Consider the following 62,355-nt stretch of genomic DNA (forward strand, 5'->3'; position numbering starts at 1 on the left):
TAATTGAATTTTTTGCTAAGAATTTCATTACTTTTGAAAATAATTGAATTTCTGCAATCATTTGTAATTTTCTAAAACTTTCAAAATTATATCGTACAATTTACGAATCTGTTCGTCTTTTTTTAATCAAATTACGGACTTTACGGACCTTTTTTAAAAAAAAAATTGTCTTTTATAGATTTAAATCAAATTTACGGTTCTTTACGGGATTTATAATAAAAGTGTTCTTCTTTACCGACTGCAGGTTTTACAGTTCACTTCATATTCATTAGTCGGTAAAGAAGAAATTTTTTTACTATTTATATTCACACCTAAGTTTATTTACAGCACGATTAAATTGCATTTCAGAATTTCGTGTAGCACCATTAAACCGTTTAATTTTATTTACATGAATGTTGTTATTAATTCAGAAATGCGCAGTTTCTATTCAAAGTGAATATACTTCAAGCGTATTTAATTCCAAGTTGCTTCATCTTTACTGAAGAGAATGATTTTAATTTCTCCATCGAGGAAGCTTTTGGCAGTGGGATATTGTATTTGAAAAAAAATCTGACTCAACAATATCGAGTCAGATTTTTTTTTGTTTACTGAAACCGAATGACGTGCCTCGTAATAAAACGGAGGGGACGCGCGCTTCACATTCACGTAAAGTCAAACTGGAGTCTGGACAGGTTCATATTTTGCAGAACCCCATCCATACGTTCATGAGATGAATGTCCACGTTACAAGCGTGTCTCAAATGTCAATGTGAATAATATTGAGGTTAACAAATTCGAGAATCCTTTTCTCCACACTTGAACGCTCTCTGGTCATTAAATCTTGGATTTTTTTTTGAAAACAAGAAAGATCTCGATAGTTATACCGACGGTCGGTAAAACAGTTTTTTTGAATAATTACGATAATTACCTCTTAAAGTTGGTGAGAATTTGACCCTCGACTCACTGTGCCTAAGGGTGAATTTCAAAGTTAAAACAGATGTCGAACAAATGCAACTGGAGACTACTTTGAAGTTTCCCACAAGTGGTGATTTTTAAAAATCGAAATTACAAGAGAACTTACAAAGAAGTAAAAAAAATTAAATTTCCGATTTAAAAGAAACCAATAAGGCACAAATCGATGATCTTGAAACTGTTGTATAGAATTTTTTTTTTTTTTTTTGAGGACGATATTGCGATGGCGTGCGATAGGCATGTTTATTCACCGAATCGTATCGTTACTTAGTTTCTTTCTCTTTCTATATATAGCGGTTTTTGTGTGGAGAATCGTGGACCACCCGGTGTGCCGGGGCATCGGAATTAATTATTTGTTTTAATATAAAATCCGCGGGGTGTGATTTAGTTGGCCGCCACAGGGGCAACTAGCTCTTGGCCACATAAACAAGTCGACGTCGTCTTGTTCCCTGGTCCTGGAGATGTATGAGTGCCCCGACTAACAAGTTACACCAACGCCGCCAGTGTGAAAGCCTTCCTCTATATCCCTTCAAAAACCCATTCTTCCCCTCTTTGCGAGAGGAGCACCTTCGCATTTACCATAATACATTTACTTTTTTAATCACTTCACTCTGTTTCTTTAATTCTCCTATTTCATTCGTTATTCGTTCAAAAACTTCTTGTTTCCTCTTTCAATATTAAAAAACATGAAAATTTGAAATTTTTCTTTTTACAATTTTTTAAAAACAATTTTTTTTCTCATCATAATTGAAAAAAGTCGACATTTGCTTTAATGTTGTTTTTTTTCTAAATTCAAAAAATTAGACATTTTTATGTTGCATTATACGGCAGAAGTATGTCAAATAATTTTTAAAAATTCGTCTTATTTTAAAACGAATTTTTTTTTAGTTTATAGAATTTATTCTTATCTATTGTTAAAATGTTATTTCTTTTAATTTCAACCTGCTTTTTTTTAAATTCCCTTCAAGTTTATCTTCTTTTTCGCCAAGTTAATCTCTCTTTGGTATTTATGAAATTTTTTTTTCCTTTTTCAAGTTGCGCTCTACTTTTGTTACACCTTTTTGTTACTTCCTTCACTTCGTCTGGTTCTTCTTTTTATTGTATATCTTTTTTTTTAAATTCACTTCGATTCTTCTTCTTTTTTATTAACTTCGCCTGTCTTCTTTGGATATTTTTTTTATTTTCTTTTGTGGACACACAAAATTCTTTTTTCTTTGCTCTTCTTTATGCATGTGAATAACCGTCTCATGACAACTATTTAAGAAGAACAAAAAGATGTTGTCTTCAAATATTTGTCATAAGCTTTTTTAATTTGTTAATTTTATTTATTTTATTTAGTTTATTTATTTTTCTACCGAACTTTAATGATAATATTGAATCATTTTTGTTATTAAATTCTTTTCTCGCTGTTGAAAAACCAATTAAAATTTTCTAGAGGAGCTTTTAAAGTTTATTGACGTTTTTTAGAATCTAATAACGAATCTGGCATCAGATTTTCAAAATTCAAGATGGCGGATCCAATATGGCACTCAGAAATGTAAGCATCCAATGGATTCGCTTGTTTTTAAAAATCCAAAATGGCAGACTTAATTATGGACGATAAAATTTGAAAGTTAATTTGATTTGCTTAAAACTTGTCACTCGGAGTTTTTTGTAATCTTTCTTTATAGGAATCAGGCATCAGATTTTTAAAATTCGACATTCGGATCCTAAATAGCGGATAAAAGTTAAAAATCAGTTTTTATATTATATTAATTTTATAAAAGTATCAAAAAATAGCTAAAGACTGAAAAAAATAGTAAAAAAGTTATTCTATATAAATAAATAATTTAAAGAATAATTAATAATTTCTTAAAAATTGAATACTTATATAAAAAATGTTATCAAAATTTTTGAAAATAATTGAATTCTTTCAAAGAATTTAAAAAAATCTTTTAAAAATAATTTCTACATTTTTCAAGGAATTCGAGAAATTCATTTAAAATTGTATTAAAAATAATTGAAATACTTTGAAAAATGTTATTATTTATGAAAATAATTGAATTCCGTCAAACGAAATTTATTACATGTTTTTTAAATAACTGAATTCTATCGAAAAATGTTATTATTTATCAAAACAATTGAATTCTTGTCATAAAATTTATAAATTTTTATTTAAATAATTGATTTTTTAAAATCATTTTATGAAAATTTAAGAAAATAATTATATTATTTCGTATAATTTAATTCAAATTGTATTAAAAACAATTGAATTCTTGCACCAAATTTTATAAATTTTTCTTTAAATAATTGATTTTTTTAAATCATTTAATGAAAATTTAATGTATGTAAGAGAAATAATTCAATTACATCGAATAATTTAATTCAATAATTGTATTAAAAATAATTTAATTCTTGCCATGAATTTTATTATAATTATGAAAGTAATTTAATTATAAACAAATGTTATTAAAATTCTTTCAAAAAAATTTTATTCAATTCTTTTAAATAATAATTGATTTCTTTCGAAAAATTTTCTTGAAAATTGTACTTCAAATAATTGAATTCCTGTGAAAATTTTATTATTCATAATATTAACTGAATTTTAATAAATTTTTTAAAAAATAATTTAATTATTTTAAGAAATTCAATCAAAGTAATATAGATATTTAAAATAATTGAATTTCAGCGAAGAATTTTATTATTTTTGAAAATAATTTAATTCTTGCGAAAGATATTTGTTTCTCAAGGAAATTTAGTAAATTGAAATTTTTTGCGACTTATTTTCAAAAATTGTGATTCTTGACTTTTCTTCCAAATATTACAACAAAATATCATATTTTCTTTTATTAACTCATATATAACTCATTGCGATTTTTATAAGGCAAAAAATAACTATAAACAAATCTTTTAAAAACTATTTTTGAATCATTTTTCTATTTAAATTTTCGAAATTTTTCTATATTGCGAAAAATAACTATAAACAAATCTTTCAAAAACTATTTTTGAATCGTTTTTCTATTTAAATTTTCGAAATAAACAATTAAAAAGATTTTGAATAATTGATTATTTTGTAAAATTTAATTGAAAATAATTAATTTTTTTCAAGTATTTTGTTAGAATTTTTGAAAATCAACATTTTTAAAGAATTTTAATTGCAAATTTTTAAAATAATTGAATTATCAAAAATTTTAATGAAAAATCTTTAAACGTAAATTTAAAACTGAAAATTAATGAAAATGAGCTTTTAGTTTTTTTAAAATTTATTACGTTCAATTACATATTTCCGAAAATTCAAATACATAAAAAAAATAACATTTTAGAATTATTTTTAACATTTCGGTGAAAAAAATCGTGTTAAAAATATTCATTTAAATTCATCAAAAAATAATTAGTTTTTTTTTTAATAATACACTCTTTTAAAAATTTCAATTTTATTAAAATTGCGGAGAAATCATAGTCATATTTCCAATTAAAATTTTTGAAAAATTTGATTATTTCTTGAAAATATTATACTTTAATAAACTGAAGAAAAAAACATGCATGGACAGTTACAATTATTATAAAAAAATTGAATTTTCGTATTTAAATAATTTAATTTTCAAAGAACTTTAAGAAAATTATTTAAAATAATTGATTTAAAGATGAAGTTTAGATGAAAATTGTATAAAATTATTGAATTCAGGAAGGGTTGTAATTGTAATTTTTAGAATTCATGAATTTTACTCATTTTTTGTAAACTTTTATATTTTCCTGTAAAAAGAATTTTGTCAGGGAAAATGATTTTAATGTTTTAATGTCAGTAAATTGTCAGGGAAATTGATAAACTGAAATTTGTGACCACCCTGATATTTTAAAATACTAGTTTTTTAAGACACTTTTTATCAAATTTGTTACAGTAAGTTCTTATGCAGTCAAAGAGCTTTTATGGTATAAACTTCACAAGAAGAGAATTTTTTCGGTATGTTGTGGTGGTAGCTTGTGTTTAAACTTTAAAGAGATTCCAAGTTTCAAAATAATAAAAGATCTGAATAAAATCTAATAGTTGATGACTAAAAAAACCTGATTCCATAGTGATGGAAGAATCCGATGACGATGTTGATAATAAACACTTTTATTCAGCAATATAACTGCAAGTGCATCCTTTCTTCAGCGTCATAAAAGATTTGGGTAAAAAATGCTTATTCTTAAAATGAATTGAGTCGTGGATAATATAAAATTGTTTTCTTATTTTATCTGAATGCTGTACTCATCATCGTGGAATCTCTTTTTCTCTCTCTCTCTCTCTCTGGATACAATGGTAAAAATAAGGGCTTATTTGCAGAAAGGAGTATATACTCGCACTCAAGTCTCTCTTTCTCTCTTGAGTTGGAACTTCTTCTTCTTCTTCTTCTTTTCACACAAGATGTAACTGTGTACATATATAAACCTCGCACTCAGCATCTTGAGAATGCATGCACGCTGTCACGCGTGGCAATTTTCAGTGTAGCGTGCAAACCAACGGATATTGTATTCGTCGCTCGATTTGCTTTTACAACTGCCTGCACTTGCCGAGACATGGCGCAGGTGCACTTGAATCTCCTTTTGCAAAAATTCCGCAAAACTTCTTCTTCTTCTTCTTCTCCTGATTCTCTTCTCCAACAGCCTCCATTATTCTTAATATCATTGTCCTCACTGAGAGGTACGTCAATTATTTCCGCAAAAATGGGTCAAAGTATCAATTACAGTTTCAAAGCCTCAAACTTCATGGAAAGAGTCTCAAACCATTCATATTCTATTCATCCTATTATATCTTTATAGCTTAAATTATTGAAATTATTTTTAAACTTAAAACCACATTGAGTCAATTTTAAGAATTAAAATCAGATGCGATTCTAATCACAGTCTTTCTAAGGATATCAAATTGAGACAAAAAATGCATCAAAACGTAGCAACGTTTTGATGCATATGTCTCAATTTGATATCCTTAGAAAAACTCTAGAAACTTGGAAAAACTATAAAACTTGTTTTTGTAAAAGGTTTTATAATCAAAAGTAAACAGAAAGTATGAGGCTGAAGTCCGCATCGTTTTTTAAAAACGAAAAAATAATACGACGGTTTTTTTTTTATTTTTGATTCTAAATCATGTTATTTTTCCAACATTTTTATCTTATAATTCATTTCTCAAAAATTGAGGCACGTGAATAAATACTAGAATATTTATTGGAAGTGTTTCATAATGATATTTTTAAAAAGAAAATAAACCCAAAAGCTGAATTGTATTTCATATCCCAAGTTAGAAATTGTAAAATAATTGTTTGTCGGAAGAAGATGAAAGCCTACGTTCATAGTGAGAATACCGGAGAATAGTGCATATAAATAAAGGAGAAAATTGAAAATAAGCAAATTTATATACAAAATAAAAGAGTATTTCTATGCTCACCTTTTAAAAATTGTAAAGTCGGCCTTATAGTTCTAAACTCTTACTCTAGGGATTCCCTGGGATTCCCCTTTTTAACTTTGATCTTTAAGGTGCTTTTACACCTGTATCGTTAGAAAAATAAATTTACCAGAACAAATCACGCGTTAACGCTCAAAATTAAAAATCCAACTTCAAAAAATTAGGAATTCGATTCTAAACCCTTTTAACCGGAAAAAACAACAAAAATTCAAATATCCAACGCATGCTGGTAGTGTTTCTTACCATTTAAGTAATAAATTGTTAAGATAAACGACTTCAACTCGAACGCTGATAATAATGAGTCAAAGAACAAAATTCATTTTCAGCTATGAGCATCATTTATAAAGTGAAATTGTTTGTTTTGAATGGATGCGTCACACGACTGTTGCAAGTCATAGTTCTCTCTTTCTCTCTCTCTCACTCTCTCTCTCTTCCTCAAAGCTGATGGTATTTGCTCGTTTTCATTTCGCGTTAATGTATATAACTTCCGTCTCTTTTAGAAAAAGGGGTAGGGAAGTAGAAGGGGGGGGGGGCGGGTGAACACGTTTCTAAAGTTTATGAATTTTCGCGTCTCTTGACTCCATTCTGTCGTTTCCTTTTATGCCCTCGAGTTTTCCTGAAAAGCTGCTCGAAAATCAGAAACCATCTCCGTGGATTAAGCACCACGAGAAATGAATCGGCCTTTCATCTCAAGAGAAAAGTTTTTCCAACCGTTTTCTTATTCACATTAGGGACCATTTTTTTTTTTTTTTTTTTTTGATCAGGAAAAACATTTTTATTTATTTTCCTTATTTTTGTTTTGTGTATGCAAAATCTTTAAATATGAATTATAGGCAAAAAAAAATGTTCTCCCATGTGAATATTACTGGTTTGTTTTGGACTATTTTTTAAGAATAATATATGAAAAATTGGTATAGAGGAATTAATTTAATTAGTTGACCAAACTTTCTCCTTGATCTCCTTTTTCGGGAAAATGAATTTCATTTACAAAAATACTTTTTAAAAACAAAAAGTTTTTGCAAAAAGGGTTTTTTTCTCTGCAAAAATGTCTAACAATTCAGAAAGTAAAAGGCTTGAAATTTAAAATATGTAAGGTTTGAAAGGGTTAAAAGTTTGAAGATAATCAAATGCAATGATGAGTTGCAAGAAGAACCCCAAACAATTTCCTTTCCTGCGCTATTTTATTATTAACAGAGAAGCACTTCGGAACGAAGCAAGTGAAGAGTATTTAAAAAATTTTTAATTTATCTCAAAGATAAGGGCAGAAAAGCAAAATTTTGAATATACTTTTCCAAACGCTTATAAATAGCGGACTAAATATAGAAAATAAAATGACAACTTCCTGGATTTAATTTTCATTTCTCAATTATTAATTATTAAAATTAAAATCCCCATTTAAAATTAAAATCTCAAACGCGTTTTTCATTCTTTTTAATAAACCTGAATATCTTTCACACCAACCCCGTTACTCAGAAAGCAATTTAATCTCGAATATCATAATTCACAGTATTAATTATCGACAGGTGATAAAACTTCATAAATTGTATGGCAAAATTTAGCACCCGTATTTTAGGCTTGCACATATTCAACAGCTGTGTTTATTATAAAGCAAAACGAATAGCAGGTCATGAAATAAAATCATATTTTATGGATTCATATAATACGATCCATATTTTAATTGGTTCTATTTACTTTTTTTTAACACACCATCATCTCGTTAACTAATGAAAAATGTCTCTTACAGTTACAATCATAATGGTCCAACAAATTTTTATTTTTTTGTTCAAGTTTTTTTTTTTTTTTTTTGCCCCCCCTATTCTTTGAAGAAGAGATTCCTACATCCGGTGGTCCAGCGATGATGGCTAAAAGGAACCGGTTGCTTGGGCTCGTAAACGGTCATTTAATTCTTTTGCGCTGATTGTATGCAACTATAAAATGGCCGCTACAATAAAACTCACTTTGTTGTGTGACTTTTTATTCGCCCTCTCTCTTTTGATAATGTTATCAGGGCCCTTGCATCTTAATTGTTTCTAGAAAATTTAATTTCTTGTTTTTAATTTAATAAAGATGATTTTATCAGTTGTGTATGGTGAGAAGAGGGGGAAGGCAGGGATGGGTTACGGTAACTCCTAATGCCTTTTTAGTTAATTGATAAAAAGGGACAAAATGTATTTTTTATCAGAGAAGTTATAGAAATCTTTTCGATTGTAGGTATTAATATTTGAAAAACGGTTTTTTAGAATAAGAATTTAAAAATAAAGTGCATATACCAAATTTGATGCGGGAAAATCAAAGATGGCTGAACGCGGCGTCTTTGGAAACTCGACTGCACATGTATACGCGTATGCCGTCTTGAAGAGTGTAGGACATACCTATAGTAACAAAACCCGGGGACGGGGCGACCCTGGCGGCTTCTTCCACGTCTGGTCGATACACTGCGGGGTTCCCCCCTCTCCAATCCCAGGTCACTGTCTCTCTTCCTCTATATAAACCCCTTCCTTTCACATGCCATCTTCACCGCAATTGCAGCCAATCCTCCATCACCCCACAACAACTCTCCTACCCCCAAAACCACCCCTCGACTGTTGCAGGTGCACCGACTGATTGATCGTTTATCGATACGCAGACCACGATGGCGGCGAGTGGCGACCTACACGCATTACACATTTATAAAGGCGCTAAACATGAGCTGCATAGTGTATATACACAACCACCCCTTATTTTCGCAATGCTTCCATTCCTTCCCAACCCTTTCTCCTTTGAGAGAACCCTTTTTTGGTTTGCCAATGTTACGACTGTGACATCCGCCTCCATTATTTCACTCCCCTTCCCATCCCCCTAAGCACTCGCGGAATACACGGGCAACACGAATTCCAATACACAACCGATACTTATCGATATGTGTTTCCGGTTTACTATTCACTGGAATTTTCAACCTCACCCTCACTCTAACATTTCTTTCCATCTCACTCTCGCGCAATGGCAAGAGCTTCCACCACAATTCTGGAACCCCAAACACTTCCGGAGCCAGTGTATCAATTTTTAACGGGACCTCGGGATTTATCGGTGTTTATATTCCACTCGGCAAAATGGGGTCTCTCTCGGAGGGAAGTGAGATCTTGGCTACTCTCGAATGGAAGTTGGTATATTCGGTTGGATTTTATAGCTAAGGGGAAGGAGTTCTGAGGTTTGACCTTTCGTGAATGATTGACGAGTGCTTCAAAACATTGGAAATTTTTAATGTCAGCATTAAGTTCCCTAGGGGTTTTTTTTAAAAAATGTTAATTGTTTTTAAAAATTTTAGATGATTTTGATAAATGTATGTAACATTTTTTTTGACAAGATGCAAAGATTTTACCCTGTTCACTAATTCTTGGGAAATGTCTCCTACCCACTTATTCTTGGACAATTGTTGGATATTTTGATTCGGTTTATTTATTTATGCAAAATATTTCATTAAAGAAACGTGTATTAATTTCTAAGTATAATGTTACGTCGAACTAACCCTAGTGGTTCCCGATTTAATTTTAATTAGTGATAATCAAAAATGTAATAATATATTATACCTATATTTTTAAAATGAATATTCGCGCTTATTGTAATCTTCGTATCTAGCGCATTATAAAAACGTTAAATCTCCGTATTTCGTAAACACTAAGCTTGTCTCACAGTGTATAGCCGCACTAAAAATTTGTTCTCACGCTCCTACCTCTATGGAGAATATTCTATGCCATAAGATGAAAAGCATGTTCACATTTTTTTACACCACACATTTTTATTTTTATTTAATTGTATATTTTTTTATATAATGTGTTGTTTGTGTTTATTATTTTTTAATGTTGAGTGTTTATTCTATATTTTTTACATTCAGTGACATGCATATACACGTAACAAAAATCTCAACGAAAAAACATCAATTCTAACCTCAAAATTTTTTTTGTCATCCTTTATTTTTGTTTTTATGTTTTTTATTGTATATAATGGTTTGATCAAAAATCCCATTATTATTATTTATCTCGAAATTCTCATGCTGGTATGTTTTTTCTACTTTATTATTTTTTGTTTTTTTTCGACGAAATCTTCTCATCTGTCATATGTATTTTTTACAGTCTTAAAGAGTCGTAATATCACGACGAAATGCATAGACGAATTCGAATTTTTTAAATATATGAAAATTCTTTTGTGAACAAAAACACTGTTCTTATTTAATAGACTAAAGGCCACAAAAATATTATCTGTAAATAAATCAATAAATAAAACTAATTCAATAGAAATATAGTGAAACTCTTATGATCATGCCTCATTATGCAGGTTGGCATGGTAACTTACAAGTGTGAGGGAGATAGGAAAATGTTTTATCTGTCTCATTCTTGTTAGATACCATAGTAACCTGCATGACGAAGTTTAATTTTACCATTAAATACCCAAAGTTTTAAAAATTTAGATAAAAAGACTTACCCCATGTCACCGATGCGATGTCCAGTGATGATTCCACAGATCAACCTTCAGCAAACTTCGAAATGTCACAACTACGAATCGTTTCTGAGAGTCCTCGGTTTACAATGTAAATGTATTTAGATGTTGTACCGTCCCAGTCGTCTGAAATATCAAAAAATCGTAAAATGTAAATCTTTACTCGAGTTTTCGATGAAAATAAGATCTTTATACCCACATAGCACAATATCTTGCTGTAAGTTTGTGGTGTGGATTACACGTATGGTTTGTAAGGATAGGGTTGTATACTTGTGGTGAACTTAAGGTAAACTTTAAATTTCCGCCATTACGGTAAGCTTACAAGAAAAGGTTATCGTAAGCTTACAAGTAAAGGTTACTGTAAGCTTAAAGGTAAAGGTTATTGTAAGCTTACAAGTAAAGTTTACTGTAAGCTTACAAGTAAAGGTTATTGTAAGCTTACAAGTAAAGGTTATTGTAATTTTCAACGGCTTGTTAGATTTCCAAAATGGAGCAAGACCAAAAATTTTTTTAAAAAATTTTTTATTTATTTTTTAATTATATTATAAATTATTTTGTAAAGATTTACCTTATTCAGTAAACTTACTACAACCTAACCTCAACCTTACAACTTTATAGTAACCTTACCACAACCTTACCATTTAAGCTTACAATAACCTTTACTTGTAACCTTACAGTAAACTTTGCTTGTAAGCTTACAATAACCTTTACTTTTAAGCTTACAGTAACCTTTACTTGTAAGCTTACGATAACCTTTACTTGTAAGCATACCGTAATGGCGGAAATTTAAAGTTTACCTTAAGTTCACCACAAGTATACAACCCTATCCTTACAAACCATACGTGTAATCCACACCACAAACTTACAGCAAGATATTGTGCTATGTGGGTAATTGTAATAATTTCTAACCCACGCTTTGTATTCGCGAACGTAAAGCATGGGTTAGAAAAGGACAGAGATGTGTGTAAAGGCCAGTTCACAATAGCTTCGCAAACGAAAAGCATGAAATAGAAAATGACACTAATATAACTTTATCCTTTTCTAACTAATGTCTTTACATTCCCAAAGCAGTTATACCTCAACTAATCGATAACTTGTTTTTAAGGTTAGAATCAAACACGAACGTCATTGAAGAAAAGTGCCTTCACAACCAGATTATATTGTCTATAAAAATATAATTTATGTCAATTTTATTAATCCACCCTAACAACAAAAATAGTACAAAAAAATAATCCCCATAATTAAAGTAAAAAAATAAAACCTGTCGATAAATAAATGTTATAAACTTTTAACATAAATTTCTCAACTATAATAATAAAATTAAAACAATAATGTTTACATGAGGTCCAATATATCGAGGAGGATTTAAAATTCCTCTCTTATCACTATACAAGATAGGGATGAGTAAAACTTGTTGAAAACTGGTTTTCCAAGGCATTAATTAACCTCATTTAAGATCAGATTATCATCTTGAATACTATTCGCCTGTCAAGAATCTAACTTCCTTGAAAATTTGCATTTGTTTCTTAGCAAACGACAGAAGTCTATTAACAAATTCCAACTTGAGCATCTTTAATTTTCAAACAACTTTTTTGATAATAAATTAATATATTTATACATATTTATACTTCATAACCCTTCACTATCTTCAATTTTAACACATTAACAGATAATTACACTTACCTATAAATAATTTTTTCTCTCGCAAAAAAAAAAATTATTTACGATTAAAAAGACTTGATTCCGAAAAATAAAAGTTGAAGAAGAAATTAATTTTATGTGGTAATTAATTTTCCTCTTACATTCACTTTAATTAATTCGATGCTAATTTCTATTTATTAGATTTTTCTGCGATACTGCAACTATATCATTACGGGCTTTTTTAAAATATTATTGTTCAACTAGATTAGAATGAAGAAAGGAAATACTTTAAAATCTTGATTTTTTAAATATTTAACGATATATTGATAATAATTTTTTTAAAAAGATAAGTACAAAAAAAAAGTTTTCAGTACTTAAAGGATAAACTTCAACTGTAAATGATACATTTAGCAAGTGTGTTGATATATATGTATTTGCCGAGATGAGGGTAATGAGAAAAGGAGAAATCACTATGCTCGCATCGTTTCCGCTCCGTTAAATGCGTTAACGATCCAAACTTTATACTTGGGTTGAATTCGCGACTGTATAAGAGATAATTATTTCTCCTTTAACATGGCCACCCTTACGATATGCATTTTTTTCCAACTTCAGTTTATATTGTTATTTTAAAAAAATTTCCTCTCTCTGTGTCCTTAAGTAATTTTGAATCGTTTGATAACTATATTTAGAATACTGTTACCTTTCTCAGGCCAATTACGTATTTATAAAATTATTCCAAATCGACTAAATTATTTTTCTATTTTGTTACCGACTGTTGGTAAAGAAGAAATTCTTTTTACCTACAGTCGATAAAACGTGATTTTTATGTTAAGATCGACCGGCTAACTTTGACGAAAGGGATAAGCGTCACTTTGAAGTAAATCCTAATTTGAAAAGTAAAAATTGTATAGATTAATCTAAAATTTACATAAATAATTAAAAAAATTCCGATGATTCTTAAGATTCCGATTTTTAATTCCGATGAAAAGTGGAGACAGTGTCTGTGGGGAAAATGAAATATTTTAATGAAGGGTTAGGTGTTTATCGTCCCCCAATAGGTGCCTTACCAAGCAGGCGCATTGTCAGCCTATTACAATGGATAGCCCACCTCTGCCCTCCTATAAACGTTGCATTGTTACCCTCCTTTAGCCTTCTATTCTTCAACCCTCTCAGGCATTTTCTGCCCATGCGTCGATGCGCACAAACCATTGTTTACCACGAGAGGATCGTCCCTCTGCCATATATACATGAATCGTAATTTTCACCGTTCAACTTTCATTCAAATCCCACAAAGAAATTATTAACACATTATTAATTATTAATTATTAAATTAAATTATTAAGAAATTTTTTTCCGAATTTAAAACAAATAATTTTATCTTAAAAATGTAAAAGTTTATAATTTACTTCTTAGAAAATAATTTAGGGCATATAAAAATTATACACCTTAAATTATAAAAATTTCGGAATTGAAGATAAATTTTTCTAAATGAACGTTTGCGGATAATTTTCCTAGTGAAGGAAAACACGGCTTCAATGGATTTTATCAACTTGAGAAAAAATAATTTTTTACTTATATTTAATAGCATCTTGGCTATTAGCATTATTTGATATTTCCGGTGAATGGAAACATAAAACACTTCCTGCTCTTGCAAACTTAATGTTTAGTTTATTTACGTAACTTTGTCTTCCATTTAGTTGGTAATAAAATTAATGATAATTATAGAAGTAGCGAAAATAATAAAATTTAATTAACAAATTTTGTGAAAAATTGGTCTTCTCGATAATGACACTAAAAACTGCTACGTATCAACTGTCGATAATGTCATCACTTGATATTTCAGATTTCTACTTTATCATTACTCTGAACTAGTGGCACACTCGAATGCATATGTGCCGCCCTTCCGTTTTGATGGCGTTTTCAAAAGTAGTGACACATCTATTAAAATGTTCATAGTTCGTGACATATGAGTAGAAGTCACTAACAAACAACATTTTGCTGGGATTTGGTAAGTGAATTTTTCTGTTTGACAAGACTCGTGTCTCGAGTAATCAAGTTCCTCTTTTTGGTTATTTTCCCTACGGAATTTCCTTTGAGATATTATTCTGAGATTTGTTAATATTATTGGTACTTGTTGATTGAGAATTGATTATTGCTTTTGTCAATTTTTCTAAAATAAAATTAACTGGCGCCTGACTACCGCGTTGGTGCTAAATATTTGATTTGTGACGAATAAGGGGAAATGATTTATTAATCTTTGCATAATTTTTAATTTATCATTAAAACAATTGTTATACTACTAATTATATTAATATTGATCGTTAATAAAAAGCTGTACAAAAAGTGAGGTTAGATTTACACGAAAACAAATATTTCGCGTTATTTGACGATATTTACTGACAAAATATTTATATACTTACTGCTCTGACACTCGCACTTTCATTTTTTTTTTTTCATTTTCGCAGTCAAGAAAAGTACGGAATTATTAAACAATTAATTCTTTAATATAAAAATAAAATCTGTTTTGATTCATTATACTAGAATTATTCCATGAATTATTCTTTATAGTGTCGCGACACAGGCGTTGCGCTGGTGGCGCAGGCGCAGCTTGTGAGAAAGTTTAAGCCCAATACACAATAGATTCGATAACGACGTTCGCGTACGTAAGAGATAGAAGAAGACCTAAAAATATTCCCATCCTTTTCTATCTCATTACGACGTTCGCAAACATCGTTGTCGAATCTATTAACTCAATTGAGCTTATAAGAAGAAAGTGACTTATATAAAATATCGAACTAGGAAATCGAAAGTAAAAAAGATAAACATTTTTTTGAAAATGGAGACCAGATCTACTCACCTTCACTGTGCGTTGAAAATAACCGTCTTTTCGTGACGTTCCATGGCAATTTGCTTGATACGCTCCCAAAGCATCGGATAAGGATGAATAGTTCTTGCGAAATCAGCCCTTTCGAGTCGATAAAGCTCACAGACTTCAACGGCAACAACGCTGGCTATTCTCTTCTCGTCAGGCATCACGAGGGCAATTTCCCCAAAATGAGCGCCATCTTCTAGATGACAGACCTCCTTTCCTGAAGGTGTATAAACCGCCACTGTTCCCGTTGCTATGAAATACATACAGTCCCCAGGTGTATTAGCCCTGACAATTACGTCATTAGTCAAAAATATTTCCGACTTCATGAGTGCAACTATTCTCGCCAGTAATGTTAATGGAATATTGTTGAAAAATGGTACATTCTCCACTAGTTTTCTGCACGAGTGCATTCTTATTTCTTGCCGCATTTGATTCGAGAGAGTGTTGAGAATTTCCGACTCTCTGAAATACTGATGCTGAAATCTACAAAAATAATTTTTGTTAATGACAATTTTATCTTAATAAATCTATCTATTATCTATCTACATATTATTAGTCATAAACTAATAAGATCGAGATAGAAATGCCACGCAAGGGCAGCATATAAGTCACCTATTGACTATCTAGTGGCACATCTATCAAAATGTTATTAGTTCGTGGTGTATGAGTTAATGTCACGAACTAACATTTCTATGCAACAAGCCATGTAACCAACAAAAAAAAAAAACTAACATTTCGTTAAAGACAGCATAAGATACATTTAAGTGTACACCAACCGAAATTCGTAGTAAGAAATAAATCTCCTCTGAGTTTTGCGTGGCAACTGTTTGTATCTCATGTACTGTTGCAGTTCACCAATAGCCGCTTGATACTTGAGTCTAGAACTGTTGGCACTCTGAAAGTACTGCATAATCCTTGCTATCATAATACACAGGACAATGGTTCCCAACAATTGGAAAATGATGATTAAATACTGATCCTCGGCAGTGTAGGCTTCCTCTTTCTGAAATCCGCACCTCGTGAATGTAGCGATAACTCTAATGAAGCACTGATAATACTTTTCCGAATTACTCTCGTTCCAGAGATTTGAGAAATTTATCCACGAGTCCTTGGAAGGGGGTTTCAAAAGTGCTAGGGATGCGACTGCTATTGGAATGATCCAGAACAAACAGGCTTGCCAGTGAATGAGAATTGTGGCCCAGAAGAAAAAATTGAATATTTCATAAGGCGTTGTGTGAAAATCGTAGGCTAGGGCAAGATTCCGAATGTAGGAGTAGATACTGAAGATGCGGAATATCACCAGTAGGGAACAGTACTCCCGGAGGATGATCGTCTCATCCCAGGCGAAGATGAAGAATAGATCTGTTGGACAGGAACCAATGATGTCTGGAATTAATGTTCCCGGGTAGATGTAGTGGCGAATTCGTTTTGATTTCTCCATCATAACTATTCTCTGAGTCTCATCGAAGTATCTAAATAGAAAATGTATCTAAATAAAAGTTTTGTAGGCATTGTGCATTGGCCTTAACACGGACAATTCCTAGCTTCGTTAAGTTGTCAATTCACGGAAAAAGCATTTCACAGAAAGAAAAGACGATCAGATTTTGGGGTTAAGAATAGCGATTTCAATAGAAAATTACAAATCGAGTGATCCGAGAAATATTGAATACCAATGGAATTTAAAAAGTGCTTTTAAAAAAACAAGGTATGTATACAACAATATTTAACGTAAATCGTAAATCTATTTCGAACAAATGAAATTTCATTACAACTGACACAATAATAAGGCGAATATTATAATTATTAATGCAACTCACCCTGTCATTAAATTCACAAGAATATCGCAGCATAGAATAAAGTTTAGAGAATTTTTTGCCAATGTCCAATAAATGCTGACTGTGGAAATATTAAATGCTGCCTGGTAAGGGAAAATAACGAAGCAAATGATCATAATAATTATCATCATGATATTCCACCAGTGCCTGGAACAGATTTTAATGTTTTGTAACTTTTTTCAATATATAAAAAAACTGTGATGGGACAATGTTTCACTGCAATAATATTAAGAAATTCTCTATAATAATAAAAACTAAAATTAACATTTAGTTAAATTGAATTTTATAACATTTAAGTAGTAAAAAAATAAACGAGCAAAATTGAATCGTAAATAAGAAGGAAAAGAATGAACGTCTGTCATTTTATTGCAAGGTTGGGCAGTCAAAGAATTATAAAATCAACCAGTGGCTAAAGGTGCTTCCACAACAATATTTTAATATTAATTACATTCTCCATTTTGGGAAAGTAATTCGATCTCGTAATAAATTTTTATATCCACATAATTTTATTTTTCAAACCCACCTGAATAAACTAAAGGGATGAATGACTTCCTTAAAGTTTCGCAAGTGCCGGCGCTTCTCATAATTGATGGAAAAATTACTTCTGAGATATTTTCGAGCCAAGGGAGATTTATTGGAGGCCATAATAAATCTTCGGAAACAATCAAGTATTTTTCGTAAAGGTCCACGACCCGGAAGGAATAGAAGATCATCTTGTTTAACATTAATCTCACAATCATGATCGACACGTAACATTATTGAGTTTTTTTTTCAACAAATTTTTCTTTTCTCTGTGAAAAGTTATTAACCTCTCTGACAATTCGTAGATTACGAACCAAAATAATAAATAAACAATTGAAAGCTTGCTATATTTAAAAAAACGAAATTCTTATTTTAAAGTAGGTTAAAAATTAATTTAAATAATATAATAAATTATTATAAATAATTAAAAAATAAAATGAATGAATAATAAATAAACAATTAAAAGCTTTATATATTAAAAAAACCAAATTCTTATTTTATGAGTAGGTTAAAAATTAATTAAAATAATATAATAAATTATTTAAATGAAATGAATAAATAAATAATAATATATAAATAAAAATATATAAAATATACCCCAGTAGCACGTAATATTACAGCAATATTGAGAACACTGCATTAACATTACAAATCGTCGAAATCTTCTTTCATAATTTTTAATTCTTAGTTAGCGAAAAATTGTACGATATAATTATATAATTATCTAAATAATAAAGAAAATCTTTTTACAAAATTTTATATATTAAATTACAAATAAATTGAATCAGCATAAGTGTGTAAATGAACAATTTAGTAGATGAATTTTTGTTAAAATTAAATATAGATATTTAAAAAATATAACGTAATGAGAAACGTATTTTAAATATTTAATTTTATTGACCAAATCTAAATATTTTTATATTGTCGTACTCGTGACATCTGTGTAACTTTCACGAAACCCTTACAATGTTTCCTCGTCATCGATTTCGTCATTTCTTGAATGTTTATAATTATTTTCTTGAATATTAAAAATTTTTTTTGGAAAATTAAAGAAAAATTTTATTAAGTAATTAAAATTTTGTTAATTCAATTTAAATTACCAGAAAGTTTATCTTTGAAAAACATTCTTTATCATTCATCGATAATATTGCTCCTTAGGTAACGAGAAGTTACCAATGCGCGGAATTACGCTTGGTGGCCAAAAGGCTAAATTGCCATTTTGCTAAACCACGCACAGCAAAACTGTTTTACCGACTGAGTGTTTCGAACCTAACCTCTTACTGTGTAAAATTTTAATTTAGCGAAATGGCAATTTAGTCTTTTGGCCACCAAGCTTACTGCTTGTAGATTAAAAGAAGAGCAATTTTCTCTCTTACCAACTGAAGAGATTTAAAATCAAATTTTCTGTAAATTTATAATTAATTTTAATTCAAATTTGACGAATGCACAAATAAATATAAATAATTATATATATGTAACAAAAATTTTTATTTATCAACAATTATGACTGCGTGAACGTGACAAATTATTTAATAAAATTATGTTTGCATCAAAAGTGATAGATAAGAAAGACTTTGACGATATTTTGATATTTACATTTCATATATACTAATGCAAATTTTAAAAGTACATATTAAAGACGTGACACAAAGAATATACAAACACAATTTTTTCTTTGTCATAAAAGCAATTAAACTTTAATCTCATATTGTAGTACATATCTGAATAGTGATTTTACAATATCCTATAAATTTTCTTTTCTTAAAAATGTTACATTGTTACTTATAAACCTTTTTTTATTTCAATTTTAATTTGAAATAAAGTACATTAGATATTTTAATTTTCAGCGTTGAAAAAAAAAAGTAATTAGAATATTAAAACAACTTTAAGTAATTGTAAAGAAAACTTTTTATTGTATCTCAAAAACCTACATTTTTTTATTAATAAAATATTCAAAAATTTTCTTTTTTTCGTTATAGTTAATTTATATGATAGAATTTGATTCTTTTCTCTTGAAGATATTTATTGTATGAATTTGGATATAAAATAAAGAAATGAAAATTTAGAAGACAGTTGCATAAAAAGTTGTTAACTTAAAAGTGACAATCAAAAAATTTACAATGAGAACAAATTTATTATTTTTATGCTTATTTATTTGTTTTTTTATTGGGATTGAATGTCAATTTAGAAGCAAATATCAAGCAAGAGGTATAAAAATACATACAATATTTATTAATTATTATAAAAATATTTTAGTTTTGAGAATTTTATATTTTTAAAATGGCTTTCAAAAATGTTTATTATAGAGTTTTTATGAATAATTAAATTCTTTTGACAAGTTTCTTTAAATTTTTTGAAACTAATGTTTTTTAATAGTTTTAATTAAAAATTTAGAAAATAATGAATTAAACAATGAATTTTTTCAATTTTTTAAAATAATCTTGTCTGAGAAGAATTTTTTTTTCGACGAATTTTAATAAAATTTTTAAGAATAATTATATTTTTCGAGAAATTCAATTAAAATTGTATTAAAAATAATTGAAATGTATATATAATTTATTTGTATAATTCAATATTGCCCCAAATTTGTGATGCAATATTACCCCAAATTTAAAATAATATTTATTTTTTTTATAAAATTTTTTTTCTTTCGCAAGTTCACTGTGCTTTCTGGGGAATAAAAAGAATTTATCAAGAAACAGAAGAAGTTGAGTGTCAAGTGCGAATACGTTATGGAATAAATGAAGGGGAAAGCAATCAAGAATCAGCAATTTGCCTCGAACGTCGATGGTACTGTGATGATGAACTTCCCTAAATTTTTACCACATTTTATACATTTATTTATTATTTATATACAATTTGAACAAATTTTAAAATAATTTTTTTAAGTATTGAAATAAAATTTTTGAAAAATAAAAAAAAATTGAAATATTTCCCAAGAAAAAATTTTTTTTTCACCCGAGCAGCATTTTTTACGAAAAAAACCTACAAATAAATGAAAAATTCACGTGTGTTAAAGAATAGTTAAAAAATTATTATTAATATAAGCGAAATCGTGAAGTAAATTAAGATTTAAATATAATAATTGAAAAATTAATTATATTGAATTTTATATCATTATATAAGTGAATAATTCCAAATACCTTACTTTCGATAACAGTAGAGCTATAACATTTATCAAATTTCTGTTATTATATTATTTATATTTACTAAGAGATTATTTTTGTTTTTATTTAGATTTCACTGTTTGTAAAATTCTTCAAGTTTGTGATAAATTATATAACAAAGAAAAGTAATCTGCCAAAAATTTTCAATTTATTTATATTACATATGTACTTTGTAAAATTTTAATTATTTAAAAAATTATGACGAATATAATGAATTTTAATACATTTTATTCAATGAATTAGAATTATTTTTTAAAAAATTTTATAAAATCAATTATTTTAATAAATTTTGATAAAATTTGTTTATAAGAATTTAATTATTTTTAATACAATTTTTGTTAAATTCTCCGAAAGAATTTTATTATTTACAATACAATTTTTATTAAATTCCTCGAAAGAATTTAATTATTTTCCAAATTTTTAATAAAAAATTCTTCAAAAAAATTTAATTATTTAAAAATTGTGTTAATAAAATTCTTTGTAAGAATTTAATATTATTTTCGCATAAATAATACAATTTTTTGCAGGATTTCAATTATTTTTAATTTTAATATAATTTTCAAAATAATCCCTCGAAGAATGTAATTCATTTTTTAAAAATTTTATTAAAAATTCTGTGAAGAAATTCAACTAGTTTTAAAAATTTTTATAAAATACTTTACAAGAATTCAATTTTAGAAAATAATGGATTATTTTTTTTTTGTGTTTAAATATTTGAATTCTTGTAGAACTTTCCAGGAAGAATTGAATTAAAAGTAAATTTCAGATAAAATTGTAAATAATAATTAAACATTAGTATTTAAATGTTAATAATAAATTAAACAATCGAATTCTCCTGGCACTTTTTAACAATAATTGAATTAAAAATTACAATTGTAATTTTTTAAAAAAATTAATAAAATTTCAAAAAGGTTTCACAATTAAAATTATTTAAAATATTAATTCCTTTAAAAAAAAAAAATATTTAATTAGGTATTTATTTCAGAAAAATCATTCGCAAGAATTGAATAATTTAATTTTGGGAAATTATGAAAAAAATTAGTCTTTTGAAAAATTGTACCTAATTAAATTTTTTTCATGATTGTTAAATTTCTGTAAATAATTTAGAAAAATTAAATTAAATTTTCAGTTAAATTTTTATAAATAAAATTTCTTGCTCCTATTTCTAAAAAGTTTTAATAACTTTTTTAATTTCACTTTTTTTATTTTATTTTCTTAAATTGGGGTTAATTATTGTTGTGAAATTGTATTTAAAATTAAATTTACAATAAAATTAAATTAAATGTTTATATTAATTTAAATGACATTAAATATTTTTTTTTAATTTAGATATAATTTCAAATATTCTATTTTTGCAATAGAATTAGATTAAATGTTTAATTTAAATGCTATGAAATATATAATTAAACATTTTTTTTATTTTTAGAAATAAATTTAAATATTGAAACTTAAAAAATTTCAAATTAAAAAAAAATTATTTTTTGCATTATTGCAACTAATTTTTTTGATATTTTCTTTACAAATAGATATTTAAAAATTGCTGTTAGTAAATGATAAAAAAATCCTTTATTTGTTCATTTGTATATCAAAATTTTTTTTACTTTACTGAAAGAAAATTTTTATAATTAAAATTAAATTGGAAAATTTCAACTATAAATTAAAAGTTAGAATTGAACATTTCTTTTTTCTTTACTGTATTATTGAAATTTTTGTAATTTTTTTTTATGTCATATCTATATAAATAAATTATATTCTATTTAGTGGAGGAAATAATTAATGATTTCCAATTGTATACATGTAAAAAGTTTAACAATTTATTGATTCAAAAGTTGTACAGATATTTTACGTATCTAAAATTCAAATGCGTCAATTTAGTGTCAATAAAAATCGTGTTCCATTGTTAAAAGAAATAAAAAAATTTTAATTTTTAATTTTAAATATTTGTCTTTGTTTACAATTGCCAGTTATTTTTCAGTCTTTCAACAACTATACACTAGAAATAAATTATAAAAAAAATCACTAAATCTATATACTTTCGTGTCACACTTGAATTTTTGTTAAACTTTTCAGAGCAAACCACGTCAAAATTTGTCAGTCTTTAATAAATTAGAATTTTTTTTTGTTTCTTGTTTGCGATTTATATTTTCTTTATTTTATTCTTGGTTTGCTGCAGTCTCCGTTACAGTGTTTCCTTGTGGTGTAACTTGGCTCTCAGCTGGTTGTTCAGCTGGGACACTCAGGTTTTCGGTTTTTTCTTTTAATGGCGCATCAGTTGTTTGTTGACTTTCGATTGGTTGTTTGTTAACCTGGACGGTTCCTTGGCTTTGACCTGGCTTCTTTTCGATTTCTACAGTGGTTGTCGTCTCCGTGTTTTGGTTATTTGCACTATTTGCCACGAATAGGCCAGGTTTGACCGTGTTTATTACATTCACCGAACTCGCAACTGGTATTTTGTCACTTTCCTCGATTTTCACCAAGTTTGGGTTTGGTAACGTTGGTTGTTCCATTTTTGGGTCCACATTGGCGGAAAGCTGGCTCTGGCTAGTTTCCTGAATTGGATAGCTGACGAAATTCACTAGAAATCGGTTTGGTTGTTGGTAGAAGAAGTCGATGTTTCCTGCGAGCGAGGCGGGTTTTTGGTTGGTGGTCATGGTTGCAACAGGGCTCTGGCTAGTTTGTGAGCTGGCGATGAAATTTTGTGGTAGGGTAATGGTAGATTCCAAATTTTGAGTGGACTGTTGGTTCGCCATCCAGGCTCCATTTGACTGACTGCTGACGTAATATTGCTGAGCTGAGTCTGCCTTGGGTGTTTCTTGGCTCTGAATGGGCTGCTGATTGATGATCCAGGTGGGGTACTGAGTTTGCTGATTGTTTAGGGTCGCAAATTGGATGGTGGGGGAATTTTGAGAGGGGGAAATATATTGATGAGTGGAAACTTCTGGGGTTTGAGGGGACTGCTGACTGAGTGACCAGGCTGAATATTGGCTCTGAGTTGGCTGCTTATTGACGGTCGGGGTTTCTGGCTGGGTGGTGACAACGTTTTGTGGTAGGGAAACGTATTGATAGGTGGTCTCTACCTTGGGTGCAACTGGGGTTTGAATTGATTGCTGTGTCCAGGTCGTGTACTGGCCTTGAGCTGGCTGCACATTCACAGTTGTTTCCGGGTGACTGGTGACGACTTTCTGTGGTACAGAAACATATTGATAACTGGTCTCAAACTTGGGTGCAACTGAGTGTTGAATTGGCTGCTGTGTGAAGGTCGTGTACTGGCTCTGACTTGGCTGCACATTCACAGTTGTTTCCGGTTGACTGGCCACGAAATTTTGTGGTAGGGAAACTACCTTGGGTGCTACTGTGTTTTGAACTGGGTACTGTGTCCAGGCTGTGTACTGGCTTTGGATTGGCTTCACAGTTGTTTCCGGTTGACTGGTGACGACTTTCTGTGGTACAGAAACATATTGATAACTGGTCTCAACCTTGGGTGCAACTGAGTGTTGAATTGGCTGCTGTGTGAAGGTCGTGTACTGGCTCTGACTCGGCTGCACATTTACAGTTGTCTCCGGATGACTGGCGACGAATTTCAGTGGTTGAGAAACATATTGGCTTTCCACCTTGGGTGCAACCGTGTTTTGAACTGACTGCTGTGTCCAGGCTGTATACTGGCTCTGACTTGGCTGCACATTCACAGTTGTTTCCGGTTGACTAGCCACGAAATTTTGAGGTACAAAAACATACTGTTGACTGGTCTCCACTTTGGCAACTTCCGGAGTTTGGAAAGGCTGAATCGAGGCTACATGTTGGCCTTGACTAGGCAACTGACTGCTGACGAAATTTTGAAAAACTGGAGTATATTGTTGTGTCTCCACCTTGGGTACATCAGGGGTCTTAATTGGTTGCTGATTTTGAATCCAGGTCGTATACTGGGTGTGAGCTGGCTGTTGATTCACTGTCGAGGCTCCAAGCTGGCTGGTCACGTAGTTTTGCAGCATTGGTTTAAATTGACTAGACTCCACCTTAAGGACATTGGGGCTTTGGCTAGGCTGCTGACTGACAACTACTTGTTGCTGATTCAAGTCCATTTTCGCTACCTGCTGATTTTGATTCAACTGCTGACTGACAAATATTTGTCCAAGTGGCTGGTATTGATTGATTTGACCATCAGTGTCGACTGATTGTTGAAGCGAAGCCGTTTCGTAATCATTGCAATTAATGTACCAGCATTTATAAGTTTGCCCCGATACAGCCAGTGCAACACTGAGCAGCAAGAACTGACTCGCAACTGAAAAAAAACACAAAAAATTAATATTATTACATAAATATTTTTAATAATTATTATTATAACAGTTGTAATAAATAAATTATATTTAATAAATAAATAATAATAATGAATAAATAATAATTACAATAAGGGGCCATCCACATATTACGTCACACTATTTTTGGACATTTTTACCCCCCCCCCTCCCCCTTAAAATGTGACGTAATATGTGGATGGCCCCAAATAAATAATAATAAATAATAATTATAATAACAAATAATAATAAATAAACAATAATGAAACATTAAATATTTAAAAAAAATTAATTTTTGTCCAGACAATAAATTAACATCAAATTAATACAAATAGTAAATAAAATTATAATCCAATATTTAATATTTCAACAAAAAAAATTTTTGTCGAAACAATAAATTAACATGAAATTAATACAAACAGTAAATAAAATTACAATTAATCTTTAAACGAATCAAAAACAAAAACACTGGAGAATGTATTTAAAGTAAACAAATATCGATTTCCATTTCTGGTAATTTTACAAATTCTTAAAATATTTGAAAATTTTTCAAATAATATTTATTAAAATAATAATACTTCAGAAAGTTGAAATCAAAAATTAATAATTTTATAATTAAATAAATTATTAGGTATTTATTTAAAAATTTGCAAATTGAAGTGAAAAACTAATTTCTAGTACAATAAAAATTATTTTACACAATAGAAATTAAAAATTAACATTTAAAAAAAAATTTTCTGCTCTCATAAATTTAAAATAATTCAAGTTAATTTAATGATAAATTCTCAACAAGTATAAAATGAATAAATTATAATTAAAAGTGATACAATTTTCATCAAACGTAATAATTATGATAGAATATAATGAAAATAAATTTAATCCTAAATAATAAAATAAAAAATAATAAATTAAATATTAGATAAAATATTGAATTAAAAATTAATTTAAAAATATTAAATAAAATAAATATTAATAAATAAATAAATAAAAAATAAAATTAAAATTAAAAATAATTTCAATAAATACCCGGAAGATTTAAGTAAATAAAAATAAGTAAAAATAAATAAACAAAAAGAACTAAATGAAATAAAAGAAAAAAAAGAAAACTGAATAAAATAAGAATAGAATAAAGTATAAAAGAATGAAATAAAATAAAGAAATTGTTAATTTAAAGAATTAATAAAAATAAATTGTAAAAATGATTAGTATTAAAGTGATAAATCATTTTAATGTAAAATAAGGTTGAAAAAGAAAAAATTATTTTTAAAAGAATAAAATAAAATTGATTTACTCACTTAAACGCATCTTCAATGGAATGTACAATTTCCTGGAGATTATGTCAATACTCCAAACACCACAAGAACAGTTTGGAAACTAATTAAGTTCTGAACTTGAGACCCTAGGACTACCTATATAAACCCTGACTATTATCGTTATTTAATCACAAAGTAGGAAAATAAACACTTATAAATCTTTATAATTCTCCAAATAAATTCTTATTTTCTTCAATACATTTCACAACTAAATGATATTGTCATAAATTTTTTCATCAGGGGCGGCTTTTTATTTTTGAAAAATTGTCCTATTTTTCACTAATATTTTCTTTATTTTTACAAAATTAAATATTGTATATTAATATTAATTAGCGATAAATTTTTAAATAAATAATAAATATTACTAAATAATTAATAAATATTCAAGTATATATAATAAATATTACAGTTTATTATTAACTTTAAAAAATGAATTAATAATAATAAATAAAATAAATCATTAAATTTATTAAAAACCGAGTGACAAAATCAAAGACTTCTAAATTTTTTATTAACAAATTGATAATACTATAAAATATTAATATTCGATATTAATATTAATGATATTTTAGATTATTCAAAACTTATAATTCATTCACAATTATAATAATTAATAACATTAATGCTATAATTAATTATTCAAAATATTTCATTTTTGATTCATTCATTCTTTTTAGTGCCTAAATATAAAAAAATAATAATAATTAAAAAATATTAAATTATTATTTATATTATTAATAACCTAGACTAATGTTATTCAATTTAATGTTTATATCTTTATTTATTTGACAAATTAAATCAAACGTTACGTTAAAAAGACGATTAAAAAATAAACTTTTTATTATTTATAATTAAGGGAAAATTTTATCAATAAAAAAAAATTAATAAATTTGAAAAACTTTTCTTAAATTTACATTTTTAATTTATTCACAATTATCTTTGAATTAATTTCTAATTCTTTTTTGGTTTGTATCAAAATAAAACTCTAACGTACAGGATAAAATTTCCATAATAAAAATATGTAAATAAATGAAATAGTTCCATAAAATTATCAAATAATCAAATTAATTTAATTAAAATTTTCCTCAATTTCAATTTAGAAAATAATTGGAAAATAAATTTTTCCAACAAAAATAATATTTGTTAATATTTATTAAAAGAAATTTATAAATTTAAAATTTATCGTTAAGGAATGAAAAGTTTGAAAAATGTTTTTAAAAAATATTTTTAATTAAATGCAACGTTTCGCTCATATTTTTGTAGTTTTACCAATTTTTATTTTTTAAACTAACAAATTCTCTTTTATAGTCTTTTAGTGGATATTATCTTTTTTACTCTTTAGAAAAAAAAGAATTATAAATAAAAAATATCAATTAGAATAAAAGATATTATTCACTTTAAAATATGATAAAAAATTTTCAAATTTTTATTTCTAATGTAGATTTATATTTCTTTTAATTTGGTCTTCAAGTAAATTATTTTAAAATCTTAATATTAAATCAAGATTAAAAGAAAAGAAATAAAATATCAAATTTTCTTATTAAATAATTTTTATTTGTTTTTAAGTGAAATTTAATTATGAAAATAAAATTAGACCGATTAATATAAACATCAAAACGAATTTATTTTAAAAATATCTACAAAATGATAATTAAAAAAAAAGATATAGACTATTGTTGTTTTGCAAAATTAAAAAATAAAAATTTTAAAGTAATCCATTTATCTATAGGGTAAATGCACTAGTAGTCGGACACTTAAGGATACAATCTTAAATTATGCTTTTTTTCTTGAAATAGCAAATATCTACTGTGTTTATAAGCACATTATTAATTAAAGGAGTTCTTCAGGATTAAAAATCATATAAATTTGTTACAAATAGTTGAGTATTTAATAAAATATAAACATTTTAATAAAAAATTACGAATGCTTTAGTAGTCGGACACTTTTTTTCCTTGTTTCTATAGTCGGACATCTGTCAGATATTTTGGATTTATAAAGTAAAAAAGATAATTTTTTAATTGCTATCTGCTGGAAAATGGAATTAAAGCATATTAGAAGTTATTAATATAATATTTAAACCCTATAAGTTTTAATATTTATGATTAATTATCAACAAAACTTTGTGCCACTCATCGCGCTACTCGAAAATGGTTGTATCTATAGTCGGACACCATGATTTTTAAAACATTAAATAAAATGTTTCTTGTTTAATTATTTTCGAAAATAACACTATTTTAATAAAATATAAACTTCACACATTTGTCTAGTATACTTTTTAAAGTAATTATCACAATGCATTATTATTTATTTGCCAAAAAACACGAAAGTGTCCGACTACTAGTACTGTCCGACTATACCCGCACTTACCCTATAACAAATTAAGTAAAATTATTTTTTAATTACACTGTTAAAAAACAGTTAAACTGTTAAAAACTGTTAATTACACTGTTTAAAAAAAATGTATTGTTTAAAATTTCAAAAGGCGAAAAAATTTGATTTATTAAAAGAATATTTTTTGGTTCTTAATTTGTTTTATTAATCTATCATTACTAATTATCATTACTAATAGTAATTTAATTGATTATTTATTATATTATTTTTATTATTTGTTAAATTATAAAGAGTAAATTCCTACAAAAATGCAGATTATTTGAGAGAATTTTTTTTTTTAATTTTTTAAATTAAAAAATTTATTTGAAACATAAAATAAAAATTTATTATTTTATTTAAATTCTCTATTATAAACAATTTCTAATCTATTTGTGTTTAAATTCTATTAGTTACTGTTTAAAATTTGAAAAGTTTAGAAAAAATAATTTATTGTTTAATTCTTATAATATAGAGTTGAAATATTAAAATTTTAAAACTTTGAAATATTTGAATTTTCGATTTTTTAGAAAAAAAAAACAAAAAAAAAATTAAAATTATTTTATTTTAAAGACTCTTTAAATTGGAATTAGTAAAAATGTTATAAAAAAATGGAAATTGTGAAAAGGAAAGAAATGACAATTTTCTGCTTGCAGAAAAAATTATATAATTTGTTAAAATTTTTATTGCACAAGAAATGTTTACATTCGTTTTGTCTTCTGGTAAAACAAGATTATTATATATAAGACATATACATATTTCTATTCATAAAGAAGAAAAATTTACAATATTTTTTTTTTAATTAATCATTTTTTTTTAAATATAACATTAAACGAAATTATGTACAATTAAAATTTCACATCGTCAAATAAACGGGTCACAAAAAAATAATATTTCAATATATTTTTTCCTACTTTTGATTAAAGCAGAGTTAAATTTTATTTGCGAGGCCTTTGGGACCCGTAAGATCCGTAAGTTCCATAAGAACCGTAGGTACCGTAAGAAGAGTAAGAATAGGTCGTGTCACACATTGGATAACATGGTGCAATGTAAATTGGATAGTAAATAGATGGAGCGAAGTCCTCTGGTTCAAAATAGGAGAAATAATCGCCTTCGTCATCGTAGTAGTAATACTTCTTCCTCTTTATTTTCCTGCATTCATCAGAACAGTCCTCTTCAATTTCATATTTATATTTAATTGTGCATGACACTTTACTGTAGCACCTGGATCTTTTCGCTGTTGCTACCAGCGCAAGGGCCAACACTAAAAGTAGGATCAAGCCTGAAACAAATATCAAGAAGAAAGATTAGTCCACTATTATTTTTTCAAAAAAATTATATTTATAAAAAAAAATAATAATAATATAATAATTTAAAATACTTTTTAATTATAAAAAAATAAATGAATTATGGATATATAATGAAAAATTGAAGATACATCGTAACACTTCAAATATTACTAAAATTAAAAAAAATTTTATAAATATTTTTAAAAATAGGTATTCTATTATATATTTAAAATATATGCTTTATAGAATTTCATATTTTATTTTATCTTATTTACTGGTTTCTAAAGTTAGCGTCGATTCTGAGCGTCGAGAAACATTTTCTTTACAAAACCAAAAAAATGAAACAATTTTTTAAAAAATTTTAAATTAAAAATTAATTTGAAAAATTTTTTTAATCCCCTAGTGAATGGAAAAGGTGAAATTAGAAATACACTTCGTCTCAAAGCATCGTAAATAATAACAGTATTTTCGAAGTTAAAATTCCACGCTAATGGACGCTAACTTAAAGTAATCTATTAAAATAATTTATTATTTTTAAAATATGTAACTATGTTAAAAATATTTAATTAAAAATACAAAAAAAATTTTTTTTTTTTATTAAAATATCTAATTATTTTTAAAAATATGTTATTATGTTTTAAATTTCTTCCTATCTTTAAAATACATTATGTTTCAAATTTCTTATGTTTAAATTTTAAAATACTTAATTATATTTAAAATATTTAATAACATTTCAAATTAAAGAAGAAAAGAAAATTTGGTGCATTAAAATGAACAATATTTAAAATTTTTAAAAAGTGAATTTCAATTAACTACTTAAAATTAAATGTGAAATTAATTTAAAACATCAAAATATTAACTATATTTAAAAATTTTGTAGAATGTTAATTTCAGATATTAACTGCATTATTAAAATTTAAGAGAAAATTAATTTTAGAAAATTACTTTTAAGATATTAATTATATTTAAAATAAATTTAAAGAAAAAAAATTAATTGTAAATATTTGCAAAATTGAAGCATTTAATACAAAATTCAAAATTTCAAATAGGAATTAAAAGCTATCAAATAAATTTTCAATCGCAAAAATAATTAATAATTTAATAGAAATAATAATAATAATAATTTGTTAATTTTTATGTTAATAGTAAAAATCAAAACTTACTTGTACGCATTTTGAACTGTAGTCAAAAATAAAACCCTCGTCTCAATTGCAGTCAGTGAAGTGATTTGGTTTGCGAAAATTCTTCAACTAAAGGATCAGCAAGCAACACTCCCCACTCTTTTCTTTTAGAGCCCGCCCCTAAATTCAAGTTTAACGAAAGAGAGGGGGGTCTTAGGATCAGCAGAAAAAATTTACTTATTGTATGCAATATTTTTTACATGGGGGGGGTTTAATTTTCAAAAAAAAAATGTCTTACGTAATTTATAAAATACCATTTTCCTAAAACCCAAAAAAAAAAATTTTTAGTCAGAGCCAACAAAACTTTTTATTTGTTTCAAATAAATTTTAATTATTTTGATTATTTATTTTTGGGTCAAATAAAAGTTATTTAAAATAAATATTTATTTTATCGTAATACTTTTGTTGAGCCGATTGTAACGTCTTTATATTGAAAACGAAAAGAAATACGTTTTAAAATTTCGTGTAAATTTTTATAGGAAAATCAATAAAGTTTTAACTCAAATAGTAGAAATTTACTTTTTTGATAAATGTTAAATGTTTTTCCAACACTTTTAATAATAAAATATTTAAAAATTTTTTAAAAATTAAAATAAAATATTCTATTAATGAAATTGTAAAAACAAATTTTCTTTATTTTGCTTCCTCATAAAGGAACCTTTGTATTAGCAAAATTTTGGATTGTCATTTTTTGACATATTTATAAATTTTTTTTTTATTATGCCTAATACTTTAGTACTTTATATATGCACAGGAACTCGCTCCGTATAAATGTTCTAAATAAATAAAAAAAAATTTCGACGTATTTTGACCTCCGAAGTCCAAAAAACGGATTTTAAAAATTTGTCCCGGTGTGTGTGTGTGTGCTAACATTACATATGCCTCAATATCTCAGAACGAGAAAGAGCTAAAGCCCTCAATTTTTTTTAAATTGTAGGTCTCCCCGGGGGACATAAAATGAGAGTATTTTCAGCCCGATTCATGAAGTTTAACTATTTTTTTTTTTGCATTTTTCATTTAGTAAAAAAACGTTTTTTGGACATAACTTAAAAAATGTTAGGACACTTATAAATCTTTTTCTTTAGTTTTGTAGAGTTTTTTCACACGCATCTTTTGAGCCCTATAATTGAACATTTTTCGTCCATATTAACCGGAGATATTAAACTTTTAAAAATCTAAAATTTTGAAAAATAAGACTTTTATAAAAATTTTTTTAAATTATGTAAAAGTAACTTCAAAAAATTATTACCAACTTGAAGAGCATTAAAAAACGCTTCGATTGACCTATTTTTAAACCTGATTCGGGCAGAAATTATGAAATTATTGGTATTTGAAAAATCAAAAATTGTGGAAAATATCATTTTTTTAACATTCTTGTTTATTAACTTATGTGTAATTATTAAAATATTATTACCATCTTATAGAATATATAAAAACACATTTTTTAGACCAAGATTTAATGATTTTTAACCCTTTTATAAAAAGTAATTCTTAAATTTCAATTATTATTATTTCTATGAGGAAGCAAAGTGTTCATGAAATGAACACCAAAATTATAAAAATGTACAATTTGGCAGCGGTTTTTGAAACTTTAATTCATGCTGAAAAATAAAAATTTTTGTTACTAAAATTTTTTTGACGAGAAATTATGACAACTCTAACTGAAGTAAATTTCCATTTTTTCATAAAAATTTTCGAACGACATCTCAAGTATTTTTTTAAAGAATTAAAACATTTGCAAAATTTCTATTTTTAACCACGATTTTTAACAAAATTCTATATTATTTTAAATGAAAACGTTGTGTTAATGTGTATTTTTAATAAACAAATTTTTTTTTAAAGTTCCGGTTTTTAGATAATAAGAAATATTTTTCGTGTGTATTAAATTTTTGCAAAAGTGTGAATTTTGAATATAATTAAAGAATAATGAGCAAATTTTAATTTTTTGATTTGTATTAAAGAAGTTAAATTTCGGGTTTATTTTGCTAGAAAATTAGAAAATTTTAATAGATATACTATTGCTAAATATCTGTTGACATTAAAATGAAAAATAATTACAACAAAATAACTGCTATGGCTACTAAATAAATTACGAATAATTTCAGAGATAAACACTTTTTATTTTTAGAGTGAAAACAAACAACCAGCATCCACTCTTTAATATAAATTATCCATATAATATAAATCTTTGTTACACATATAAAATATTCAATAAAACTTATATTTTTCAAAAATTAACAAATTAATTAAAACGACAAATGACAAAAATTAATTAGATAAAACATATTGTTATTTTAAAATTTCGTTATTTAGAGATAAAAATTTCATATTTCATTTTCATTTTGTCGATTTCGTATATTTTAGCGTTTTAGAAAACTATACTCTATTTTTCATCTTCAGCTGCATAATAGCTGATAAATCGTGCAGATGGATCTGAAATGCCGTCAATCCATTTTGGCATCCAGAAATAAGGAATCAAACTCTCTCCACGATTTGGAAAATGCTTTTCAAACACTTTTCTGTAAACAATATTAATAAGATTTTTTTATATTTCATTACTTACTAAAATTAAATTAATTTAATTAAATTATTTTAGGGAAATATTTAAAAAAAGGAGTTTTTTTACCTGTAGTAAAAAGCCTCCTTTGTACTTGGTGTACAATGTGGATAAACATTTTTAGCCTCTTGTAATTCGCTCTCATTCACATGCTTATCAACGATATCCTGAATAATTTCAAACAAAGATTTTTTGGCTGAGGTAACACCATCGCTAAACGCTTCCTTGTGACGCCATAAAATATTTTTCGGCAGTAGATCAGAATCCATGAATGCAGATCGAAGCAGATGTTTTTCGATACCGTCTAAGGAGGTAATAATTTTAGTTGTTTTAAATTATTGAAAATGTTTTCATTAAATTACTGATTGCAATAAGAATTAAGAGGAATGAAGACACTTACCCTGCGGTTGTCTAGTAGATGGATCCAACGATAGATAGTAATTGGTGAATTGAAGATCTAAAAATGGTACTCGAAGTTCTAAACTGTAGGCAGTTGTGGTTCTGTCAGCTCTCAGGCCATCGTACAAATAAATATCTCTCAATAAACGAAGTGACTCTTCGTGAGCTGCTTCTGCATTCGGTGCTTTTTTGAAGTAAATGTACCCTTGAGCCAGTTCATCCGCGCCTTCGCCACTAAAAACTACAGTTGTATCCGTGTTCGTCTTGACGTACTTCGATAATATGTACATGCTGAAATGGTAAATGAGATTTCAAGTTCAAAGTTAGAAGAAAACGAAACGAATCCGAATGAATAATAATAATACCCAATTGAAGCTCGAATGGTTGTAATGTCGAATGTTTCAATCTGATAAATCACTTGGTCCAGTACTTGCTCCACGTCTTCTTCGGTGAAAATAATTTCATGATGCTCGGTACCAATAAATTCGGCAACCTTCAAAAGACAATCGAATTTTGATGTAATCAATGATTGAAGTCCACTAATAGTTCGATAATAGGTCACTAATAGTGGTCTACATCTAAAATAACAGTTTAGCAACAATTTCCTTACTTGTTTAGCAGCTCTGATATCAGGACTGTCACCCATTCCAATTGCAAAACTCTGCAATTTATACGGAAGATTCAATTTCTTAGCTTCTGCAGCAAACAAAGCGGCAATTAGACTCGAATCCAGTCCTCCGGATAAGAAGCAACCGATCCGTCTTTCGGACATCAAACGCTTCTTCACGGCTCCTGTTAGCAATTTTCTGATATTTCCAGAAACATCCTTAGAGTCAAGGTCCACCGATGGTATAAATGTTGTAAACCCTGGCTTATCACCAGGCTTATGATATTGTACGCTTCTCAAAAGATTTGCTTTGCCCTCTTCTGATATTTCATATTCTTCATAAAATCCAGGTTTAAATGGTTTCAATTCCCAGTCACTGGGGAACTTGTCGGTTATTCCAATTAATCCCTATTGTAAAAAGCAGCAATTAAACAAAATGTTAAAAAAAAAAATACTAAAACTAAGAATATATACTAACGAATATACTAAACTAAGTAGAACAGAAAATACCCAAAGCTAAAATAATTTGTAACCATTACCTTGGTTTCGGAACTTATACCCAAACGTCCCTTTCCATCCTTGAGGATAAACAACGGTCGCACACCATACGGATCTCTGGCAACCAAAATTCTCATCTTTTTAAGGTCCATCAAACAAAAGGCAAACACTCCATCTAAGGAACGAGCAACATTTTCAGCTCCTGCATTTGCATAAAGATGTATAATCGCTTCCACATCGCATTTTGTATTGTACTTATAACCTTTTTCTTCTGCAAGCTAAAGCAAATAAGTTACAGTGTCATTAAAATTAAAAAAATCTTTATGTGCCTCTTTCCGGTGAAAGACCTTAAGGGGCAAAAAACTATGTGTTCTGTTTAGGACAATACAATAAAGTAAACAGCAAAAAACTGTTCCATAATTGTTACAGATATGGAACAAATCCGTAATATGGAACAGTTTTTTGGTGTTCGGTAGGAGTATTTTGAAAAATATTATTAAATACAAAATTATAAAATAGGGTTTGAAATTTTTTAAATTGATTATTCATAACTTCATTCACCTGTTTATAATTATAAATTTCTCCATTGCATAATAAAAATATTTGTGGATAAGGGCAAAGTCTCATGGGCTGCATTCCACAGAGGCCATCAAGAATTGATAATCTATGAAATCCAATGTATCCATTCTGCAAATAAGTTACAAAATTAATAGTCCGAAGAAAGATTATAGGGAAAATTATAAACTTTATATTATTTAATTATAGGGTTGCCACACATAGGTCAAGGAATTCGGCCACTGAGAAAACATTATACTTAAATGAAACACAAAAATAATGTTAGACGATTTTGTTTAATTGAAATTAGTTTGTAAGTTTAATCTCAATATACAGAAAATATCTACTGCATTGATTCAAAAGTATTATTTGTTTTAATAATTATATTTAATTCAAACATATTTTTTGTTACGATTTAAATAAAAATTATGTTTAAAAATTTTATGTTTGAATCAAACTTAAAAGTTGACTACAGATAATTTAAAATCAATCACAATTTATTTTTGATTTCAATATATATAATCTCTTAAGCTGAACCAGAAAATATGTTTAAATTAAACTTAAATATGTTTGACTGTATAGCAAAGATATTTTAAGTTTGATTTAAACAAAATTTGTTTGAATCAAATAATTTTTTTTCTCAGTGGGGGAAAAGTCAGGGATTTTTAGTAAAAATACTGGAAAAAACAGAATTTTTTCAAAATTCGTAAAAAAACTCTGAATTTTGATGTTGTTTTCGTTTCCCTTATAAACTATGAAATTACAACGAATTCTATAATACAAAACCTTTAATTTTTTCTATTTCTCACAATAATTATAAAATTCTTTTCTGAAATTTAATTATTTTTTAAAAATTTTAATAAAATTCTACGCAAACATTCAATTATTTTAAAAATAAAATTTTTTACATGGATTTAATTATTTTCATCAATAATAAAAATCATCGCAGAATTTCAATTATTTTTAATTCAATTTTAATTTCAATTCTGTTGAAATTAGTTGTATTTTTTAATATGTAAGTATTTAATATTATTTTCCAAAAATTTTTCTTAAAATTCTTGTCAACATTTCAATTACCTTGATAAATATCAAAATTCTTTCCAGAAATTTAATTGTTTTCAAGAATTTTAATAAAAATTCTTTTCAGAAATTCAATTATTTTAAAAAATTTTTTAAAAAAATGTCGTCATGATTTCAATTATCTTTATAAACAGGAAAATTTATTCTTCGCTGAAATTCAATTATTTAAATTTTAATAAAATTCTACACAAACGTTTAATTATTTTCATAAATAATAAAAATTTACCAGCTTTTCAATTATTTAGAAATTTTTTAGAAATTTCTTCGCAATAATTTAATTATTTTTATAAATATAGGTAATAAAACTCATCGCAGGATTTTAATTATTTTTGATATAATTTTAATCAAATTCCTCAAAAAAATGTAATTATTTTTAAAAATTTTATTAAAATTCGTCAAAAGAATTCAATTATTTGAAAATTTGTCCATAAAATTCTATATGAGAATTCAATTTTAAGAAACATTTAATTATTCAATAAATTATTTATTTTTCTATTTAAGTAATTGAATTCTAGTAAAATTCTCTAATAAATATTAATTTAAAAATAAATTTCAGTTTAAATTTTAGATAAAAATTGAATATTAAAAGCATTACAGCATTAATTTTTAGAAATAATTTAATTTTGTAAAGGTTTCAAATTCAAATCTTTGAAAATCTAAATTTATCACACTTTTAACTAACAATTTTGTAGAACTAGTTTTTTTTTTAAATTATTGGAATTTTTCATTTTCTTATAATATATTTAATTGAAGAATTTCCAAAAAATCGATTTATTATTTATGAAAATAATTGAATTGTTGCCACGAATTTTATTATACATTTTTTTTTAAATTAGGATTTTTGTAAATAATTACATTTTTTTGAAATATTTTATGGTAATTCAAATTGTTATAAAACTAAATTTAAATTATTATAAATCGAAGACCTCGAGTGATCGATATCTTTATGTTTTACAATAACATTTTGATAACTTGTTAATTTCAAAAGATTTGAATTTAAATATTTATTTAAAAAGGAAGTTATTGATGTTTTCGAATAATTTTACAATTATAGAAATTTGTAAATAAATGTAATATTTTTTTTGAGTATCTAATAATTTTTATAGTGAATCAGAATATTTTTTAGGGTCAGGAAAAAAGTTTAAATCAGTCAGGAAAAAGTCTGGAAATCAGGGAAAAGTTAGGGAAAAACAAAATTAAATATTTGCAGCAATCCTGAATTTAATTAATTAAATATTTTAACTTATTAATTATTATTTAAATATTTTAATTAATTGAATTAATTTTGATATTTTGTTTTGCTACTTTACCTTAATGCGTTGATCGTATTCAATGTTGAATGCATCTGGTCCGCGATGTGTTAATTTTGAAAAATTTTCACAGGCACAAGCAAGGGTGTCACCCTCTAAGCCAAAGAGAGCCCAAATACCACACATGATTTTCAAATAAATTTAGTAGTTTACTGTAACGGAAAAAATTAATATTGATATAGTAAAAAGTAAAATACAATTTAAATTTAGAGAATAATTTTTTTTTAAATAATTAATATTAATTTTCTGAAATATTACAATTCGTTTTCAATTAATAAATAAAACAGTTTTCCAGTTCTCTTAAATTAATTAAAAACTGAACTAAAAGTTTAAATTTAAAATGACGTTTATTGGAGATTTTTGAAACATCTGTAAACTTCTTTGAAGTAATTTATATGTCGAATATAATATTATATAATGTCACATTGAGAATCTAAATTGATATAAGTTGTTTGTAAACAGTCGAATTGTAAGTGATTTGACTATATTCCATTAATTTCTTATTCTATTGATATATTAAATATTCACTAGATTAAAAATTTTCTAAAAATGTTAATTTCAGAAATTAACCATTATTAAAATTTAAAACAAAATTAATTTTTGAAAATTACTTATTACTTATTATTACTTATTATTATTATTTAATTATTTTTTTTAAAATTAGTAAGACATTAATTTTATATTTAAAATTAAAAGGGAAAAGATAACTGAAAATATTTAAAAAATTAAAAGTAGCAAAGAGTCTAATAAATAATTTTACTGAGGCAAATACTAATACACTTTTAATAATATAAATCTCAAAATTTCAAATAGAAATTAAAAATCAAAAAATTTACAAAAAATTTACAAAATAAATTTTAAATAGGGAATGTAATTAATAATTTAATAGAAATAATAATAATGTAATATGAAAACAATAATATAAATAATATAAATAATGATAATAATATAAATAATATAAATAATATAAATAATAATAATAATAATAATAATAATAATAATAATAATAATAATAATAATAATAAAAATAAGAATAATCATTTCTTAATTTTAATGTTAATAGTAAAAATAAACACTTACTTGAACACATTCGAATCGTAGTCAGAAATGAAATCCTCTCCTCAATTGTCGTTAGTAAACTGATTTGGTTTGCGAAAATTCGTTAATTAAAGGATCAGCAGGCAACAGTTCTCACTCTTTTCTATTAGAGACCGAGCATAAATTGATGAGGCTCCGTAGAAATTAAACGGCGGAATCATACGGAACACGGACTAATAGATTATTCTTTACAATAATATTTATTTTATCGTAAGTCTTGTAAAACCGCGATTAACGACTTTATTGAAAACGAAAATACATTTCCAAATTTCGTAAATTTTTTTTTTGTATTTTTTTTAAGGACCTTAATTTGCGTCGAATTCAGTTTGTTAATAGTGGCCTTGGGTCCAAATAATTACAAATTTTGTTCTTTTTTAATAAAAAAAAATTTTTTTTTAAATTAATTTTTTTTAGAAAATTAAATAAATTTTTAAAATATCGAAATTTACGCTTTTTTAATATACGTTAAATTTGTTTCTAGCATTTTTTATTTTAAAAAAATAATCTATTAAATGAGATTAAAAAAGAAATTTTTTTGTTAGAATTTGTATCCTTTATGAAAAATAAAATTTTTTATTATTGAATAATTATGACAACTCTAACAATAAAATGAAAAATAATTACAACAAAATAACGCGCTTTGGCCCTATTAAATAAATTACGAACGATAATTAAATAAATGCTTTTTATTTTTAGATGAAAAACATACAAACAGCATCCATACTCTTAACCACAAAATTATTCATCTCTGTTACACATATAAAATGAAAGCTATTTTTCAAATTAATTAATTAAAAGCGGAATTTCTGTTTCAGAATTTAAAAAAAACTTACACACACTTTTTTAAACTCTTATTATAAAAAATGTATTATTGTTATTGCAAAAATTCCTTTTGAATATTACATATTATAAGAGAGTTAAAAAATTTTTCTTTTTGTATTTTTAGTTCATTTTACTGAGCGTCATCTAAATGATACCTTTTATTCCAGTCCAGTTTTCCAGATAAAGAATCGAATGGTTTTTGGTATTTTAAAATCGGTTCAGTAGATTTCGAGAAAAGTGTCTTCTCGTTTCGAGAAAAACGCGTTTAAAATTTTTGTAACCGTATTACAAAAAGTGAAGAACTATTCATTAAAATTATAACTCTTTTCTCTTTTGTATATTTCTTCAAAAATGTCTTGGGAATAGTAATTTTATAATACTAAGAAACATTTTAAAGCAAAAAGAGAAAAATCGATTTTTTTTCAAATCCTTGACCAGAAAGATCCGTTAAAACGACAAATGACAAACATTTATTAGATAAAAAAATGTGAGTTTAAAATTTCGTTATTTAGAGATAAAAATTTTATATTTTATCATCCTTTTGTCAATTCCATGTATTTTCGCCTTTTGAAAACGATTAGATTCCATTTTTGACATCTTCAGCTGCGTAATAGCTAATAAACCGTGCAGATGGATCTGAAATGCCGTCAATCCATTTGGGCATCCAGAAATAAGGTGTCAAACTCTTTCCACGATTTGGAAAATGCTTTTCAAACACTTTTCTGTAAACAATATTAATAAGATTTTTTTATATTTCATTACTTACTAAAATTGAATTAATTGAATTAAATTATTTTAGGGAAATATTTAAAAAGGAAGGCGTTTTTTTTACCTGTAGTAAAAAGCCTCCTTTGTACTTGGTGTACAATGTGGATAAACATTTTTAGCCTCTTGTAATTCGCTCTCATTCACATGCTTATCAACGATATCCTGAATAATTTCAAACAAAGATTTTTTGGCTGAAGTAACACCATCACTAAACGCTTCCTTGTGACGCCATAAAATATTTTTCGGCAGTAGATCAGAATCCATGAATGCAGATCGAAGCAGATGTTTTTCGATACCGTCTAAGGAGGTAATAATTTTAGTTTACAGGAATAATTTTTACGACTCTTGATTATAAAACCCTAGAAGCTTTGTTATTAGAAAGAATAGAGACTTACTTTGCGGTTGTCGAGTAGATGGATCCAACGATAGAAAGTAATTGGTAAATTGAAGATCTAAAAATGGGACTCGAAGTTCTAGACTGTAGGCACTTGTAGTTCTGTCAGCTCTCAGGCCATCGTACAAATAAATATCTTTTAATAAACGAAGTGACTCTTCGTGAGCTGCTTCTGCATTCGGTGCTTTTTTGAAGTAAATGTACCCTTGAGCCAGTTCATCCGCGCCTTCGCCACTAAAAACTACAGTTGTATCCGTGTTCGTCTTGACGTACTTCGATAATATGTACATGCTGAAACGGTAAATGAGATTTCAAGTTCAAAGTTAGAAGAAAACGAAACGAATCCGAATGAATAATAAAAATAATACCCAATTGAAGCTCGAATGGTGGTAATGTCGAATGTTTCAATCTGATAAATCACTTGGTCCAGTACTTGCTCCACGTCTTCTTCGGTGAAAATAATTTCATGATGCTCGGTACCAATAAATTCGGCAACCTTCAAAAGACAACCGAATTTTGATGTAATCAATGATTGAAGTCCACTAATAGTTCGATAATAGGTCACTAATAAAGGTCTACATCTAAAATAACAGTTTAGCATAAATTTCCTTACTTGTTTAGCAGCTCTGATATCAGGACTGTCACCCATTCCAATTGCAAAGCTCTGCAATTTATACGGTAGGTTCAATTTCTTAGCTTCTGCAGCAAACAACGCGGCAATTAGACTCGAATCCAGTCCTCCGGATAAGAAGCAACCGATCCGTCTTTCAGACATCAGACGCTTCTTCACGGCTCCTGTTAGTAATTTTCTGATATTTCCAGAAACATCCTTGGAGTCAAGATCCACCGATGGTATAAATGTTGTAAACCCTGGTTTATCACCAGGCTTATGATATTGTACGCTTCTCAAAAGATTTACTTTTCCCTCTTCCGTTAATTCATATTCTTGATAAAATCCAGGTGTAAATGGTTTCAATTCCCAGTCACTGGGGAATTTTTCGGTTATTCCAATTAAACCCTGTTTTAGAAAGCAGCAATTAAACAAAATGTTAAAAAATATACTAAAACCAAGAAGAATATATACTAAACTAAAACGAACAGAAAATACCCAAAGCTAAAATAATTTGTAACCGTTACCTTGGTTTCGGAACATATACCCAAACGTCCCTTTCCATCCTTGAGGATAAACAACGGTCGCACACCATACGGATCTCTGGCAATCAAAATTCTCTTCTTTTTAAGGTCCATCAAACAAAAGGCAAATACTCCATCTAGGGAACGAGCAACATTTTCAGCTCCTGCATTTGCGTAAAGATGTATAATCGCTTCCACGTCGCATTTTGTATCATACTTGTAATCTTTTTCTTCTCCAAGCTAAAACAATGTTACTTTGTCATTAATTAAACAATCTTTATGTAACTCTTTCCGGTCTTAAACGTCAAAAAATCAGAATTTTCAATGCACTTCAAATTTAAAAATTTTTCACTAAAATTCGGACTTAGATTTCGGAATCATCTATCAATATTGATACTGAAAATAATTTGGAACGCATTGATGAATTCTTACGGTTTCGAATTCCAAATTATCAAATTTTTATGTATCAACCGAAATATTTGGAATTTGGACACCGCAAAAATTCGTTAAAGTTTAGTGTGTAGTGCGTCCCTGTATTTTTGAAGAATTTGAAGAACATTTATGAAATAAAAGATTATAAAATGGGGCTTGAAATTATTTAAATTGATAACTACATTACCTGTTTATAATTGTAAATTTCTCCATTGCATAGTAAAAATATTTCCGGATAAGAACAAAGTCTCATGGGCTGCATTCCACTGAGACCATCAACAATTGATAATCTATGAAAACCAATGTATCCATTCTGCAAATAAGTTACAAAATTAATAGTCTTGAAGGAAGAATTTAATTTAAAATCTTAATTAATTATATTTTATAACTAATTAATTATTAAACATTGTTAACCCTTTTGAGACGAAGATTTAACGGACAAAATCTTCCTTATCCGCAGTTAAGTGGTTTAATTTCTCCGATCTTCAGAAGGGTATTAAATAAATTAAAAATTTAATTTATCTTTTACTATTTTAATTAATTGATTAATTTTGATATTTTGTTTTGCTACTTTACCTTAATGCGTTGATCGTATTCAATGTTGAATGCATCTGGTCCGCGATGTGTTATTTTTGAAAAATTTTCACAGGCACAAGCAAGGGTGTCACCCTCTAAGCCAAAGAGAGCCCAAATACCACACATGATTTTCAAATATTAGTAGTTTATACTGTAGCAGAAAAAAATAATGTTGATCTCTTTCTGAAGAAATAATATTTAATTTATTAAAAAAATTATTACAAAAAACCTAGGTTTTAGTTTAAATAAAGTTTGTTATTTAACTTAAAAAAATATTTATTTTATGTAAATAAACCTTTGGTTCAGTTTAATAAATATTATTTCAAAAAATCTTAAAAGTTTTAAATATTTAATAGTTTCATACTTTTTGAGTAAGTGCTTATGCTTTTCCCGCATAAGGAAGCAAATATTTTTGTATATATACATATATAATGCTTAATATAAGCATGTATACACATATACTAACAAAAGCCACGTGGCAACAAAAACAATGTGGGAAAACAGTACTATCATATTTAAACATACCTTTATATTATTATACTCCAATTACAAAACACTATTTTAAAAGCTATATGTTAGAAATGTTAGATCCTCTGATTAAAATACGTTACACGTACATTAATTTTTATTAAAAAAGAAGAAGAGTTTATTTTACAAAGACCTGTTCAACACTCTTTGTGAACTGAATTACTGAACACAATACATCAACAATTGATATATACAAACGGTCCACATGGCACACATGGCCTGTGACGTGAAAGTTGGCGTGTCTGCTACTAGTTATTTCTTCCAGACCTTCTAGGGAAATTAAAATTCTCAGTTTCAGTCATTTCAGTTCAAAACTTCAAATGATATGAGAAAGTTTCGTTATAAATTGGATTTAAACATTTCAGTTATTTCAAGAGTTGAAGATTTTGAAATTATGAATATAAAAATTGAGAACACCTGTTGGTAATGTTAATTATAATATTACATTATATTTATTAATATTAATTACAATATTTATTAATTATAATTATAAATTATAATTTTACAAATTAGGGAAAAAGTGCAACAAAGTGAAATTTTGATATAAAAAATACTAAACTTTAAAAAAACTTATGTGAAGTTTAGTATAAAGTTCTATTAAAATTTAATTAATATTCTTGATATTTATTTCATAATAATTAATAATGATTAAAGTTAAAATTATATGAACTTAATCTATATATATTTATATAATTCAGCATACAACAACTTATTCATCTTTTACTTTGAAATTATTTTCTTCGATGGTACTTGCATCTTCATCGACAATCCTCTCATCAATGGATTCCGGTTCTTTATTCTCCAGATCATATTGATCCAGAAGTTTTTCCAATCGCCTGTGAAACAATAAAATTTTATCAACTATTTCTTCTTTTTTTTTGAGACAATAACAAAAGTGTAGCATATAAGTACTTCATGCAACACCGAAAATTTCCTGAAAGTTGAAATTATTATCTTGCCTGCAACCTTCTGAACATCTTTAGTCCCAAAGCTCATTAAACTTCAAATATACAGACCCAGCAAACATTGTTACATAACAGTTATGTAACAGTTATGTCACAGAATATCACACGTGATATAACATGATATGAACATGTGACACGAAATGTCGTAACATGAGGGTCACAGTTACATAATTGTTACAAGAAGGGTGATATAACAATTATGTTGCAGCGTGATATTTAATTATTATATCACAGTTATGTAAATATGTTACATAATTAGAAGAATTTGATACATAATTGTTATATCACACTTATATTACGTTGTGACTTATTATTATATCACAGTTATGTAAATATGTTACATAATTGTTATATCACACTTATATCACGTTGTGACTTATTATTATATCACAATTATGAGATTCTGTTACATAATTTGATGAGCTTGTTATATAATTGTAACATCACTATTATGACCTACGTAAAAATTATTGTTATTATTTTTATTCAATAGATAATAACAAATGCCATTTGACATGGTAATATCCAAAAATAATTTTAGTAAAAAACTGATTTATTAATTAGTACATTTTTTAAACTTGATTTTTTTACAGATCTTTAATATTATTTATAAACATGTTCACAAGTTTATTTTATTCACATTTCACAACACTTATATACAGATTAAATAGTAATTTTATTATTTTACATAACGCTTAGAATGAAAAATATCCGCTCGCATGTGGGATCGAACTCACGTCCCCCCGCCCTTGACGACCCGACGCAACGCATTTAAACCGCACGGCCACTGAAGGCTGGATGAGAATTCTCCTAATCTACTATATCAACTGCAGTGCCGTATATTCTGTTACTTACTGTTATGTAACTATTACGTAACAAAGACAAACTTGTGATTTTTTTATTTGTAATATACGATTAACGTGTTAATAAAAATATCTACCACACATTAGTCACAGTGTTCAGTAACAATTCTGTAACATTTACGTAACAATGTTACACACATATAAGTAACAATTTTGTAGCATTTACATAACAATGTCACACACATGTGAGTAACAAAAAGAAACGATTACAATTATACTAATCGGGATTACAAATTTTTATTTTATTCTGAAAATTCTATTTTTCTTCACATAAAATTTGAGAGTTATAAACTTTAAATTAATTTTAAATAAATTTGTTCAAATAAAAATTTTTCTTTATTAATTTCTGACAACTTTTTACAAAAAAAATTAAGATATTTTTTAAATTTTTAATAGACAAACTTTTCAGAGTACGTTAAAAAATTTTAAATAAAATTAAAAGTGAGTGATATATTAAATATCGTAAAATGTTCCAAAAGTCGGCTTCTTCACCCCACTTTACTTTTACGTACTTCTTTAAAAGTTTTGGACATTAATAATTATAATAAATAATACTGATAATAATTATTAATAATAATTTATTGTAAATTAATAAACTTAAACAGTTAAACTAGATTTATAATAAAAAATATTTATTCGAAACAATAATTATAAAATAGTGTTTCATGTTACATAACAGTTATGTAACAATTACATAATTTTATTGCGTAACAGAGAGACTACAATTTTACGTAACAATTTTGTAACGACAGTTACAGAACATTGTTACTTTTATGTTACATAACAATTACATAACAGTTACGTAATTTAGCTCTTATTACTACAGAAATGTTACGTAACAGTTACAGAACATGTTTGCTATTTAAATAATTTGTTTTTAAATATTTTAGTTGTAATAAAGACTTAAAATGTCAATTATTTATATTGACGGTTGTTACTTTTTTGTATTTTCATTTAAAAAATTTCAAACATAGCCTACAATTTTTTGCTTCTAAGTTCCCTTTCTTCAAATCGCGTCACATATAATTAATGAAAATGTAAAATATAATTTTTTAATTTTTAAATAATAAACTATAAAAATACATTATCATTATATTCACGATAGTAAAAATGAATATATATAATATTAATTCTGTTTATAAGGTTTAATCTCTTCATTGGATAAGTTGTGAATATTGGAATAAATAAATTTATTATTTCATATAGTATTCTCTAAATATTCAAATTAAAATTTGCCTTGTTATGTTAAGGGGGGGGGGGGGGTATAGTTAAATCGGTGAAAAAAACGCATGTTTTTAAGAATTTTTTTTGGCGATACGCAGAAAGTTAATTTATTTTATCGCTTTGCATATAATACTGCAACATTTGAACAATATTTTTCTAAATTTTAATTTAAAAATATTAAGAACTGAGCAAGATTCTAACATTTTCCTCAGGCGCCTCCAAAAATTTGCGGTGTTCACTCTAACTCGCAACAGAATCATCCAAAACAAAAAAATCAAAGTGCATTTGTTAAAGGAGATGTTTTTTGAGGTAACATCGGAAGCCATTATTTTTTTATTAAAAAATTACCAATTTTACAATAACAAATTAATCGATTTTTTACAGTGAAAATCGACTTTTTGGCTTTCAAGTGCTACGGAAAATCGAAAAGTAAAAAAACAAAAAAATCCCTTCCGATAATACCTCAAAAAACATCTCCTTTAACAAATGCATTTTGATTTTTTTGTTTTGGATGATTCTGTTGCGAGTTAGAGTGTACACCGCAAATCATTTTTTTTTGACGCGGCTGAGAAAAATCTCATTATCTCGCTCAATTTTAAAAATTTTTAAATCAAAATTTAAAAAAATATTGTTCAAACTAGCCAAACTATCCGCGCGCAAGCGCGCGGGAATGTTGTATGGGGCTGCTTATTTTAAACAATTTAAAAAATTTCAAAGAAATAATTATTATAACCTAACAAAGAAATTAAATAACTAAAATTCAAATAATTTCACTCAATGGTCTCAATTTAAATAGAATTTACATTACTAGACTTAAACTATGGCTAGAACAATTACAATTAGTATCTGGGTCATCTTTTGCATTGCTTATTTTATAAAGCCATTTTAAATTAAATACTTTTTAAAGAAATAATAATTATTACACACTGAAAAAAGTTTTACTTGAAATAGCGATAAGTTTCTCTAGAATAACGAAAGTATTAATTGAAGCACTGAAAAATTTCGCTACTAAAGTGAAATCTGTAGTTCATCCAGCTAAATATTTTTTGCCGTGCATAACGAAAAAAGAAATAAATTAACATCAGATTTTCTACATTAAAAAAAAAAGAATTCAAATAGAAATTAATCATTTTACAACTTAACCAAATCCACCCCAGAACCCTGGCGGGTTGGGCTACCGTAAATCTACCCAAGTTATGGTAGATTTAAGGTAGGTTTTGGGTAGACTTAGAAAATTGCTATTATTCAATGAAATATTATAAAATAAATTATTGGGAATAATAAAGTAACATTTGTAGATTAAATTTTTAAATTATATTATGTAAATTAAACAATTATAAATAAATTATTGATATGTAAAAGTGACAAAGTAGTTTCCAGTGAATATAGTGGGTTTTAAATAGCATATTTAGTGAATAATGAAAAGAAAAAATTAGGAAAACTTATTTGATTTAACAAAAGTAATCATTAAAGCATTTATTTATTACATATTTAGGGCAAATTAATGTTTACTTATTGAATAATTAATGTTTAAAGTTGGAGATGTCAGTTCTACCGTGAGATGTATGCGTGTGTGTGTGAAGCAATGATAATATACTACTTGATATATCGCTGCGCATTTCTCACGACAGATGGCGGGACTGACATTCTCCTCTGTTTTATCCACATTCAAAACAAGAAATAGGAAAACCAACTTTCCAAGATGAATTTTATTTAAAGCAATTCTAAAAATTGCATATTGAAATTAACCTTTTTTTAATTTAATCGATTTCAATGACAATTATTAGTATATTTAATAAAATATAAAAAATAAAAAAGCAGAAAATAAATAATTATACTAAGAAAGATAAAATATGCAATTTTTTCCCATTTTTCTAAAATAAATAGAAAATTTACTTTTTAGACCAATTAAAATGAGATTCTATCTCCTCCTGCTTTAAAAAAGCAATTTTTTATTCGTTGGTTCAACATTACAAAAAGGGAGTGAATATTCAATTTTTAAAAAGTTACATTTAGTCTTAACCCATTAGGAAAAAAATATGTCTGGCCAATAAAAATAAACTCCTCCTATTTTCAAAATGCAATTTTTGATTTGTTAGTTGAGTGAAATTAATATTTGAAAAATAAAACATAAATAATACCAACCCCCAAAGAAAAAATGGATGATTTAGACCAATAAAAATAATAAACAAACTCCTCCCATTTTCAAAATCAATTTTTCTATTTGTTATTTTAGTTAAACAAAATGGAGAAAAAATTAATATTTAAAAAATAAATCATATAATTCCAACCCCCAAAAGGAAAAATGGATGATTTAGACCAATTAAAATAAAATTTAAACTCCTCCTTCTTAAAGAAACCTTTTTTTCTATTTGTTGGTTGAGTTAAACAAAATGGAGAAAAAAGTAATATTTAAAAAATATAAAATTTAGTCCCAACCCCCAAAAGATATAATGGATGTTTATTAAGACCCATTAAATTAAAATTTAAACTCCTCCCTCTTAATAAAAACTATTTTTTATTCGTGGGTTCAATAGAACAAAATGGAGAAAATATTAAACTTTAAAAAATATAAGTCTCAACCCCTCACGAAAAAAATGATATTAGCCAATAAAAAAATCAAACTCCTCCTATATTTTTATTCATTGGTTCAGTTAAATAAAATGGAGAAAAATTTATTATTTAAGAAATAAAACATATAATTCCAACCCCCAAAGAAAAAATGAATGTTCTAGACCAAGTAAAATAAAATTTAAACTCCTCCTTATTAATCAAAGCTTTTTTTCAATTGTTGGTTATAAACAAAATGGAGAAAAAATTAAATATTTTAATTTAAAACGTACTATTCCAACCCCCCAAAAAAATAAATGTTCTAGACCAATTAAAATAGAATTTTAACTCCTCCTTCTTAAAGAAACCTTTTTTTCTATTTGTTGCTTCAATAAAACAAAATGGAGAAAATATTAAACTCTAAAAAATATAAAATTTAGTCCCAACCCCTCACGAAAAAAGAGACTGCTATTAGCCAATAAAAAAAATCAAACTCCTCCTACAGATATATTTATTTATGGGTTCAGTTAAACAAAATGGAGAAAAATTAATATTTAAAAAGTAAATCATATAATTCCAACCCCCAAAAAGAAACATGAATAATTTAGACCAATTAAAATAAAATTTAAACTCCTCCTTCTTAAAGAAACCTTTCTTTCTATTTATTGGTTGAGCTAAACAAAATGGAGAAAAAATTAATATTTAAGAAATAAAACATATAATTCCAACCCCCAAAAGAAAAAATGGATGTTTTAGACCAACTAAAATAAAATTTAAACTCCTCCTTCTTAAAGAACAAGAGTTCTTCAATAGAACAGAAATATATGATTTATTTTTTAAATATTACTTTTTTCTCCATTTTGTTTAACTAAACCAACAAATAGAAAAATTGATTTTGAAAATGGGAGAAGTTTGTTTATTATTTTTATTGGTCTAAATCATCCATTTTTTCTTTGGGGGTTGGTATTATATATGTTTTATTTTTCAAATATTAATTTCACTCAACTAACATAACAAAAATTGCATTTTGAAAATAGGAGGAATTTATTTTTATTGGCCAAACATCTTTTTTTCTTAATGGGTTAAGACTAAATGTAACTTTTTAAAAATTAAATATTCACTCCCTTTTTGTAATGTTGAACCAACGAATAAAAAATTGCTTTTTTAAAGTAGGAGGAGTTAGAATCTCATTTTAATTGGTCTAAAAAGTAAATTTTCTATTTATTTTAGAAAAATGGGAAAAAATTGCATATTTTATCTTTCTTAGTATAATTATTTATTTTCTGCTTTTTTATTTTTTATATTTTATTAAATATACTAATAATTGTCATTGAAATCGATTAAATTAAAAAAAGGTTAATTTCAATATGCAATTTTTAGAATTGCTTTAAATAAAATTCATCTTGGAAAGTTGGTTTTCCTATTTCTTGTTTTGAATGTGGATAAAACAGAGGAGAATGTCAGTCCCGCCATCTGTCGTGAGAAATGCGCAGCGATATATCAAGTAGTATATTATCATTGCTTCACACACACACGCATACATCTCACGGTAGAACTGACATCTCCAACTTTAAACATTAATTATTCAATAAGTAAACATTAATTTGCCCTAAATATGTAATAAATAAATGCTTTAATGATTACTTTTGTTAAATCAAATAAGTTTTCCTAATTTTTTCTTTTCATTATTCACTAAATATGCTATTTAAAACCCACTATATTCACTGGAAACTACTTTGTCACTTTTACATATCAATAATTTATTTATAATTGTTTAATTTACATAATATAATTTAAAAATTTAATCTACAAATGTTACTTTATTATTCCCAATAATTTATTTTATAATATTTCATTGAATAATAGCAATTTTCTAAGTCTACCCAAAACCTACCTTAAATCTACCATAACTTGGGTAGATTTACGGTAGCCCAACCCGCCAGGGAAATCACTGAATTCGATAATTTAGAAGAAAGTCAGACAAAAGCAGGGTTCCTACAGAATCTGGAAATCATGGAAATCATGGAAATGGTGTGGAATTTTTAAAAGGCTTCTGCAAATCAGGGAAATAATGGAAAAGGCCTGGAATTTTTAAAAGTTTCTAAATTTTTTCAGTTTTCCATTTTTTCTCTTGAATAAAAATTCAAATAATAATAAAGCTAAATGGTATAAAGAAGAAGAAAAAATGTTGAATATTAAGAAATTCAATTTTTCAAATTTTTGATAATTTTTAATAATTTTTTATTTTCTTCCAAAGAGTCGAGACAATTTAATAAGTAAAGTATTTTCCAAAAGCACAAAAATAACGAAGCTAAATTCTATAAAAGAGAGGAAAAAATGTTGAATTTTAAGAAATTCGGATTTTTGAATTTTCGATAATTTTAGATTTTTTACTAAAGAGTCGAGACAATTTAATAAGTAAAGTATTTTCCAAAAGCACAAAAATAATGAAGCTAAATTCTATAAAAGAAAGGAAAAAATGTTGAATTTTAAGAAATTCGGATTTTTGAATTTTTGATAATTTTCGATAATTTCACATTTTTTACCAAAGAGTCGAGACAATTTAATATGTAAAGTATTTTCCAAAAGCACAAAAATAACGAAGCTAAATTCTATAAAAGAGAGGAAAAAATGTTGAATTTTAAGATATTCGGATTTTTGAATTTTTGATAATTTTCGATAATTTTAGATTTTTTACCAAAGATTCGAGACAATTTAATAAGTAAAGTATTTTCCAAAAACCCAAAAATAATGAAGCTAAATCCTATAAAAGAGAGCAAAAAATGTTAAATTCTAAAAAATTTGGATTTTTGAATTTTTGATAATTTTCGATAATTTTAGATTTTTTACCAAATAGTCGAGACTATTAAATAAGTAAAGTATTTTCCAAAAGCACAAAAATAATGAAGCTAAATCCCATAAAAGAGAGGAAAAAATGTTGAATTTTAAGAAAATCGGATTTTTGAATTTTTGATAATTTTCGATAATTTCACATTATTTACCAAAGAGTCGAGACAATTTAATAAGTAAAGTATTTTCTAAAAGCACAAAAATAATGAAGCTAAATCCCATAAAAGAGAAAAAAAAATGTTGAATTTTAAGAAAATCGGATTTTTGAATTTTCTCGAATTTTTGATAATTTTTGATTTTTTACCAAAGAGTCGAGACTATTAAATAAGTAAAGTATTTTCCAAAAGCACAAAAATAACGAAGCTAAATTCTATAAAAGAGAGGAAAAAATGTTGAATTTTAAGAAATTCGGATTTTTGAATTTTTGATAATTTTCGATAATTTTAGATTTTTTATCAAAGAGTCGAGACAATTTAATAAGTAAAGTATTTTCCAAAAGCACAAAAATAATTAAGCTAAATCCCATAAAAGAGAAGAAAAAATGTTGAATTTTAAGAAATTCGGATTTTTGAATTTTTGATAATTTTCGATAATTTTAGATTTTTTACCAAAGATTCGAGACAATTTAATAAGTAAAGTATTTTGCAAAAGCACAAAAATAATGAAGCTAAATCCCATAAAAAAAAAGAAAAAATGTTGAATTTTAAGAAATTCGGATTTTTGAATTTTTTCGAATTTTTGATAATTTTACATTTTTTACCAAAGAGTCGAGACAATTTAATAAGTAAAGTATTTTCCAAAAGCACAAAAATAATGAAGCTAAATCCTATAAAAGAGAGCAAAAAATGTTGAATTCTAAAAAATACGTATTTTTGAATTTTTTCGAATTTTTGATAATTTTAGATTTTTTACTAAAGAGTCGGTACTATTAAATAAGTAAAGTATTTTCCAAAAGCACAAAAATAATGAAGCTAAATTTCATAAAAGAGAAGAAAAAATTTTGAATTTTAAGAAAATCGGATTTTTTAATTTTTTCGAATTTTTGATAATTTTAGATTTTTTACCAAAGAGTCGAGACAATTTAATAAGTAAAGTATTTTCCAAAAGCACAAAAATAATGAAGCTAAATCCTATAAAAGAGAGGAAAAAATGTTGAATTTTAAGAAATTCGGATTTTTGAATTTTTGATAATTTTCGATAATTTCACATTTTTTACCAAAGAGTCAAGACAATTTAATATGTAAAGTATTTTCCAAAAGCACAAAAATAACGAAGCTAAATTCTATAAAAGAGAGGAAAAAATGTTGAATTTTAAGATATTCGGATTTTTGAATTTTTGATAATTTTCGATAATTTTAGATTTTTTACCAAAGATTCGAGACAATTTAATAAGTAAAGTATTTTCCAAAAGCACAAAAATAATGAAGCTAAATCTCATAAAAAAAAAAGAAAAAATGTTGAATTTTAAGAAAATCGGATTTTTGAATTTTTTCGAATTTTTGATAATTTTAGATTTATTACCAAAGAGTCGAGACAATTTAATAAGTAAAGTATTTTCTGTTACGAACGAGAAAATATTTAAATAATTAATATAGTTGATTTAACTATAATGATTATTTTAGGCTTTTGAGATGGCCCTATTTTCCAGTTTGTTGGAGGAATTCAAACTGCCAGAGCGTGAGCTCTGTTTATCTTACTGGGATTCGTGTTTCCTAGTTGCCAAAATTCAGAAATTAATTAAGGAAGGGGGGGGGGGGTAAGGAAAATGTAGAAAATTAATAGAAAGAAAAATTAAAATAATAGTTATGATTTATTGTAAATTAAAGAAAGGATCCATCCGCCTCTCAAACAATAAAAGAAAGGAGGATGGGGTAAAACTAGCCAGAACGATACAGTTACTTACCCGTTCTGGAACCTTAAGTCTACCGCCAGAATTCTGCCGACGGGCGAAGATTTCACAATACACTCACACGTGCACAACTTATTGTTTTTTTTTTTTTTTTTTTTTCTTAGTTTCCTAAACCACTAAAAATAGGGCGGACGCGGCTACACCGTAAAACCGGCCGGTCATTTGACAAGAAAGAAAATTTTAAATTTATTTAAATAAAATCTCCCCCTTCACTATTTTAGCTTTAGGTGGCCCCGCGGATTTCGAGTTAAGAATTTTATTTTCGTCCGGCCAAATTGCTTGTATAAACATACAACCAATTTGGATCCTGTATACCGGACGGGAACGTTACGGATAATATTATTTTTATTCCGACAGAGATTGAGTCTCTGTGCCGTGGGAAACCGTACTGAACAATTTAGATATCTAATTAATGAGCTTATATAGTTTTACTTCCTTAAGAAATATGGAAAGGTGGGGACAGGGCGTTGGTCCTGTTGCCATGCCAAAATTGCTGAACTTGCATTTTGTGGAATCGGTTCATTGCACTATGTTGAAATAAATTCCTTTTTCTTGTATTCTTAGAAAGAATATTTTCTTTTTAATATTCTTTTAATTATTGAAACAATTTTTAATTTGTTTATTTATTTATTTTATTTTTTTTTTAATTAATCTCTTAAAATAGGATTAATGTAAGTTGGAAATAATGGACATTTCAAAATAGAAATTCCATTCTATTTTGTAACCCTAAAAAAAAAGGTTGTTACAATTCCAACGTTAAATCATTTGTCAATAATTATTTTAATGTGCATTGGAATCTTCCGCAAGTTTGCAATTTATGGCGGGCAAGGTTTATAAGCTAGGTTGGTACAGGGAAACGAGAGATAAATTATATTTTTGAAAGAAAAGAAATAATAATAGAATTAATAATAATAATAATAGCCTAAACGTTCCCATCTTTATATATCGTATAATTGTTAATTGTATAAATATTTTTAATTAAGGCCGGGCCATCATTCACCCTATTTTCAAGGTTCGAAAAATTAAAAAAAAATGCATTTAAAATTGAAGGCAGACGATTATAGTAACATTCGCCGTTAGTGTGAGAGAGAAAGAGCGATAGGATAGAAGAGTACACTATACTCCGTAAGAACAATATGCCTGAGAGAGAACGCTTCGATGCTATACACAATCTTCTTTCTCTCTCGCACAATGTCAAGGGGAGCGTGGGGAGCGCGGGAAGTCTTCACTCAACGCGTTGAGTGTAGCCTCACGTCTATTCTTCGTGTATATATATATATATGCATACAATATGCATTTCATTATTTTAATTCTAATAGTTAATAATTTTCCTTTTTACTGTTAATAACATGGATAATACACATATATGCACACATATACATATACCATAGCCATTGTTGTTGTTTTAAAACAAATTATAAATTCAATAAAATAATACCCTTTTATTAATCGATATTTATCAATATAGTTTAATTAATAATTGATAGTTTATTACTCGTGTAGGTTCCAAGGGCTTGCCTCATGAGTTGAATAAAATTTAAAAATATAAAATTATTTTGGTGTCATTGCCTCGCGAGTTGCACCATTTCGCTGACACCGAAATTCCTTAGTGCAATACGATCTTTAACTTCCTTCAACTTGGTTCGAAGGAAGTTTTAAAAGAATTTTAAATAAAATAATTTTCGAAATCTTTTTAAATTAAATATGGGCGTAACAAACCACCGTGGAATTTCCGTTTTTGTCCTCAAAAACTAGCAGCCCTTGGATTCGACACGGAGGAATATTTATCTATTATTCTATTCTATTTATTTACTATTGCATATTATTATTAAATTATCATTATAGATGATTAACTATTTCTGTTATTGGTGTTAAGAATTGAGAAGAGAAAAGAGAATCATGCTTATTTTAGTGGTTGTATTTCTCTTCTCTTTTCAATTGCTCTATTATGCATTCTGTCGCGTTACACTCATTATCACCTTCGCGGTGGGGGTGATTCACTCTCGCTGCACTTGACCGTGTTCGTACCTTCTCATTAGTATAGTTTAGACGTGCGACGATTCTACAAAAATTAATATGTGCGGTCAAGTGTGTGTAGTTCGCGGTGCTTTACATTTTTGGATTATTCGTGATTACAATAGAGATATACGGCAAAAGTGGTAAAAATTCTTTACCAATAGGTGGACATATCATTCTGTAAGTGTATTAATATTCATTAATATATATATATTACACACACACATGTCATTTTTAGATTGAAACAAATTTTCGTATTGTTCAATTAAAGAAACAATTATTCAAACATAAAATTAATAATCAATTTTCCAATAGTTTTTTTTTTTTTTTTTTTTGAATAATTTATATTTATAATAAACATAATTATTTGAACAATTATTTCTTAAATTAAAATATTAGACCAATTTTAATTCAACAATTCACGTCACAAATTGGCGATAATTCGGTACTAACTTGTTTTATAATTTTAAAAGAATTTAGTGCCATTATTAAAATTTTATAATATGATGTTAATAATAATTTTAAAGTAATCGAATAATAGCCATTAATGACTACCAATTAATTAATTGTTTGTTAATTAACAACAGTCACCAGTAATTATTCGGTAGTGCACACATACACATTTATACATAAGTGTATATTTGTTTATTTATTTATAATTTATTTTATTGTCGTTATTATCATTATATATATTTATTTATTTAACAAAAATTTTAATAATTGATTTTTTTTATTTTTTTATTTGTTTAGTTATTATTGTTTATTAAATTTTAATTATTTATTTATTTATTTATACTACTAATGATAACAACAATAATTTATTAAATAACAGCTGATAATATAATTTGCTCATAATACTTATAAAATAAATAATCATTGGCAATAACTGTTCATGATTATCGATTACCAATAAATATTTTCCTTTTAGTACGATCGTATGCATATAGATTTTTTTTTTTTTTTTTTTTTTTTTTTTTTTTTTTTTTGAATATATATTTAATTGTTTTTGTATTGTTTTGTATTGTTTTTTTTTTTTTTTATTTATTGATTTATTTATTTGTTTTTGTGATTTTATTTAAATGTTGTTTTATAATATTACTTATATGTCTCTATTTATTTGTATATATGTTTACTATTTATTGTTTGTATATATCATTTTATGACAGCACACATGCGTGTTCAAAATCTCTTTTTGATTTTAAAGTTATTTAGAAACAACAACAACAACAACAACAGTAGGCTTCCACTATAGTAAATTACTTAGATTTATTTATCAATTCTCCCCGAAATATTTAGGGTAAAACTCTGAGGCGTTTTGAAAATGGCAAGGTACTGACCCAAAACTCCCATAAGCCATGGGTGCTTTCCTTCATGAAATATGAAGGCAAGCACTATTTGTTGGTTATATGGTAGGAAGGAAATCTGACCTTTCTGTAGTGTGTGCGCCTCTGAGCGGCAAGATCTTGGTAAGACCGTTAAAAGTTTCACCGCTATAGTAAATTCTTTTCTCAAATTTTAAACGAAGAGAAGGTTGTGGATACGTCCCGACGGTACCGGCACCATTGTCAAAACGCCTTTGGGAATGTATTATCTTTTTATACATCAATATATATATACACCAAAAACTAGCAATGAAAGAGTGCTGACCCAACACTTCCGCACACCATGAGTGCCTGCTTTATGATTTTTGGTCACATAAAGCAATCACTCGTTGGGTACGCGGCAGGAGGGAGAACGGGCAAATGAGAAGCCTCTGGTGGCAGTTAAACCTTAATGTTTTTCCGTTAGACCATCGCAGACTGCTCTAATTAAATATGGAGTATTAATACTCCGAGCCGCGGATTTTTCTCTCCAGCACAAAAACATTGCTAACCCTTGCTGTATATGTTTTTTTTTTTATTGTTAATTATACCTTATGTTACCTTACTAAAATGGTTGAAGATGTTGCGTTGGTAGAATAGTACCTGGCCTTGGACTCGCTGTTGGCGATGTTGATATTACTCCGGATGTTGTTGGTACGGGAATAAATTGCAATTCCGTTTGATGTGATGTTGAGGTTAATGGGGTATCAACTGACCCCATGTTGATTGAATGACCTTCCTTCAGTGCTACTGCACTGCTTGCTTTAGGATCCGTGGTTTCGTTGCTGGGGTGACATCTGGAAGAGGTCAAATAAATGACCTTGGAATTCGGAATGACAGAATAGTTTCCTGTTGTCTCGGTCCGGCAGTCAGCTGCTACTTCGGATTGTTTTTGTGTAGGTTTTAGGATATTTGAAAAGTGGTTAGCTCCACTTGAAATAGGTTTTCTACATAGGTACAGTATGATGCATATAATAATTAGCATCGAACCTCCGTAAGCTCCATAAACAAGGGTTGTATGTTTATTTTTAAATTGTTTCTGGACTGCTAGGTCTTCTAATTCTTCTTCCAATTCGTATAGAGTTTTCGAATTTGCTTCAAAACTGGACATTTTTGATCCAAGACTTTTTACTTCTACATGCCGGTCTTCTAGGGTTATTGCAAGATCAGCATGGGTTGCTAATAGGGGTGACACCTTCATAACATCCAGATGTAACTCAGTTTCGAAGATAAGCGATGTTTGACCCTTTTGTTCTGATGTAGCTGGGATGGTGACGTCTTTTGTTTTTACGGAGCATCCTGGAGCTAGTTTCATCATACCTACTCCGGTTAAATTCACCTTAACGGGAGTCATCGAATGACAGTAGATAGTAATCACTTCTGGTCGGGCAAATGAGTACAGCCATGCTGACAGGGTTCTTAATGGTTGCCAGTAAGATTCAGGTGCTGTAGTAATTTTAATTGTGCAAGATCTCATGGCTTCAATAGATGGTTGGTCCAAGAGTAAGGGTTCACATCCTGGTCTCTCTCGCACGTCGTAGATTGGTACTCCTTCCAGGCAAGCATGATAGGCTGCAGTTGAGCGGCATTCCTTCCATTCCTCCTGGTGGATCAGCAGGTAGGTTCGTTTATCTTCGTCGATAATTAAATAATCATAATCAGAGCTGATGTAGGCTCTTTGAGTACCACTACCCAAAGATTCTTGTATTGTTGGAAGAGGATGGATTTTAAAGGACTGGTATTTGTGTCTTTCCAAAAGAGGGATGTCGATCAAGACCTTCAACTTATGGTTATCGCACCAGATGGAAATGGTGGCGATTCGAATAAGCTCGTCGATGCTGACCTTGGGTCCAGGTAGAGGAAAATAAACATCTGTCAGATTGTCTTGGATCTCTCGCATGATTGGTTCAAGTTGGTTTGATGAGATGATTCCGGGATGAAGCCGATTTTGTCGAGCTTCATGGACAGCATTCAAGATGGTGGATGTAGCTTTGATGTTGTGGTCCAATCCGATTTTAAGTGCCTCCATTAATAGTATTATGGATTGTCTTCGTTCTTCTGCTTCTTTCCAGGTAGCGCTTTTTCCTTCTCTCAAAAGTAAATTTTGTAGATCCTGACGTAGGTTATCCATTTGGCCTTGTTGATTGACATATTGAGTGTGAATGATGTCCAATTGAGAGCGGACAATGTGAGTTTGTTTTCCCAAGTACCTGGTCAGATTACTTTGGGCTTGATTAAGGTCTTCGATAGCCGCATCGTACCGTTCTCCGTCGTCATAATTCAGAACGCCTGCGATGGGCCCAGCTATTTTTCCCAAAAATCCAAGCAGAGGAACACTTCGTCTTACTTTTAGTTGTGACGACATTTTCCTTGGTAGGCTCGTCCTGGTGTTTTCTAACTCCTCGATCTGTCCTCGAAATTGAAGTTGTAACTCTGATGCCATCTCCCATTTATCTGCCCATTGAAATTGGTACATGGTTTTCTCGTACCAGTCTTCTCCTGGTCTGCAATATTCCTTGAGCCTTTCCAGTCTCAACTTCAAATCATTATAATGGCGAATTTGTTTTCCGATGTCTAGAAAACACAGCCACCCTCCATCTGCTTGTTGACCGTCGAACCTCTCCAGAATGTTCATAATAGACTCCACTACTGATATGAATGGTGTAATTTGGAAAATGTGTTGGTCATCGGGTTGTTTGTTATGAATTCATCAGAATAGGCTCCTGCTGTTAGAAGGAGACACAAGGCAATAGTGATCCGTTCCATTGTCATTTTACCTAAAATCAAAACTATGTTAATGATAACTCAGAGGGAAGATAATGGTTAAAAATGGGCAACCATTATCTTATCTTTATGCTTGGCGAATCTCTCGCCATTTTCATCTTCCAAGATAACGTTATTATTTTGGGTTAACCCTACGACGACATAAGGGCCATTTGCACGAGAATCGAATTTATTATTCCGGATTTCTTTATATGTGTAAACTTGATCACCGACCTTGACCTTAGAAGGCCGAGCTTTAGAATCATGCCATTCCTTTGATCGTTCTTTTGCTTTGATCACTCGCTGGGCGGCCAGGTTCTGTACCTCATGCATTCTAACGATTAAATCTCTCAGTAACACCATAAGTTTCCAATTCGGGGCCCTGTGGGAATGAACTGGGAACCCCGGGCGGTTCGACCAAAAACCAATTCGTACGGTGTGACAATTTGTAGCTTCATGGACCGATGTATTATAATTAAACATCGCAAAAGGAAGTAGACGATCCCAATCGTCAAAATCATTTGCATAATGTGTAATATAATCTGTCAGCTCAATATGGCTCCTTTCTAATGCACCATTTGTTTGAGGACGATAACCGGAAGTAGTAAGTTGTTTTACGCCGAAAAATTCTTTCGAGTTTTCGCATCAAAGAACTCACAAAGCTTCCTCCTCTATCTGTAAGCACACATCTAGGTGCTCCATACAGAGAGAAAAGGTTTGTTGCCACAGCATGGGCGATAGTAGTGGTTTTTGATATCCGGAATAGGTACCGCGATGCAGTATTTACTAAATTATCCTGCATGGTAGAATATGTCGATTCCCATTGGGAGAGTAGTTCTCAATTTTCCCACTGTATCTAGGGATACCTTGTCGAAGGGTATTGCTGGGGTATCCGTTATCAACATAGGTTCGCGAGTTCGAGCCCTAACAAGTTTATTTTCAAGACGCTTCTACATTTTCGAATAACATTGTGTCACATCATCCCGTAATCTAGGCCAATAATATCGTTCGCGTATTCGCCTGTAGGTCTTTGTAATGCCCTTAGGCCCACCAATTAAAACTACCATGATATTCGGTTATTATTTTTCGAGCGTAATTCTGGGGGAGGGACTTCATCTTTCCGTGCACAAGGTGATTTTTACATCACCACCGCGGAATATTCCTGCTAATATGCCCGCCATAGTCGTTTGGGGGAGAGTACCTAACAGGTCTCCGGAATTGCCATCCGGCAATGGGTTTGATTATCTAAAACTAAAGGTGTTTCAAGTTTCGTAAACCGTTGTAACGTCACTCCAATCAAGTTCGCGAAATGTTTTTTCTTTACTACGATTGAATAAATTTTGTATTTTCCACAAAGGGTAACCTGAACTTGTCCTTTATTGGATTGTTATCCCGGATGTCCTGTAAGTTAATTTTATCAGTAGCAATTAGGAGTTTTGAAATTGAATCGAACGGGTTCCAATTTTCGGAAATAAAATGGCAATATTGTCTTTCTTATAGGCACTGCGGTTATTCCATTGGGGGGAAAACATTTTCCGGATTTTCCTTGAATTTTTCAGTGAGTAGTAGTAGTTTGTTCGTAGTCAGAGGGTTTCGGGGAGGAAGAAGAGCTGGACCTCTACATCCGAAATGTTAATATAGATTGTAACCTTGTGTGAGGGATAGGCATCGTTGTTGGGGTAATTCTATATTCTTTGAATGTAGTCTTCGAGGCACTATGTTTGTTTTTCTTCCCCCTTTTCGTCTTGTTCTCGTCGTTTCACTGCTTGAAAATC

At 27.7% G+C, this 62,355-nt stretch overlaps 5 protein-coding genes across 5 annotated transcripts; all 5 read right to left on the minus strand.

The window, feature by feature from the left end:
- Window positions 1-10,192: 10,192 nt before the first annotated feature.
- Window positions 10,193-18,885, minus strand: LOC122503451 (potassium/sodium hyperpolarization-activated cyclic nucleotide-gated channel 1-like). Its single transcript, XM_043614001.1, has 7 exons — window positions 18,813-18,885; window positions 17,714-17,981; window positions 17,173-17,337; window positions 16,132-16,827; window positions 15,341-15,838; window positions 10,828-10,968; window positions 10,193-10,604 (listed from the first exon to the last, which is right to left on the minus strand). The coding sequence occupies exons 2-5, from the start codon at window positions 17,944-17,946 to the stop codon at window positions 15,343-15,345; spliced, it is 1,590 nt and encodes a 529-aa protein (XP_043469936.1). The 5' UTR covers window positions 17,947-17,981; window positions 18,813-18,885; the 3' UTR covers window positions 10,193-10,604; window positions 10,828-10,968; window positions 15,341-15,342.
- A 4,141-nt stretch (window positions 18,886-23,026) lies between these two features.
- LOC122503452 lies at window positions 23,027-26,621 on the minus strand. The gene is made up of 2 exons (XM_043614002.1): window positions 26,467-26,621; window positions 23,027-25,158 (listed from the first exon to the last, which is right to left on the minus strand). Exons 1-2 carry the CDS (start codon window positions 26,474-26,476, stop codon window positions 23,033-23,035), a joined length of 2,136 nt encoding a protein of 711 aa, XP_043469937.1. The 5' UTR covers window positions 26,477-26,621; the 3' UTR covers window positions 23,027-23,032.
- Window positions 26,622-29,518: 2,897 nt separating this feature from the next.
- LOC122503445 lies at window positions 29,519-31,461 on the minus strand. Its single transcript, XM_043613991.1, has 2 exons — window positions 31,304-31,461; window positions 29,519-30,133 (listed from the first exon to the last, which is right to left on the minus strand). Exons 1-2 carry the CDS (start codon window positions 31,311-31,313, stop codon window positions 29,790-29,792), a joined length of 354 nt encoding a protein of 117 aa, XP_043469926.1. The 5' UTR covers window positions 31,314-31,461; the 3' UTR covers window positions 29,519-29,789.
- Window positions 31,462-33,420: 1,959 nt separating this feature from the next.
- LOC122503448 (asparagine synthetase [glutamine-hydrolyzing]-like) lies at window positions 33,421-39,562 on the minus strand. Its single transcript, XM_043613998.1, has 9 exons — window positions 39,408-39,562; window positions 38,328-38,479; window positions 35,944-36,069; window positions 35,424-35,660; window positions 34,888-35,292; window positions 34,643-34,770; window positions 34,279-34,568; window positions 33,948-34,182; window positions 33,421-33,840 (listed from the first exon to the last, which is right to left on the minus strand). The coding sequence occupies exons 2-9, from the start codon at window positions 38,451-38,453 to the stop codon at window positions 33,705-33,707; spliced, it is 1,683 nt and encodes a 560-aa protein (XP_043469933.1). The 5' UTR covers window positions 38,454-38,479; window positions 39,408-39,562; the 3' UTR covers window positions 33,421-33,704.
- A 533-nt stretch (window positions 39,563-40,095) lies between these two features.
- LOC122503449 (asparagine synthetase [glutamine-hydrolyzing]-like) lies at window positions 40,096-44,253 on the minus strand. The gene is made up of 9 exons (XM_043613999.1): window positions 44,077-44,253; window positions 43,552-43,702; window positions 43,163-43,288; window positions 42,547-42,783; window positions 42,023-42,427; window positions 41,778-41,905; window positions 41,411-41,700; window positions 41,080-41,314; window positions 40,096-40,969 (listed from the first exon to the last, which is right to left on the minus strand). Exons 2-9 carry the CDS (start codon window positions 43,675-43,677, stop codon window positions 40,825-40,827), a joined length of 1,692 nt encoding a protein of 563 aa, XP_043469934.1. The 5' UTR covers window positions 43,678-43,702; window positions 44,077-44,253; the 3' UTR covers window positions 40,096-40,824.
- Between the last annotated feature and the right edge of the window lie 18,102 nt (window positions 44,254-62,355).

The sequence above is a fragment of the Leptopilina heterotoma genome, unplaced genomic scaffold, assembly GCF_015476425.1.
Source record: "Leptopilina heterotoma isolate Lh14 unplaced genomic scaffold, ASM1547642v1 Lhet_262, whole genome shotgun sequence".
NCBI lineage: Eukaryota > Metazoa > Arthropoda > Insecta > Hymenoptera > Figitidae > Leptopilina > Leptopilina heterotoma.

Bases quoted from the DNA above. Each gene is read 5' to 3' on its own strand.
- LOC122503451 (XM_043614001.1), bottom strand. From the start codon at position 17,946: ATGTTACGTGTCGATCATGATTGTGAGATTAATGTTAAACAAGATGAT. The intron at 16,828-17,172 runs GTGAGTTGCATT...TTTTCTATTTAG, and splicing joins CTTGTGAATTTAATGACAGG to ATACTTCGATGAGACTCAGA. The intron at 15,839-16,131 runs GTTGGTGTACAC...TTATTTTTGTAG, and splicing joins ATTTCTTACTACGAATTTCG to ATTTCAGCATCAGTATTTCA.
- LOC122503448 (XM_043613998.1), bottom strand. From the start codon at position 38,453: ATGTGTGGTATTTGGGCTCTCTTTGGCTTAGAGGGTGACACCCTTGCT. The intron at 34,569-34,642 runs GTATTATTATTA...TTACCATTTCAG, and splicing joins ACCATTCGAGCTTCAATTGG to CATGTACATATTATCGAAGT. The intron at 33,841-33,947 runs GTAAAAAAACTC...TATTGTTTACAG, and splicing joins AAGGAGGCTTTTTACTACAG to AAAAGTGTTTGAAAAGCATT.
- LOC122503449 (XM_043613999.1), bottom strand. From the start codon at position 43,677: ATGTGTGGTATTTGGGCTCTCTTTGGCTTAGAGGGTGACACCCTTGCT. The intron at 41,906-42,022 runs GTAAGGAAATTT...TGTCTTTTGAAG, and splicing joins ATATCAGAGCTGCTAAACAA to GTTGCCGAATTTATTGGTAC. The intron at 41,701-41,777 runs GTATTATTTTTA...TTACCGTTTCAG, and splicing joins ACCATTCGAGCTTCAATTGG to CATGTACATATTATCGAAGT.